This window comes from Ostrea edulis, chromosome 5, assembly GCF_947568905.1.
Source record: "Ostrea edulis chromosome 5, xbOstEdul1.1, whole genome shotgun sequence".
Lineage (NCBI taxonomy): Eukaryota > Metazoa > Mollusca > Bivalvia > Ostreida > Ostreidae > Ostrea > Ostrea edulis.
Window position 1 is genome coordinate 8860937 of NC_079168.1, and position 72089 is coordinate 8933025.

The window sequence follows — 72089 nt, forward strand, 5'->3', positions numbered from 1 at the left end:
GACTGCTCGTAGCATTCCTGGACTTCGGCCAATCAGTCCAAGAACTGTGCGTAATCGTCTGCGCGAGCACAGTATCAGACCAAGACGTCCAGCGGTGCGCCTAATACTGCTTCAACGTAATCGTATCGCTAGACTAGCGTGGTGCAGACGACATCTGCGATTCAGATTTCATTTGGATAGCAGTCACTGTTGTAGAGTGTATTGTCGCGTGGGGAGCGGTAACAGGACGCTTGTGTTGTGCAACGTCGACAATTTGGTGGAGGTAGCGTTATGGTGTGGGGTGGAACAACAGCACATGGAAGGACCCCTCTATAAATTGTCAATGGAAATCTCACCGGCGTACGCTATCGAGACGAAATTATTCAGCGCCATGTGATACCCTTCATACAGAGACAGTAAAATCACATCACTCTGCAGCAAGACAACGTAAGGCCACACGTTGCACGTGTTGTCAGGGACTTTTTTGTTCAACAAAATGTCGATGTCTTGCCTTGGCCAGCTGTTTCCACCGATTTATCGCCGATCGAGCGCGTCTGGGATGAAATGGAACGACGTCTACGCCGTTTACCAAATCCGCCAGTGACATTGGCTCATTTAGGCCAAGCTTTAACCAACATCTGGAACAACATTCCTCAAGCATTTCTGAACACTTTAGTGGCATCAATGAGGCACCGTTGTCAAGGATGCTTGATTGTAAATGGTGGTCACACGCGATATTAACTTTGTTAATTCAAGTTCGAATACCAGTGTCTTACGAGTGTGCTGAAATTGACGTTATTCGACGTTAACATTAATGGATTATGAAATGTTGTAACGAATGCATTTGTTAACAGTATTACAAAAAATAAAATGAGATGATGCCTGTGTGGTTTAGTGGTTTGTATTAAGACGCTACAACGCAGTCACAATGAGATAGTACTTTTATCACCTGATTCAGCATGTAGACGATCGATAGCACTGTATATATTTGCTGGGAAAATCATTGTGGATTGACAACATTCACTCGGGATTCGAGATACGTGGATAGGAACTCGTCCAACATCTTTTACATTTTCCTGGCATCTCAATCGGATATAGCTTATACTTTTAGCAGTCCAAGGGAATGTGGATGGATTATGGCATTCTGTTGTCACGAAATGAATATGTTACGTCTTTGGAATCGCTTAATATACATAGAAAATGAACGACTTACAAAATGAGCGTTTCTCTGGAACCGGGCACAAACAATCAATTTCAATGAAATTTTCAAATAAAACTTTTCATTGATTCTCTATTCTTTGAAAATATCTACTAAAATTCTACACCATGTAATTCCCATTATCTAAAGGAGAATGAAAGTATTAAAGTATGGAAACCGATTGGTTTATTAACTTATAGTATGTTCCAAAATTCCGAACTTGCACCATTTTGAAATCACGCTATAAGGTAGAAAACTACGTAACCGTGGATATTCAAAAACCAATAACATCTACCATGGCCATGTACAGATGTGGAATCCTGCCCCAACGGATCGAAACGGGTGGATATAAAGGAGAACCAGTCGAGGATAGAATATGTTCTATGTGGGACTTGAAGAAGAATCTGAAAAACACCGTAATTTCCCAACACAAACTGCAAAATATATCTATAATTCTTATAATGCCAGATACCATTACTTATGGAAAGCCACATACATGTAATTCATTTATGTATGATAATGAATGTACATGCGCAGACATCGTTTATCGTGTTGTTTAAAAAATGACAGATAGGTCAGTTGGGCCGGGTGTAAAACTTGATTACATGTACCTTACTGAAGTGCAAAAGTTGTATCAAACATATCACTTTAACATATAAATTTACTATTTCCTCCTATTGCGTTTCAGTTGTGAAGAACAATGTGCCCATGAATAAATTTACGAACGTTCTGTCATTAATGATCTTTTTCTAATTCAATATTTATATATCTTATATAGGAAAGCATGGTTACGTCACTAAGAAGCCGGTGTTGTAGCATAGACTCCCCCCCCCGGAAAAACGGGCCCGGGATAGATCCCCCCTAGGGGGAAAACGCGCCCAAGTATATTATTTCCCCCTATGTACAAAGTCAATATAGAGTTTCCCCCTGGGCGGAAAAACCGCCCTGGTATAGAATTTCCCCCTCCGGTTTCCGGGTTTCATTTAATGAAATAAATATGCGCTCATCAATATCACGGTATTCATAAAACAAATGAATATTTTTTTGAGATTTGTTTGGGTTTACACGCTGAACACTTTGAAATGCATATTGTAAATACAATATGCTTCCCAAACGACGATGGTCAATATCATTAGGATTTTTCGTAAAAAGTCGACTAAAGGATATACAATTAATATATGAAAAGTAAAATAGATGAACTGTACAAATAAAAGTAATTTAATTTTCTCTTTTATTCCAAGTCAAAATTTTTAATTTATAAAACGTTGACTTCTTCCCAACTTCACTATTTCAAATGTTAGATACTAGTAAATAACGATAAAGACTTGAGATGTCTGAATGTATTTTGATATACCAATACACGATATGAATAATTTCCTTTTAAAAAAAATCACAAGATAATGATTGTTCACGATACACAAGACTCTGCTCAAAATAAAAAAAAAATAAAAATGATAAGAATTCCTGGGTCTAGATAAGCTAGAGAATTTTAGTAATAGAACTGGAAACAGATACATAGCTAAACTGTAAGAAGGGGGAAAAAGCGTACTGTCATTTAGGGGGGAATTCTATACGAGGACGGTTTTTCCTAGGGGGAAAATTGAGCCCGGGTTAATTCTTCCTAGGGGGAAATTCTATGCCAGGCCCATCTTTCCGGGGGGAATGTCTATCCCGGGCCCGTTTTTCCAGAGGGAAAGTCTATGCGGGGGGAAATTCTATGCTACAACAACGGTTTTGAATAGAAAGTTATTCGGAGATACGGCCCCGAACATCTAAATTCGTGGTTATTCGGAGCTACGGCCCTGAACATCTAAATTCGTGGTTATTCGGAGCTACGGCCCTAAACATCTAAATTCGTGGTTATTCGGAGCTACGGCCCTGAACATCTAAATTCGTGGTTATTCGCCTACACCTGATGACTTCTCATGAGTGACGTAAAACAATCAAACGAAACTAATGAATACATGCTAGACTTTTAAATGATAAATGACGGAATTCTTAGAGTCGTCCCAGATTACTACGCACGTATTTATTAGCTCTAATTAGATAGTCGATATGGCGATTTAAAAAAAAACCCACCTTCACCAGACTTTTAAATGATAAATGACACAATTCATAGAATTGTCCCACGTCACTCCGCACGTATGTAATTGCAGATTGAACTTGGGGAAGTGCGATTTTAAACCTTTTAAAGCCAGGGCCGGATTTTACAAAACTATCTTCAAACTTGAATCTGCACTATATATATCATATATATCTGAACTTTCTGGTCTAGTGGTTCTCAAGAAGATTTTCCCTTTACATCTGTATGTAAAACTATGATCCCCTATGTGGCCCCCTCGGGCCCCATCTACCTCCGGGTGCCATGGTTTCAACCAACTTGAACCTACACTATATCACAGATCTGCCCTGTAGATTTGAACTTTTTTGGCGCAGAGGTTCCTGCGAAGATTTTGGAAAAAGATTTTCCCTATCTAGATATACTTGTAAAACTTTGATCGCCTATTAGGCCAAGTAAAATTAATTAGTAGATTATCATTCCCGCCCGCTCCTCGAAAATCACCCCGCCCCGATTTTTTTTATTTTTCAAAATTACGATTTCCGGATATTTTTATGTCCGGTCCGGTATCGTAAACGTACTTTGTTTCACTTTGCCTTTTAGAAACCCAAATACACATGTAATTATGATTTATAAAGCCTTTTCTCAATGAGAGAAGGCATTTTCGAGGTCAAGAATACCATGGCGAAAAATAAAAAATAAAAAATAAAATCCTCCCACCCGCCCCATTTTTTTGGTGAAGTTTGAATGATAATCTACTAATTAATTTTACTTGGCCTTATGGCCTCATCCTACCACGGGTGCCATGTTTTTAATAAACTAGAATCTGCACTATGTTAGAAAGCTTGATGAAAAAAACAAAACAGTGATGAGGTACTTTATGCAATAAACTTTTGTTCAAAAAGTGTTTTGGTACTAATATTTTACTTGTATTATTGGCACACTGATTTTGACTACGGATTACTCCGTTTATAGGACTCTAGGCGTGTGTGACCGGTCAACAGGGGATGTTTTACTCATCCTAGACACCTGATCCCACCTCTGGTATCCCCGGGGGGGTCCGTGTTTGCCCAACTATCTATTTTGTATGGCTTATAGGAGTTGGGAGATTGATCACTGTTATCTCTTCACCTTTCACTATAGCAATCATACGTAGACCCAAACTTGTTTTTTTAGAGTTTACCTTAAGTACTGTTGAGAATTTTTCACTTATATTAAGACTTCACCAGCTGTAGGTGAAGTACCACAAATTTAGACCTATGCTTAGGCGCTCATGTTCCCATGGGGATCCGGGTTAGAATAGGTCCTCAGTATGCCCTTGCTTGTCGTAAGAGGCGACTAAATGAGACAGTCCTTCGGATGAGACCGCAAACACCGAGGTCCCGTGTCACAGCAGGTGTGGTACGATAAAGTTTTCTCCCTGCTCAATGGCCATAAGCGCAAATCATAGGCCTAAATTTTGCAGCCCTTCACCAGCAATGGTAGCGTATCCATATAAGTGAAATATTCTCGAGAGGGACGTTAAATAATATTCAATCAATCAATCATAGGCGCTCAGGGGTAGCCCTGGAGTCTTTAACGTGCCAACGCCTGCCGCGGCACGGGACCTCTGTTTTTAAGGTCATATCCGAAAGACCCGTGATTTTCACTTCTAAATGCCGATCGTTTGGCGAAGAAGCAATCACTATCTATTTTAACTTTTTAAGTTTGACGTGGTCATGACACGAGCGGGGCTCGATCCCATGCCCTTCTGGTCACGAAGTGAACGCTCTACCACTGAGTCACCTCGACCGGTGGCCCAAACTTCTAATTTAGAGATATCGTTATGTGACTTTAATACAACTTACACGACCGATGAGAAATTTTTATATCTTTTCTTTTTTATAGCAAATTGAGAAGAAACAAGGCTATATAAGAATTAATGAAAATTGCCTTATGGTTTCGGAATCATTTGAAAACATTCAAAATCATATAGATAGATCCAGGTTTTATATTTTATTTTCAGTTTTGCATCTCTCTTTCGATGGTGAAATCATGCTTCATACAAGCTGCTAAAACGAGCCATTAAATAAGTTTTAGCATAATGAACCACCATAAAGGGACATTAACTGCCATTTTGTCACCAAAATGGAATTCAATGAAAATTCCTCTAAAATATAAAATATTTGAGAAACAACACCAGTATCTAATTATTTCAAACATTTTTTTATCATCAAAACAGGCACATGGATATGTGATTTAATAATTATTGTCTTGCAAGACAATAATTTGTCATGATATATATATATATTTTTTTACTTTAAAAGCGGTTATTTGACGTATTTTATTTTAGGTTTCTCTTCTTTTTGTACAAAAATAAATGGTTTTATTTACCATTGATATGTATTCCTGTCATTGAAAGATTTTGAGAGAGAAAATGGTTGCCGTGATTACTTTCACAGCTAATACCCTTTTAAGTTAGGGGTCATCCATAATTGTCAACCATTTTCCAAAGTGTGTAAAAAGCACGGTGGGGGGAGGTGGGGGGGTGTAAAAATCGACAATTTTACCGTACGCTCTTTTTTTTCTCTTCCGGATTTATTTCGTATCCGCGGAGTTCGGTTTTATTTTATCGTATATAGACCTATTGGTTATAAAACATAAAAGTATTGGTCATGTTACAAAAGTGTAATGCCTATAAAAAAAAGACGACAAGGTAAGACAGAGACATCTTTATTTTTTTCTATAAAAACAAAAATCTATTATGTTCACAAGATTTGCACATTTATAAAACATTATATCATTCATATATAACAAGAAATAGGGGTACCAATATTAAAGAACTATTGTTTGAACTAAATTGCTCATAAACTTCATTGTCGATCTTCTTGTTGGGAATTTGAAAATGGTTGATGTACACTTTTTGAGAGTGGGTGGGTGGGGGGGGGTCTCAAAAAGTGTGCTTTTAGCACAGTTTGGAAAATGGTTGACAATTATGGATAACCCCTTAAGTGGTACCTAAACATGATTTTTAGTAAAACGTTGATTATAATTATATCCTGTATTTATTCATTCTACGCTCTGCAACGAAACCTGTATAATCTATTATTTTACTATGCTTACGGAAATTAGTTTTCAATATAAAATCAGGAAATTGTAATTTTTGCTCATTCACAATTAAAGTCACAATGGTGGCAAAGTGCAACATATGACTTGTTATATATATTCTGTATATAGATATATAAGACAGAGGGTGAATGCAAGGTGAAAATAACGAACAGTGATCAATCTCATAACTCCTATAAGCAATACAAAATAGATAGTTGGGCAAACACAGACCCCTGGACACACCAGAGGTGGGATCAGGTGCCTAGGAGGAGTAAGCATCCTCTGTCGACCGGTCACACCCGCCGTGTGCCCTATATCTTGATCAGGTAAACGGAGTTATCCGCAGTCAAAATCAGTGTGCCAAGAACGGCTTAACAATCGGTATGTAACACGTCAGACAGCATTTGACCCAATGCGAGGTTGTATTGACGAACTAGATCGTTATAACGACCATAGAATTTGCGAAATACTGACTTCAATCGAAACTGTTGAAACCCCTGTACCATCAACTTGTTTGTCAGTAGCTTACCTCGATTTAAAAACCGACTATACACATAACAAGCTCTTGCATATCGAATCAGTTGAGATATATAAACACCATATGCAGGTGATAATGGAATATTGCTACATAAATATGGGAAGTTGACGATGGAGAAGCTGAAAAAATCCCGTTTGTCATACAGTTGAGTTGTCAGTTTGCCGTTAATATCCACTTTCAATAAAATATCTAAGTATGAAGCAGAAGTGGACGACTCTGTGGTGTCCTTTATTTCGAACTCACAGGGATATATCAAATCAACATATGAATGAAAGCTATTATTGTTAATAGACAAAACGTCATCGATATATCTAAATGTCGAATTGAAGGCCACAGCGAGAGATTTTCTCTTCTTGCGTAGAAGTTTTTGAATAAATTCTGCTTCATATGAATATAGAAACAGGTCAGCTAACAAAGGAGCACAATTAGTGCCCATGGGAATTTCAACAGACTGTTGGAAAACCTGATCACCAAAGACCACGAAGATATTGTCAATAAGGAACTCTAGCATATTTTTTATTTCAACTTCAGAGTACTTGTGCGTTGAATCAGAGTGGTGTTTAACAAAGTAAGTTTTTGAATGACTGATCACTAGATATGAATATTTATTTTATATATGTGGTACATTACGGCGATTATCAGTCAGCTTAGTCAGGCACAATCAAGGAATAAATACAATTAGAATGAGACGGAATGGAGTGTTTTGTATGCTCTGTTCCCAAATCATGTTTTCTTCTTTTTTGTCATTATGTAGTTATTCAAATTACAAATGATCATCTGATTAAAACTAACCATGAAAATACTTATGTCATCAGTTTTCGTCAGATAACGATCGCAAGATAAACAAATATTTGTTTGATTTGGACTCTTTGTATTGTAAACAAGTTAATTAGATATAGATATACAGACACAGACTTGATAAGTTTATGCTGTTTGTTGTAAGAAGAAAAGATACGGATGGTGTGAACTTTCTGTGATTGCATGATATCCTAATTAACCATGTCCAACATACGTCAGACAACGAGCTAAAAGTACGTTCATCAATGCATCTGAAATCTTGTAATTGTCAATTTAGGACCGTTATCACAACACAGAGATATGGAATTAGTTTCTTAATTACATGTATACTTCTAAAATACTATCTTCAAAATGGCGCTTTTGCATACAGCATGTTATTTCGTATATGATTCCAAGATGCCAAAAATATATTAGATATGTATAGTTTAATGGAGGTTGTAGCGTATAGTGTATCATTGCTTTAGACATTTGATTGGTTGATTGAAAACACTGCTTTTCTTCTTGATCGGTATATAAGCGGTTGTGTTTTTTACAATTCGGAAAACATTTGTTCATAGTGCTGCGAGACAAAATTTCTATTTGCAATGATGAAGGGTTTCGTGGTTGGTTGTTTTCTTATTCTAAATGGAGTAATTGGTCTTCAGTCGCTCGTAGATGTCAAAGTCGATGAAAAACCTGAATTATCCTCTGTAACAACATCCAATAAAGTTTCAAACGTTTTACGTGACATATTAAACCAAGAGAGCCTGGTCAGGTTTTCTATGGTACAAAAAATCCAGGGTTTAGCAATGGATGCCATAGACAATAAGAACAACAACCAAACCATGAAAAGGAAGATTAGTGACATAATGTCGGAATTACAGACTAGTGCAGAAAACGACCGGAAAATGGAGGAGGAGAATTCTAAATTCAAAGAAGAATTAAGGACTATCAATGAAACAAACAAAAGGAAGAAAACGTTAAGCTGAATGAACAAATAGCGATATTGAACAGGACGTTAAAAACACAGTGACTGAAGAACAGTTTGATGTCTTTAAGAAGGATTTCAACCTGCGTCTACAGATGATTGATACAAATTTACAGAACTTTACTCTATCAATTAACAAAACAGTGGAAAATTTAATTACAGAACAAAGAAATGCATCCACAGATCCTTCTAGAGGTACAGTGTGAATACTTCCGTTTGTAGTGGGTTATGCTGATAATGAATTTGCAAACATTTTTTTTTATACGTGATTCAAGTAAGAGAAATCGATTATAACGAATGAAAGATATCCTAGGGAGTTTTGTATCAACAAGATTTGTTGAATTACTAAGACATACACTTGCACTAACAGAAACTTAATATAATAGTACAGTTTAGCGAACATTTTAGGGTAAACGGATACATGTACATAAAACGTTTCCTAAAGTACAATATTTTTAAAACTTAAATATTTTGTTCTAAGGAACAAACTCCCTTACTGTCCATGGTGTAAAATATATCTATATTATCTTTTTCTCCACATAGTTTCAAATATAGGGTATAAGACCCCAGTTAGAAGAATGTGAAATAAACTTTTCATGATAAGAATGTGTCCTATGTAAAAATTATCTATCGAGACTCTACAAAGATTAAAAATATTTTTATAAAGCTGCCCTATTTGTTACTAAATCTCAACAAAATATGTTTTAATTGATATACTTGTGTATACCGCGAAGTACAATATAACACACACGGATTGTTAATAGCAAATTTTAAACGTAAACATGCTACATATTAAAATCTCTTAAAAGGAAATGTATGGTTCAAATTTTGATTTTCTGTATAAAAACTTTGATACTTTGATTTGCATTAGTACAAACTTTAATGATATGGTTAAATGTATCAAAAGGTTTGATAGTTTGATTTAATCTATTTTTTGTTATAATTAGCTGTAATAAACTAATTCAAACAGTAATTAATATTTCTTTGATTACGTCAAGAAATCCGGTGAGGAATAGAACTTTATAAGGACTCAGTGGGGTTAGAAAGCCCAATTCAGTTTTCACAAGGTATAGAAATTTTATTTCAGAAGTATCTGAAATTAAAGGAGAAAAACAACTTTAAGAAAATACCTCTTTTTTTCTAATTCTTGTTACCTTGATGTCATAATATTTAACAAAGATATTTCTAGACGATGAGGGATTGAACTTCTACGCAAATATTAGATCATAAACATAGTAAAACTGTAAGTGTCGTAACATATTGTAAAAACTGGAGCTTTTAACTCATTGGACAGCTTTGAGATTGAAACACTCACATGAGAAAAACTCTGACATTCTGCTGTACGGTTTTTCTTGCTGAATGTTGATTGAATTATCTACCGAAATAAAAACAAGAGGCCCAAGGGCCACATCGATCAACTGAGTCACCTTGGCTCATATTCAAATATTTTTCATATATATTTGTATGCAAAACTTTGATCCCCCCTTGCTACCCCATCCTACCCCTGGGGGCCATGCTTTTAACAAACTGAAATATGTCAGAAAGCTTTCATGTAAATATAAGCTTTTCTGGCTCAGTGGTTCTTGAGAAGAAGATTTTTAAAGATGTTCCTTATATATTTGTATGTAAAAGTTTGATCCCCTATTGTGGCCCCATCCAACCCCCGGGGCCACGATTTGAATAACCTTGCATCTGCACTATGTCAGAAAGCTTTCACATAAATTTCAGCCTTTATGGCCTAGTGGTTCTTGAGAAGAAGATTTTTAAATGACCCCATCCTATTTTTGCATTTTTGTGAGTATCTCTCCTTTGAAAGGGACACGGCCCTTGATTTGAACAAACTTGAAAGCCCTTCAGCCAAGGATGCTTTATGGCAAGTTTGGTTGAAATTGGCCCAGCGGTTCTTAAGAAGAAGTCGAAAATTTGAACAGTTTACGCCGCCGCCGACGACGACAGACAACAGACAAATTTTGGTCAGAAAAGCCCATTTGAGCCTTTGGCTCAGGTGAGCTAAAAACCGCTTAAGTGAACATGTCAATTATTATAATCAAGCAAATGATGTAAGAAACCACATACAAAATTTCTTGGTTGTGACAACTGAATACAAACAACTCGTTACTAATGATCTTTAAATGAACAATTAAATATGTAAATTGCAATTAAATATGTAAATTACTAAAGCTAATCCCAACCAATATATAAAGAAAAGCACTAATGATATCAAAGAGAAGGCGCAGAAATATTACAAAGTAATGAAACATTCAAAAAACTGTATGTAAATGAATCGTGGTGACCTTAGATAGATTATGAAAAGCAAAGTTCCACGGCAGGGCAATTTATAGATAATTATAAACATTAGAGAAAAAATAAATAACATTAGAGTCAATTTCAGAAATATCCATACAAATTTAACAGACATATAGGCATACATGGCGTAAAAGTTTTATCTATCAAACAAGCATCTTGCAATCATAAGCATCGTCAATTTCTGTAGAATGGTATCCACAAACACACAATCGGTACTCTTGAAAAATGTGTATGAAATAATTCCCCATCCCTCCGTTAACGGTCTTTTAAAAATCTTCTTAGAAGCAAAAATACGTTGTATCTATTTTTAACAATATATCTGTACCACGACTGTCTTGTTTATTTTAAACATTTCTTATTACACTTGGATCGAGAACGTGAGAACTTAAAATCGACTTCTTCACAACTTATGAAATCTGTCGCCAAAATCATTACCCCAATTTCAATGGATATAATGTCCAACTACATACTCCATGGAGAAACTTTTCATCAAGAAATCCAAAATAATTTGCACCGATTGATAATAGTCAGACCGAACTAAACGACTACATCAACCTCACACGTCGGTGTCTTGAAAATTGGTAAACACCACCACTAAAAAAAGAAAAGGTAATGAAAAAAGAAAACAATTTTGAAGCCAAAATCATTCCCCTCGCCCCGGATTTTGACAATGATGATTTCAAGAAGTTGGTATTATCGAACTTTTGGTATATATATTATAGGTTTAAGTCTTTGGTAATTTTTTCCTGTATGCTTTCCTTAGCATTACGTATTTGCATCTTTGTTGTTGGTTTTGTTGTTTGATACACAATAAAATATATAGTTTGAACTTGGTTTATTTTTTCTTATTCCTGTATCATAACTTTACAAAACTTTACCTGAAAAAAAAGCAGGAGAATGTTCTTTGGTCCGCTGTAATCATAACACAATACTTGTATGACATTTGTATCATCTTTCTTTGAAGTTGATTTTCTTTCATCATTTGTTGTTAATTGTTCACATGAAAATGAAGCAACTTGACATTATTCAATTAATAGAAATGATATTTTAATTGTATTTTAAAGGATTATTTTAATTCAAACTTATTCTACGATGCCTTTCCATCCTCACAAATTCAGCTTATTTGAAAACACCTTCCAAAGAAAGAAGAAAATTAACACATGCTGATTGAATATTACACACATACTGATGCTGATGCATTGGTAGAAAAAAAAATAAAATTAACATACCAAATATTCCCGATAATTTTCTTTTACAGTTGAAATCTATTATGATTGTGAGAAAATTCTGGAAAAAAATCCTAACCTTCTTGGGACTGATGGTGTATACATTATAGTTCCTGACAACAGAACTTCAGTAAATGTAAATGAAGTCCGAGTCTACTGTGACATGACCACAGACGGAGGAGGATGGACGGTATGGATCAGTTTGTCTTTGAACACGAATATCTAAATCGAGTATTGAATACATGAATATATAGTATAGAAAATGTATAACTACATGGTCTATTCCTCTATCTCTAGTTTCAAATGCCAATTTTTGTAGTATCATCTTCACATTTACATATCCTGGTAACTGGTCGATGGAACTGGGTGGTTATAGATTTCGTCACGTGACGGAGATGGGGGTGGGGTGTATAAGTGGGAATCGTAAGTTTGAACCCCGCTCATGCTATACGGCCACACCCAAGCGGTAAAAACATTTATAAGTTTTTTTCATCAAACGCTCGGCATTTAGAAGTGAGTGTTGCGAGTTATTTGGACACAGCCTTATAAAGGGGGGTCTCGGGGCCCTGAGCGCCATGCATTGGTCTCACTTGGTTGTACTTCACCTACAGCTGGTGACGTTCGAATAAGAGCGACAGTTTTTCGAAGGGCCACAAAGCAAACTCACAAAAAACCCCTTATCCTGGACAGATGTATAATAACGAATTCCAGTGTATTTGTACACATACATGTATATAAAAAAATTACAATGAAAAAATATTTAACTTGAATATACGTGTAGGTAATACAAAGACGATTTGACGGGAAAACAGATTTTCATCGCGAATGGAATGATTATAAGAAAGGATTCGGAGACCCTGGCAGAGAATATTGGCTAGGTAAATATAGACGATCATTGATCAATATCATTAACGTGATAATTGGGTATTCATTGATCTATTGCTTTGGATTGGAAGATATACTGTATAATTATGTTGAAAGGCGTCGATTCCGATGTTAAGAGAGTACATGTAATGCTTTCTTAATGGAATAATGGATGATTACATATATATATATATATATATATATATATATATATTAGAAGTTGATTCGATACAGTTGTAAATAAGTAATGAAAATCAGAATGCCACATTCCATAAAAACAATCATTTACTGCTAGCACTTACTCCATGTCTACATGGTTCATCAAGCAGTTCAAATATACAAAAATTGTTTAGCAACGTCTTTGTTATGACGTCAATTAAACGAGTCCTTTATGACGTCATAATAACGTTAACCGGTAGCGTTTGGTAATTTTCTGTAATTCTCAAATATTTTGTTAAAATATTATGTTAAATTGTAGTTCAATTGTTCAAATAATTATTATCTGTTAAGGCTTGGATTAAAAAGTATAATAAAATAGTCCTATTTGGCTTTGCGAGTTATTTCATTTTCAGTTCACATTTCAAAGAACGGGAACACTTTAAATTTACCACCCCGCATTCCACAAAATGTTCACTACACTAGGATCTTTAATTTGTTGTTTATACACCCTCACTCGCGCATTAAGTTTGTTAGTTTGTCCTCTGTAGTTTTATCCACAAGTTGGGAAAGTGGCACAGTAAAAAAGATTCTCAGATTTCCAGTTCATGATGGAAGTGATATATATATATTTGTCACCTTGTTCTGAAGGACGTCTGCTCAGTTTGATTTCAATAAAACTCAACAACTGTATGAATTGAAAATTGTCATTTATTATTAAAATGACGAAGGATTTCAGAAAACATATAAAAAACATATGTACATTTGCAAAACCATTAATAAGATCAATCATAAGACATGACAGTAAAACATGATGATGTTGTCTTTTCTTGGTAAAAATCAAAGGTGAGGGTTAAACAATAGCCGTTTCCCTTAAAAACATATACCAATAAAAACATAAAACAGGTTTGGGAGGGAGGAGGGAAAATAAAACTATTTCAATCCTCGAGACTTTTACTTGCGAGCGCAATTCCTGTCTGATACTGAATAATTAATTAGTTAACACTGCCACCTAGCGGATAAACAGTGAAGAGAGAACAAGAACTTTCTTTTAAACAAGGATAACCTCAAGGTTATAATTATATGGAATTGCACTCGTGCCAAAAAATCATTTATATAACTATAAATGTGGCTTTTTGTCACCTTGTTCTGAAGGACGTCTGCTCAGTTTGATTTCAATAAAACTCAACAACTGTATGAATTGAAAATTGTCATTTATTATTAAAATGACGAAGGATTTCAGAAAACATATAAAAAACATATGTACATTTGCAAAACCATTAATAAGATCAATCATAAGACATGACAGTAAAACATGATGATGTTGTCTTTTCTTGGTAAAAATCAAAGGTGAGGGTTAAACAATAGCCACAGTATTACTAATTATAAACGTAATTAGAAATACCCCCCCCCCCCCAGCGGATAAACAGTGAAGAAAGAACAAGAACGTTCTTTTAAACAAGGATAACCTCAAGGTTATAATTATATGGAATTGCACTCGTGCCAAAAATCATTTATATAACTATAAATGTGGCTATATATATATATATATATATATATATATATATATCTGATATATGATATATCCAACGATGACTAAGTACACATGATCCACATTTAATTAAGTACACTTAGCGCTTTCGCCGTGTAGTTCGTTTTTGTAGAGTGTAATATATATATATATATATATATATATATATATATATATATATATATATATATATAATGCATAATGTAGGACACACACAAAAATGAAAAGGATATTTTTATATCAATCATTTTTATTAAGACATAGATAAATATAATTTTTTTGATTTAATGACATTTTTTAAGGAAATGATCATATCCATACCTTGACCAGCGGAAGAAACCAGGAACTGCGTATTGACATGGGGAAATTCACTGGATCCATGGTGTATGCTCGGTACTCACATTTCTCTGTTGGGAGTGAATCATCTAAATATAGACTGTCCATCAGTGGCTACAGCGGAGATGCAGGTATAGCGTTTGTTTTGCTTTGCTCCTAATAAGGAATATTTCGGATGGTTAGTTTTTGAAAATTACTTTATGATTTCCGAGTGGTATGATGATATGAAAACTTCAAAGGATGAGGTGAAATAACTATATGCTAATGGCCTTCAATATATTTATAATATATGAAATTAAATTTTCTGGTTTTATGTTGAAATTTACATAATTCAACTCATTAACATCTGTACTTATGATTTAAATGTTGCACGGCACATAAAGTAGCTAGAAACGGAATATAACTCTAGTTGAAGCTTGGTGTTTCGTCATTACTCTAGTTGAAGCTTGGTGTTTCCTCATTACTCTAGTTGAAGCTTGGTGTTTCCTCATTACTCTAGTTGAAGCTTGGTGGTTCCTCATTACACTAGTTGAAGCGTAGTATTTCCTCATTACTCTAGTTGAAGCTTGGTGTTTCCTCATTACTCTAGTTGAAGCTTGGTGTTTCCTCATTACTCTAGTTGAAGCTTTGTGTTTCCTCATTACTCTAGTTGAAGCTTGGTGTTTCCTTAATTCCCATAGGCATTTGGCCCCGTCCATTCTTTTAAAGATTTGGAAATGAATGGGCGCAAGTAGGTGCAGTTAAATTATTTAGACTGTGTTTGCATATCATTAAAAATTTTCTAATTTCGTATAACGATAATTGTACCCCATAGCGATACTTTTTTTTTTTTTTAGAATAGCAAACAATTTACTAGAACCTCTCAATTATGGTACCCTGTATGAACTCACTGACCTACAGTGTACTGGAATAGTTCGCTCTATACAAAAGAGGATATCACGTGCAAAGGGTCCAGCTTAATTCCCTTTGCAAATGCGTATTTTCCTTTGCAACAAACAAATTGGTAGAAACGAAAGGGAGAGAAGAAAAGAGGGCAGTAAACAACACGGAATTCTTAATAAACAGTGAAATAAATCAGAACCAAAACTGAGCGTCTCGGCGAGGCATTCATTTTCCCATTTATAGGAAACATTTAGGGTTGCAAATATCAAAGAGTAAAAATTATATTGAAATAAAACGACATTGAATGCTGACTCGAGTAGAATACATAGGTTGATGTGTTTTATTGCAGAATAAGTGTAGAATTAAAAAAATAATTGTGAAACAAATTTCATAGAATACAACATTACTTTATATTCAAACACCATATTTTGTATGAAAATGACAAAAAGATTGTCTAACGTTCAAGATAAATTGGTATAGGAAACATTTGCATTTGCAAATGGCGGTTTAAGTCTTTTCTTCTCATGCAAAATGATTTGTGGAAAACGATACAGAATTTATTCGTAACCTATTTACGAAATCTGAAAGAAATATAGTACAACGTAAATCATAAGTTGCTATAAACTGATTTGAACAGTCTAATTATTTGTTATATGTGAGTTTGAAAAGGTATTTTATTTAGTTATCTTGATTGAAAGTTGTTTTTTCTTTATTACTCGGATCCGGTGGTAAGAAATACCTGTTTCAGAAAAGATCTATGCGAGTAGGATCAACTTTACAGAAGTCATATCCAAGTCAAGTTTACTGAAAAGTACATTGGAATACAAACAATGATACGTTTATTCATGGCACAGTATATCTACAAACAACACACACACACACACACACACACACACACACACACACACACACCTCTTTGATTTTGGTCTTAAAAGAGAGTGCGAGAGGAAGAGGGATAGAGATATCAGAGTCTGGTATTCCTATTTCCTGGGAACATTAATATTGTAACGTGTAATGTGGGTTCAAACCACGGATAATAATTTTTCTTAAACGTTTTCTACGTTTCTAAATGATTGCATTAAACTATAGTTCTAAACAATGATAATAAATCAATTTGAATCAAACACTGTGATTATTTCCTTATTGATTTATTATATGATTTTCCTCTAACTATTCCTTGCCTAGTTTAATCATTCGTGTTTCAGCCTCTGGTCTGAAACCACTGTTTCAGACGCTGTTTCAAACTACAAGTTTAAACCCTTTATTTATTTGAGCATTTGCTCCCGGGCTATCTTCTGAAGGAATAATGTCTCAAATGGTCCACCCGCAGTAATTTGAGGTCCCGCATACGAGACAATAAACCTTACCTAAATTCTGGATGTGAGATACGATCTTCTCTCTTCTCCGTCTACCAGCAAACTAACTTAGATGCGCAGAAGCGCCTTCTATTTATACCTCCGCTCAATTCTGCTGACTCATATACTAGTCTCCAAAACGTTTGAGACAATGTACAACACACAAGGAATAGCTAATCATTGACAAGACTTTGATTGACCCTGATTGTCTCATTTACATAATCAAAGGAATTTTCATTACATTACCCACGCCTCCGAAATATATGCGACCCTGCATATGGAACAAAGAAACAATTTTTTTATAAGTTTCATGCATCTCTTATAGGACTCATAGTCTTCCAACCACTTTGGTGGACCACATTTTCGTCTTGGTTTGGTAGACTTAACAAGTTCATCGACACTCTCAACAATTCTATCAGGTTCTTGCTCTATTTCATCTGCTTCAATGTCACTGTCTAACAACTCGGTTATCATACCGGAATCTTCCCCTCGGAGGATTTGGTCCCTCTTTTTTCGTATTCGATCGCAATGTATTATCTGCCTTTCACCTTTTCTTCCACAGTTAACAGCATAGGGCACTTCTGACCACTTTTCCAGGACTTCGAAAGGCCCACGCCAAAACGAAGTGAGCTTCGGAGAACAACCTATTTTCTTTTGTGGAAAGTAAATAAAAACTTGATCACCTGGTTTAAATTTTCCCCAAGACATCTTCATATCATGATAGTTTTTCTGTCTACTCATTGCAGCATCTGTGTAATTGCGAACAAAACTGTGGGCTCTCTCTATCCTTTCTTTAAGAATCCAAGCCCATTCATTTGGACTCCTACCTTTAAGAGACTCTGGCATCTCATACTGCAAATCTAATGGCAAAAATGTTTCTCTTCCAAGCATTAACATGTTCGGCGTGAAACCTGTCGACCCATGCTCTGCAGACCTATATGCCATCATGATATAGGGAATATGAGTGTCCCAATCTTTTTGATTCTCCTGTACATATGCGCTTAGCACACATGTTAAGGTTCGGTTAAATCTCTCTACCATCCCATCAGACTGGGGATGGTAGGCCGTGGTCCTTGTTTTCTGAATGTTCAAAAGTTTACACATTTCACGGAAAAGCTCACATTCAAATTGTCTGCCTTGGTCAGAATGTATTATCTTAGGCGTTCCAAGTCTTACAATAAATTCTTCTACAATCAACTTAGCCACGGTCTTAGCCTCCATATTTGGCATAGGAAAAGCCTCCGTTAACTTAGTGAAGTAGTCTGAGACCACTAAAATATATCTATTGCCATTTTCCGTAATTGGTAGTTCGCCCAGAATATCAGCCGCTATGCGTTCCAACGGCATCCCTGATGGAACAATCTGCATCGGCGCAATCTTTTTCTTATTTGGGTTCTTTCGCTTCGTACAAATGTCACAGCCTGTGACATATTGTCTTACATCTTGATGTAAGCCAGGCCAGTAGAACCTTTGTCTCACTCGCGCCAAAGTTTTATGTACTCCTAGATGTCCTGAGGTTCTGTCATCATGGCATTGTCTTAAGATTGTTCTTCTGTCAGAGAGAGGAATAACTTGCTGGAGTATTTCGTTATTGGTTTCCAACACTGTCCATCGTCTGCATACAATTCCGTTTGTCAATTTCAGTCTCTTCCATTGACTCCATAGTGATCTAAGAAAATATCCTGTACTTCTTATATCTTCAAACGATGGTCTCTCATTTGTTTCTAGCCAAGACTTGACCAAAGCTATGTCTTTATCCGCTTCTTGACTTTCTTGTATCGACATGCTGTCTGTATCCTTTTCTTCAAAGACTGATCTAAGTTGCCCTTTGCTTATCAGGCTTTTGCCATTGCAGTTATCATAACCACATTGTCTACATGGGATGCGGCTCAAAGCGTCTGCATTGGTGTGCATTTTCCCTGGTGTATGTTGAATTTGGAATTCATATGTAGAAAGTGTTTCTATCCATCTTGCAAGCTGGCCTTCAGAATCTCTCTTTTTCAATAACCATCGTAATGAACTGTGATATGTTCTGATTAAGAATGGCTTCCCATACAAATAATGTCTGAAATACTTCACAAAATGGACGATGGCCAGCAGTTCTTTACGTGTGACACAATACTTTCGATCTGTTTTGCTTAAACAGCGACTTGCATAGCAAATTACTTTTTCTTCCCCGTCTTGTATTTGTGACAACACGGCGCCCATGGCCATATCGCTGGCATCAGTGTCTAATATAAATGGTATTGTGAAGTCCGGGTGTGCCAGAATGGGTGTACGGATTAATCTATTTCGTAAAGTATCAAATGACTCCTGACAATCGCCAGACCAGATGAATTTCATTCCCTTTGGTGTTATCAGATGTAATGGTTTCGCCAAAACTGCAAAGTTTGGTACGAATTTACGGTAATAGCTACAAAATCCAATGAAAGATCTTAGCTCTGTTACATTACAAGGTTGCGGCCATTTCTTGATAACCTCAGTCTTCTTTGGGTCTGTGGAAATGCCTTCTTCAGACACAACATGTCCCAAGTAGTCAACACTACGTGAAAATAGAGTGCACTGTTTCGCTTTCAATTTTAGTCCAGCTTTTGCAAGTTTGTCGAAGACCTTGGACAAATTAGTTTTCATTTCATTAAAGGTTCTGGCATATACAATGATATCATCTAAATAGATAAGACAAATGTCCCACTGCAAACCCTGTAGAGTTAACTCCATTAACCTCTCGAACGTTGCTGGGGCATTACATAGCCCAAAGGGCATGACATTGAATTGATATAGCCCATTTCGAGTTACGAATGCTGTTTTGGCTTTGTCGTTTGAGTCCATTTCAATCTGCCAATAACCAGAGTGTAAATCGAGGGTTGAAAACCATTTGCAGCCAGCCAGTTGGTCCAGGGTCTCATCAATGCGTGGAATTGGATAGGCGTCTTTCTCAGTTATTGCATTCAATCGCCTATAGTCCACACAAAACCGTGTAGACCCATCCTTTTTTTTCAACAATACTACTCTAGAAGACCAAGGGCTATTTGAAGGTTTTATAACCTTGTTCTTAATCATTTCCTTCACGTGCTTTTCTACTTCTGGATTCATGTGTTCTGGGAGTCGTCTTGGAACGTCCTTGATTGGTTTGTGATAACCGGTGTCGATGCTATGTTTAGCCAGTCCTGTTCTTCCCATGTCACTATCAGACTTTGTAAAGAGTTGAGCATATTTCGACAGAAGTTTTAAATGCATTTGCTTCTGTCTTACTCATCTTCAGGCAAGTCCTCATATACAGCTCATTTAAGTGCTCAGGCAATTTGTCATCAGCCGTTGTAGGTTTGTAATCATCTTCTATTATACACTCTATGGGTGATAGTTGTCCAACTGTTGTTCCTGTGTGAATTATTACATTGTCGCCAAATGGATTAAAAAGTCTTACTGGGACGGTAAAGCTACCTCTCACTACTGTCCTTCCAACCAATCCTCTGTCAGAACTCAAAAACGTTTCTGCAGGCTCCACCACTCCAACATCTAAATGCATCTCATTGTTGTCTGGAACTACAATTTTTCCTGTTGTGACAATTTCTGTCTTTGATGGTATCAACACCGTTTCTAGTGCCACAATTCTAAAACACCCTATTCTTCCCTCAAATTCTAGAGAGTGAGTTTCATCTCCTAACTATAGCGTTCTTTCATGTAAATTAATTATGCCTTTGTTAGCTTTTAAACAATCAAGGCCCAGAACAGCATCAACAGTCATGTCAGCAACCAGTATTGTCTGATACAATATTTTCTTGCCAAACTTGCATTTCACGAGTGTCTTTCCGTATATTTGAAGAGGCGTTCCTGACGCTGATAATATACTCTGATTCGTTTCAGCCAATTCCAGTTTACACTTTTTATTTATCTCTTCAAACTTCTTTCGAGATACCAGTGTAACTGTAGCCCCTGTATCAACCAATGCCAGGACAGGAATATCATTTATGTTTCCTCTAATATACATTCCTGGCTCATTAGCATTTCTTTTAACTCCAATGCTTCCTTGATACCCATGTCTAGGTTTTCTCCCACTATGGGTGGTCTTTTTGAAATGTCCAGAACTGTCGGGCTTGTCTTTGCCAGTCTTGTCAATTTTGCTTGTATTTGGGTGTGGAAACTTCTGATCAACTATTCTGTTTGACTGAGCAAGTCTGCAGTCTCTCTTTAAATGACCAGGTTTGCCACAATTGTAACACTTCTTTGGAATCCCTACTTTAGAACCCTTCTCGAACACCCTTGGCACATTATCGGTTTTAGAAGTTCTATTTTCATATTTTATATCATTTACTTCTTTCTGCAACCTGACTAGTATCTCCTTCATAGAGCTAACTGTTTCTTCTAAACTTTCACGCTTAGTTTCACGTTTATTATCATCTCCAACTTCTCGAAGAAAACCAAATTCTTCATACTTTTTGCGTTCCGCTGCTACAAAAGCGCAAGCTCAACTGCATGCCGGATAGCATCGTTGAGGTCCTGTGGTCTAGATTGTTTTATCCTAAGACGCATATCTGCGCTTGTGAGAGCATCAATAAAATACTCTTTAGCAAGAGTCTCACAAACATCTGCTGGAGCAGTAGGATAGGCTAGGTGTGTTAATCGTCTGACATCTTGTCCAAGCTGTGGTATGGTTTCGCTAGCCCTTTGTCTTCTCTCTCTTAGCTGAGCTCTATATAATTCTGTTTGGTTAGCTGGAGAAAATCTCTCTTCTAGGGGTTTTGAGAGTTCCTTGAAATTCATTTGCAGTGTTTCAGTTAGGTTCTCAAGCACTCCCCGAGCCTGGCCTCTGAGGGAAACAGCAAGGTACATTCCCTTTTCAGCCTCAGACCAATGGTTCAAACAGGCACAAGCATTAAAATGTGATTTATAATCTAACCACGATGTTGAACCATCATATGTTGCTGGTTTATGCTTACCAGACTTATCTGTATTTTCTTCAGCACCTTCATTATTTAGTGCTTGTAACATGTCCTTTCTTCTACGTGTTGTAACATTTCTTGGCATATTGTCTGGCGTTTCTAGATACATCGGTGTTGTTTCCGACCGAGACCTGTCTTTGCTTTTATAAAGTGCATACGAGTCTTCTGTCTGAGCATCAAGCTTAGTTTTAGGTCTTGCTCCTTTTGCCTCATAGTTTTCCACTGCATTATGTTCTATTTTACCAATGCCCGAGTCTCTTACAGTCCCAGGTGTTGACTGTGCCCTATGTTCCTTAATTCGCATGCTTTCATTAGAAAGTTCCTTAATTTTCTCTTCTAGAAAACTTATTTCTTCGTCAATATTGTCCATGGCTTTCTATAATCTAAATCTTACAAAGTTTCTAACCGCCTTGTTAAATACAGTGAAAGTAAATATGAAAACGCAAAATATAATCTTTTAAGTAGAACTACAATAGTTCGGATGTTACACTACTATTCAAACAAAAACAGACTATGATTTTACGAATGGGTTGATGTAGATTATCCCACCGTTGCCACCAAAAATTTTGTAACGTGTAATGTGGGTTCAAACCACGGATAATAATTTTTCTTAAAAGTTTCCTACGTTTCTAAATGATTGTATTAAACTATAGTTCTAAACAATGATAATAAATCAATTTGAATCAAACACTGTGATTATTTCCTTATTGATTTATTATATGATTTTCCTCTAACTATTCCTTGCCTAGTTTAATCATTCGTGTTTCAGCCTCTGGTCTGAAACCACTGTTTCAGACGCTGTTTCAAACTACAAGTTTAAACCCTTTATTTATTTGAGCATTTGCTCCCGGGCTATCTTCTGAAGGAATAATGTCTCAAATGGTCCACCCGCAGTAATTTGAGGTCCCGCATACGAGACAATAAACCTTACCTAAATTCTGGATGTGAGATACGATCTTCTCTCTTCTCCGTCTACCAGCAAACTAACTTAGATGCGCAGAAGCGCCTTCTATTTATACCTCCGCTCAATTCTGCTGACTCATATACTAGTCTCCAAAACGTTTGAGACAATGTACAACACACAAGGAATAGCTAATCATTGACAAGACTTTGATTGACCCTGATTGCCTCATTTACTTAATCAAAGGAATTTTCATTACAATACTTTGATTGTAGGATACAAATCTACATGTGAATTCAAATAGTTAGGAGAGGTACCGTAAGTTTATGTCATCCGACATCGATTTTCACACACTGATTATCATTATTTTCAACATTCATCTTTAGTTTGAAGGGGGAGGGTTGTTGAAGAAAACCATGTTAATTTAGTTTTTTTTTTTGGTCAGACATTGAACTTTTGATCACACCCTTGAGAGGGACTGATTCACGATCCCCCCCCCCCAAAAAAAAATTGGTTTTAACTTTAAATGATCAACATCTACAGGTCTAATATGCTTAAAAGGTTTCACAAAAAATCAAGGTTATATAATTATCATGACAGAAGCTCATTATAGAGAGTTTGTTATTTGTTTTGAAAACAAAGAATGGGGTGTGTTATTACTTGCGAAGTTTTCAAAATAAATGGATATCGATCCAAGTTTATCACACACACACACACACACACACACACACACACACACACACACACACACACACACACACACACATATATATATATATATATATATATATGTAAAAGCACAAAAACCCAACAACACCCTACTTTCTTAAAGTGTCGGATCTGAGAAGATACAAGGCCAGTAAAGAAATTTATAAAAGCACTGAAAAAGCCACGACACTGTTGGTTATTTAAAACTCAAATTTTCGACGCAACCCGCGTCTTTATCAAGACAAGAGGCAATGTGAAAGAAATGTTTCCACATTGATTAAATTAAGAAAACACGCAACACATTCCAGAAAAGATTGCACAATACCGGTATTGTTGCATATGTAGCAATAAGTTTGGTGAATCTAATGCATTTTTTATGTTGTGATATTTATGCAGTTATATTCAGGTTACATTATTAACCCAACTAATTATTGAACTATCAGAAATGATAGATTAACATGTGAAATGTTTATTTTGATCAAATATTACCATAAGTTTGAATATTTCAGGAGACAAGATGATAAAAGCTCATAACCTGAATGGTACGTCCTTCTCAACAAAGGATAGAGACAATGAACAGTTGAGTGGAAATTGTGCAATTATCAATCACACTGGTGGATGGTGGTACAATGACTGTGCATACTCAGATCTCAATGGCGTTTATCAACCGTCAAATAAGAAAAATATAGCGGGCCTATTCTGGGGAGAGGGTGGTGAAAACATGAAGACTACTGAAATGATGATCAGATCCAAGAAATGAGAGAAATATGTTTTCTATGAAATAAATCCACATTTCTTGAAAATAAGTGAAATGGAACATTGTTATTTTTGTATCCGTCCGTACAGTTGTACGTAATGTGAATCCCTATCGTGGTCAGTCCCATCTTAATGCACAGAGAGCCATGTTTAGAACAAAGACCAAAACCCTCTTACCTGAAAATCTAAGAAACTGAGTTTAAATAAATATCAAACTTGTAATCCCACTTCTCTGCGATATTAAACTAGTGTACAAATGGAAAGGTGAAGATAACGAATAGTGATCAATCTCATAAATCCTATAAAGAGAACAGAAGTGAGAGTAGGGGAAAAAGGACCTCTGGAAATACTTTTCTTTGAAAGAAATAAACACTTATTGGAAATAGGAGCATTCTTAATTTTCAAAAATATTTTCCCCGGTCCTACGTAAAATGACTCCCTATCGTTGTTCCATTTTATAATGATGCAAAACAAAAACAGCGGCGGATTATTATATCGTAGACAAATGTATTTTTCTGTGTATATTTCACATGAAATCGCATTTTGAACTTTTGTTTTAGTTTTAAGATTTGTTGTCCAGCTCAAATATTAAAGACTTCTACAACTTAAAAAGGTGAAGATATAAAATATGAACTTCAATCTTTTACACCAGAATTTACTTTAATCATATACTAAATTGGTGACAGAATTTACTATAATCTTACACTGAGTTTGTGACGGAATATACTATGATTATTTACTAAATTGGTGACAGAATTTACTATAATCACACACTTGATTTGTGACAGAATAGACTATGATTATTTACTAAATTGGTGACAGAATTTACTATAATCTTACACTGAATTTGTGACAGAATATACTATGATTATTTACTAAATTGGTGACATAATTTACTATAATCTTACACTGAATTTGTGACACAATATACATGTACTATGATTATTTACTAAATTGTGGACATAATTTACTATTATCATATGCTACATTGGTAACATGAAAGGACAAGGTACGTTTGGGGCCAAATTTGGCCCCGCGTCCAAATTAAATGATATTCGTCAAAATTCTCTCACATGGTGTATACTTCCATAAAATGGTTATGATGTCTTCGTAAAAATCTTTACTTATGTATAATACATATGTAAGTACAGTGTAGTTTACGATAACGTTGTTCCATGTTGACGTTACTTTATGCGACGTCATGAACAAGAAAGCTATGTCATGAACTCAATATGAAAATAATCCAATTTGTGTCGCCATATGCTCAAAGTTTTATTAAACACATTTGCACTATGATTTTTTCCCGAAAGTTTTAATCAACTGTAGATTATTCGATGCGGCAGATGCTGTGATTTGAAGGAGGATTAGTGTAATCGTATCTAAGAATTATAGAGCAACCCATATATATTCATTCAATTTTAACATTGTATTTACATTTACATCCAATTTGCATTGTTTTAATCTAAATTAAATGAATATCATATATGTACGTAGCGCGTGGTTACCTTAAGTTATTTTTGTGTGTACAGGGGATGCTTACTCCTCCTAGGCACCTGATCCCACCTCTGGTGTGTCCAGGGGTCCGTGTTTGCCCAACTATCTATTTTGTATTGCTTGTAGGAGTTATGAGATTAATCATTGTTCGTTATCTTCACCTTGCATGTACACTTTGTTCTTTTTTTTTTCGAGCGCACTAAATGTTTTCAGCAAAGGAACACTCACTAATTCATTCAGAATATATGTGAAAAGAAATATTATAAAACGAACTTTGGTTTCCCTATCTAATAAATCATTCAACAATTCCTTTTCGGCCAGTTTCTAATGATGAATGAAGCAGAGACTGTCTATTAACAGTACCAAAGTCAATCACTATGACAGTGCATCAGCATATATAATGCCGTCAGTTAAAGATATTTATATTTTCCAGAAATTGTCAAAATAATGAAAGGTGTCAGATCTAATCAGTTTTCGACACTAAGTTTTTTCACTATACTAGTGAAAAGGACTACTAGAATCTATAATTTACTAGTCCTGCTGATTTGTGACTAGTCCGGCTGCTGAAAGTAGACGGCCGAGTCGCGATACGACGAGGGGAAGAGTGCGAGAGGGGCTTGTCCCCTCTTAAAGAGGGTGGGGGTCCGGGGAAAAAAAATCTGGATGCAAATTGTTCATTTGAGACCAAAAAAAAAAAAAATGAAAAATTTATGACCAAATTTAGCCTCTTTTTTCTGATTCTCTCATCAAACCATCATATTTATGCTTGAATATCATGAAGAATATATCGATGTGTAACATAGTACCGTATTTTGTCGAATATGATATGCACTTTTTTTCAAGGATTTTTGGTGTGAAAAAGGGGTGCGCATTGTTTACCAAATAGTTTTTTTTTCAGGTGAAACTCGGCGGTTTAGTAATGTTTTACTCCGAGACTTATCGTATGCTTGTTCACGTTGTTCACCTAATCGATCTCAAGAAAATTACTACAGAACGTAAAATTGTAGAAAATATTAAACTTAACAATATGTAAATAATTAAATGATTATAAAACAGCCAATTAAGTTTCATTCGATCTTACATTCATATTAGATATTCATCATCGTGCAAAAGTGCCACGATATCATCAGACCGTGACCATGACCGGCACATGTTTTTCGAAGTCATCGTTGTGTACAAGGACTTCATCGCTTGATTTTGTCAGACACCTATTGAGGGTACTTTCTGCATGCTGCACGATTTCCATGGATCTGGGAATATGTGATTTTCTTTTGTAGTAAATGACACGCGAATGACGTACTTCATATATCTAAATGCAGCGAAATTTCAGAGAATTATGTTTGAATTCTTCATTTCACTACCGTCTCCAAATAATGGTAGCGTACGATTACAACACATTGAACAATTATTGTTGAATACTTTTACTTTATTTCTATATAACGTCGGCTATTTGAACTATTTGAAGGTTAAACAAAGAAAATATCGAGTGTTCATACTTTAATGCTACAAAATATCATGCTTTGCTAAAATTAATATATTATTACCGCGCTGTATTCAAATTCCTGTGCTTTGTTGAGAACTTACATTATTTCCACAAAGATTTCAATAAAAGTATGTCAACTCCATGCTTACAATAAGATAAATATATTTTTTTTCTTCAAAAATTGATAAATATAACCAAAAACCGGAAGTTGTCGTTTGAGGCAGAGTTATCTTTTCTTGGCCTAAGAGTTCAAAACTGTACAGCAAGCTGGGATTTTATGTGGATAAAAACTATTTACATTGGGAATATTTGGAATATTTGAGTCTGGATAAGTTCTAGGACATCATTTGCATCAGTGCGTACGAGGATTTGTGTAACTTTTTTCAAGTAAGATGGGTTTTTTTTTACTTTGTTTACAAATCGTGTGCTACTTTCGATTCTTCCCTTGTGTATTTATATATGTGTGATAGCGAACAGAGCGGATAAGATGCCCCTGTGGTTGAAGATCGACATCGAAAGATATTCTGTGGACATTAGGGAGTTAACAGAAGACAGAGGTGGAGGATCATGAAGAACAGAGCGGCAGTCGTCAGGTGTAAGCAAATCATTTATAGACAGGAAAGAGGACGCAGATGAATCTCCTGACAGAACTGACATCGCAGAGGATGTGGAAGTGTACGAAGCCAAGTAAGGGAGTTTGATTTGAATTTGTAGGGTAATTGTTGACAAACATGAGCTCACTGAACGCTTCTGTTGACTCGATAACTATCTGTTAAAGGTTGTCAACGACGCCTCCCTTCGATGCCCCAACATAAAATTGCTGTGACACGCAGGCAGTGCGATGTGTAGAAAAAGTGAGTAGATAGTAATGATTAGCAAGAAGGCTTTTACAAAAATTGTCATGACCCCTGGGGTAGGGGTTCTGGCCCCAAGGTAGGACCAAACATCGTATACAGTGTTTATGTGTAAAACACTTAAATACTATTTTCTTTAGTGCTATTGATACTAAATTAAAACTATGTAGATATTTAGAAAGAGCAGATAGTCCTTTACTAAAATTGTAAATTTGATGAATCCAGGGGTAGGAGTTTGGGTATCAGGGTGGGGCCAAAATGGTCAGTTATTAAATATGTGAGCAATAGAAATTATTAACTTTTTCTTGATAACTACTATTCCAATTCTTTTCAAATTTGGTATGAAGCATCTTTGGGACAAGAGGGACATGGCCTGTAAATTTCAGGATTCTTGCACTCCTGGGGCTTTAGGGGCGGATCAAGAACTGTCCAAAAATGACCAATTTTCAAAAATCTTATTCTCTACAACCGCACATGTTTAAGAAAATCTAAATGCATAGTGATGTAGAGCAGGAAGGCCTCTACCTCAATTGTAAATTTCATAATCCCCGGGGTAGGGGTTCTGACCACAGGACAGGGCCAAACTAACGAATATATGAAAAATTCTGATTGTTAAACCTCTTAATTCATCAACTTTTATCATGTAAATGTTCATGCTTATTTTGTCCAAGTCACCTTTCCCGAACTTTTGTATTATGACGTCATGTATCTATTCCCTCCTCGCAAAGACTATCATGACGTCACAATAGACGTCTCTAAGATAAACAACTTTGTATTCATGATTTTAAAATTTGTATTCACCTGAGGATGGATGTTAAAATCCAGAGAGCGCTAGTGATTTAAATATATTTTGGAACTGTATATTTTCCTGCTTTTTTTATTGAATTATATATATATATATATATATATATATATATATATATATATATATATATAACGATACATGTGATAATCAATTAATTAATATATAAAGCACTAAATAATCACAACTAGGTACTGAAAATTTACCTAATGCACCCACCGCCTAGCAAGACTGTCAAACCAGTGCGTAAGTCCACTCGGCCACAACGACTTCCCTAATAAAGGAAGTTTTGTTATGCTCCTAAAGCGCTACTTATCGTTGTGCCCTTCCGGTCACAAAATGAACGCTCTACCACTGAACCACTTCAACAGGTGGCCCAAACTTCTAATTTAGAGATATCGTTATGTGACTTTAATACCACTTAGATATCTTATCTTTTCTTTGTTATAGAAAATTGAGAAGAAACAAATTTATATAAGAATGTAAATCACCTTATGGTTTTGGAATCATTTGAAAACATTCAAAACCATATACATAGATCCAGGTTTTATATTTTATTTTCAGTTTTGTATCTCTCTTTCGATGGTGAAATCATGCTTCATACGAGCTGCTAAAACGAGCCATTAAATTAGTTTTAGCATAATGAACCACCGTAAAGGGACATTAACTGTCATTTTGTCACCAAAAATGGAATTCAATGAAAATTCCTCTAAAATGTAAAATATTTGAGAAACAACACCAGTATTTAATTATTTCAAACATTTTTATATCATCAAAACATGCACATGAATATGTGATTTTGGTGATTTAATAATTATTGTCTTGCAAGACAATAATTTGTCATCATATATATAGTTTTTTACTTTAAAAGCGGTTATTTGACGTACTTAAGGTTTCTCCTCTTTTTGTATAAAAGAAATGGTTTTATTTATCATTGATATATATTCCTATGTCATTGAAAGACTTTGAGAGAGAAAATGGTTGCCGTGATTACTTTCACAGCTAATGCCTTTTTAAGTTTAGTGTTACCTAAATATGATTTTCAGTAAAACGTTGATTTGTCTAATTATATCCTGTATTTATTCATTCTACGCTCTGCAACGTAAGCTGTATAATCTATTATTTTACTATGCTTACGGCAATAACTGTTTTCAATATAAAATCAGGAAATTGTTATTTATGCTCATTCACAATTAAAGTCACAATGGTGGCAAAGTGCAACACATGACTTGTTATATATATTCTGTATATAGATATATAAGACGGAGGGTGAATGTGGTGCATTACGGCGATTATCAGTCAGCTTAGTCAGGCACAATCAAGGAATAAATACAATTAGAATGAGACGGAATGGAATGTTTTGTAAGATCTGTTCCCAAATCATGTTTTCTTGTTGTCATTATGTAGTTATTCAATTTACAAATGATCATCTGATTAAAACTAACCATGAAAATACTTATGTCATCAGTTTTCGTCAGATAGCGATCGCAAGATAAACAAATATTTGTTTGATTTGGACTCTTTGTATTGTAAACAAGTTAATTAGATATAGATATATAGACACAGAATTAATAAGTTTATGCTGTTTGTTGTAAGAAGAAAAGATACGGATGGTGTGAACTTTCTGTGATTGCATGATATCCTAATTAACCATGTCCAACATACGTCAGACAACGAGCTAATAGTACGTTCATCAATGCATCTGAAATCTTGTAATTGTCAATTTAGGACCGTTATCACAATACAGAGATAGGGAATTAGTTTCTTAATTATACTTCTAAAATACTATCTTCGAAATGGCGTCTTTGCATACAGCATGTTAATTCGTATATGATTCCAAGGTGCCAAAATTATATTAGAGATGTATAGGTTAATGGAGGTTGTAGTGTATAGTGTATCATTGCTTTAGACATTTGATTGGTTGATTGAAAACACTGCTTTTCTTCTTGATCGGTATATAAGCGGTTGTGGGGTTTTTTTTACAATTCGGAAAACATTTGTTCATAGTGCTGCGAGACAAAATTTCTATTTGCAATGATGAAGGGTTTCGTGGTTGGTTGTTTTCTTATTCTAAATGGAGTAATTGGTTTTCAGTCGCTCGTAGACGTCAAAGTCAATGAAAAACCTGAATTATCCTCTGTAACAACATCCAATAAAGTTTCAACCGTTTTACGTGACATATTAAACCAAGAGAGCCTGGTCAGGTTTTCTATGGTACAAAAAATCCAAGGTTTAGCAATGGATGCCATAGACAATAAAAACAATAGTCAAGCCATGAAAAGGAAGATTGGTGACATGATGTCGGAATTACAGGCTAGTGCAGAAAATGACCGGAAAATAGAAGTGGAGAATTCGAAATTCAAAGAAGAATTAAGGACTATCAATGAAACAAACCAAAACCTAAAGGAAGACAACGTTAAGCTGAATGAACAAATAGTGGTATTGAACAGGACGTTAAAAAACACAGTGACTAATGAACAGTTTGACGTCTTTAAGAAGGATTTCAACCTGAGTCTACAGATGATTGATACAAATTTACAGAACTTTACTCTATCAATTAACAAAACAGTGGAAAATTTAATTACAGAACAAAGAAATGCATCCACAGATCCTTCTAGAGGTACAGTGTGAATATTTCCGTTTGTAGTGGGTTATGCTTATAATGAATTTGCAAAAATTTTTTTTATACGTGATTCAAGTAAGAGAAATCGATTATAACGAATGAAAGATATCCTAGGGAATTTTGTATCAATAAGATTTGTTGAATTACTAAGACATACAATTGCACTAACAGAAACTTACTATAATAGTACAGTATAGCGAACGTTTTAGGGTAAACGGATACATGTACATAAAACGTTTCCTAAAGTACAATATTTTTAAAACTTAAATATTTTGTTCTAAGGAACAAACTCTCTTACTGTCCATGGTGTAAAATATATCTATATTATCTTTTTCTCCACATAGTTTCAAATATAGGGTATAAGACCCCAGTTAGAAGAATGTGAAATAAACTTTTCATGATAAGAACGTGTCCTATGTAAAAAAATATCTATCGAGACTTTACAAAGATTAACAATATTTTTATAAAGCTGCCCTATTTCTTACTAAATCTCAACAAAATATGTTTTAATTGATATACTTGTGTATACCACGAAGTACAATATAACACACACGGATTGTTAATTGCAAATCTTAAACGTAAACATGCTACATATTAAAATCTCTTAAAAGGAAATGTATGGTTCAAATTTTGATTTTCTGTATAAAAACTTTGATACTTTGATTTGCATTAGTACAAACTTTGATGATATGGTTAAATGTATCAAAAGGTTTGATAGTTTGATTTAATCTCTTTTTTGTTATAATTAGCTGTAATAAATTAATTCAAACAGTAATTAATATTTCTTTGATTACGTCAAGAAATCCGGTGAGGAATAGAACTTTATAAGGACTCAGTGGGATTAGAAAGCCCAATTAGGTTTTCACAAGGTGTAGAAATTTTACTTCAGAAATATCTGAAATTAAAGCAGAAAAAATACTTTTAGAAAAATCCTCTTTTTTGTAATTCTTGTTACCTTGATGTCATAATATTTAACAAAGATATTTCTAGACGACGAGGGATTGAACTTCTACGCAAATATTAGATGATAAACATAGTAAAACTGTAAGTGTCGTAACATATTGTAAAACCTGGAGCTTTTAACTCATTGGACAGCTTTGAGATTGAAACACCCACATGAGAAAAACTCTGACATTCTGCTGTACGGTTTTGCTGAATGTTGATTGAATTATCTACCGAAATAAAAAGAAGAGCCCCAAGGGCCATTTCGCTCACCTGAGTCACCTTGACTCATATTGAAAGATTCTCCCTACATATTTGTATGCAAAACTTTAATCTCCTCCTTGTGACCCCATCCTACCCCTGGGGGCCATGATTTTAACAAACTGAAATCTGAGATATGTCAGAAAGCTTTCATGTAAATATCAGCTTTTCTGGCTCAGTGGTTCTTGAGAAGAAGATTTTTAAAGATTTATCCTATATATTTGTATGCAAAACTTTGATCCCCTATTGTGGCCCCATCCAACCCCCCGGAGGCTACGATTTGCATCTGCACTATGTCAGGAAGCTCTCATGTAAATTTGAGCTTTTCTGGCCCAGTGGTTCTTGAGAAGATTTTTAAATGACCCCACCCTGTTTTTGCATTTTTGTGATTATCTCACCTTTGAAAGGGACACGACCATTCATTTGAACAAATTTGAAAGCCCTTCACGCAAGGATGCTTTGTGGTAAGTTTAGTTGAAATTGGCACAGCGGTTCTTGAGAAGTCGAAAATGTGAACAGTTTACGCCGCCGCCGACGACGACAGACAACAGACAAATTTTGATCAGAAAAGCTCATCTGAGCCTTTGGCTCAGGTGAGTTAAAAACCGCTTAAGTGAACATGTCATTTATTATAATCAAACAAATGATGTAAGAAACCACATATACAAAATTTCTTGTGACAACTGAATACAAACAACTCGTTATTAATGATCTTTAAATGAGCAATTAAATATGTAAATTACAAAAGCTAATCACAACCAATATATAAAGAAAAGCACTAAATGATATCAAAGAGAAGGCGTACAAAATATTACAAAGTAATGAAACATGGACAAAACGGTATGTAAATTGAACAGAAGGAGTCGTCGTGAGCTTAGATAGATCATGAAAAACAAACTTCTACGGCAGGGCAATTTATAAATAATTATGAACATTATAGAAAAAATAAATAACATTAGAGTCATTTTCAGAAATATCCATACAAATTTAACAGACATATAGGCATACATGACGTAAAAGTTTTATCTATCAAACAAGCATCTTGCAATCATAAGCATCGTCAATTTCTGTAGAATGGTATCCACAAACACACAATCGGTACTCTTGAAAAATGAGTATGAAATCATTCCCCATCCCTCCCATAACGGTCTTTATAAAATCTTCTTAGAAGCAAAAATACGTTGTATCTATTTTTAACAATATATCTGTACCACGACTGTCTTGTTTATTTTAAACATTTCTTATTACACTTGGATCGAGAACGTGAGTACTTAAAAAATCGACTTCTTCACAACTTATGAAATCTGTCACCAAAATCATTACTCCAATTTCAATGGATATAATGTCCAACTACATACTCCATGGAGAAACTTTTCATCAAGATTTCCAAAATAATTTGCACCGATTGATAATAGTCAGACCGAACTAAACGACTACATTAACCTCACACGTCGGTGTCTTGAAAATTGGTAAACACCACCATTAAAAAAAGGAAAAGGTAATGAAAAAAGAAAACAATTTTGAAGCCAAAATCACCCCCCCCCCCCGGATTTTGACAATGATGATTTCAAGAAGTTGGTATTAACGAACTTTTGGTATATATATTATAGCTTTAAGTCTTTGGTAATTTTTTCCTGTATGCTTTCCTTAGCATTACGTATTTGCATCTTTGTTGTTGGTTTTGTTGTTTGATACACAATAAAATGTATAGTTTGAACTTGGTTTATTTTTTCTTATTCCTGTATCATAACTTTACAAAACTTTACCTGAAAAAAAGCAGGAGAATGTTCGTTGGTCCGCTGTAATCATAACACAATACTTGTATGACATTTGTATCATCTTTCTTTGAAGTTGATTTTCTTTCATCATTTGTTGTTAATTGTTCACATGAAAATGAAGCAACTTGACATTATTCAATTAATAGAAATGATATTTTAATTGTATTTTAAAGGCTTATTCTAATTCAAACTTATTCTACGATGCCTTTCCATCCTCACAAATTCAGCTTATTTGAAAACACCTTCCAAAGAAACAAGAAAATTAACACATGCTGATTGAATATTACATCTTATGCTGATGCATTGGTAGAAAAAAAATAAAATAAAATTAACATACCAAATATTCCCGATAATTTTCTTTTACAGTTGAAATCTATTATGATTGTGAGAAAATTCTGGAAAAAAATCCTAACCTTCTTGGGACTGATGGTGTATACATTATAGTTCCTGACAACAGAACTTCAGTAAATGTAAATGAAGTCCAAGTCTACTGTGACATGACCACAGACGGAGGAGGATGGACGGTATCGATCAGTTTGTCTTTGAACACGAATATCTAAATCGAGTATTGAATACATGAATATATAGTATAGAAAATGTATAACTACATGGTCTATTCCTCTATCTCTAGTTTCAAATGCCAATTTTTGTAGTATCATCTTCACATTTACATATCCTGGTCACTGGTCGATGGAACTGAGTGGTTATAGATTTCGTCACATGACGGGGATGGGGGTGGGGTGGATAGGTGGGAATCGTAAGTTCGAACCCCGCTCATGCTATACGGCCACACCCAAGCGGTAAAAACTTTTATAAGTTTTTTTTTCATCAAACGCTCGGCATTTAGAAGTGAGTGTTGCGAGTTATTTGGACACAGCCTTATAAAGGGAGGTCTCGGGGCCCTGAGCGCCAAGCATAGGTTTCACTTGGTTTTACTTTACGTACAGCTGGTGACGTTCGAATAAGAGCGACAATTTTTCGAAGGGTCACAACGCAAACTCACAAAAAACCCTTATCCTGGACAGATGTATAATAACGAATTCCAGTGTATTTGTACACATACATGTATATAAAAAAATCACAATGAAAAAATATTTAACTTGAATATACGTGTAGGTAATACAAAGACGATTTGACGGGAAAACAGATTTTCATCGCGAATGGAATGATTATAAGAAAGGATTCGGAGACCCTGGCAGAGAATATTGGCTAGGTAAATATAGACGATCATTGATCAATATCATTAACGTGGTAATTGGGTATTCATTGATCTATTGCTTTGGATTGGAAGATATACTGTATAATTATGTTGAAAGGCGTCGATTCCGATGTTAAAAGAGTACATGTAATGCTTTCTTAATGGAATAATGGATGGTTATATATATATATATATATATATATATATATATATATATATATATTAGAAGTTGATTCGATACAGTTGTAAATAAGTAATGAAAATCAGAATGCCACATTCCATAAAAACAATCATTTACTGCTAGCACTTACTCCATGTCAACATGGTTCATCAAGCAGTTCAAATATACAAAAATTGTTTAATAACGTTAACCGGTAGCGTTTGGTAATTTTCTGTAATTCTCAAATATTTTGTTAAAATATTATGTTAAATTGTAGTTCAATTGTTCAAATAAGTATTATCTGTTAAGGCTTGGATTAAAAAGTATAATAAAATAGTCCTATTTGGCTTTGCGAGTTATTTCATTTTCAGTTCACATTTCAAAGAACGGGAACACTTTAAATTTACCACCCCGCATTCCACAAAATGTTCACTACACTAGGATCTTTAATTTGTTGTTTATGTACCCTCACTCGTGCATTAAGTTTGTTAGTTTGTCCTCTGTAGTTTTATCCACAAGTTGGGAAAGTGGCACAGTAAAAAAGATTCTCAGATTTCCAGTTCATGATGGAATTGAGATATATATTTTTGTCACATTGTTCTGAAGGACTTCTGCTCAGTTTGATTTCAATAAACTCAACAACTGTATGAATTGAAAATTGTCATTTATTATTAAAATGACGAAGGATTTCAGAAAACATATAAAAAACATATGTACATTTGCAAAACCATTAATAAGATCAATCATAAGACATGACAGTAAAAACATGATGATGTTGTTTTTTCTTGGTAAAAATCAAAGGTGAGGGTTAAACAATAGCCACAGTATTACTAATTATAAACGTAATTAGAAATACCCCCCACCCCCCCAGCGGATACACAGTGAAGAAAGAACAAGAACTTTCTTTTAAACAAGGATAACCTCAAGGTTATAATTATATGGAATTGCACTCGTGCCAAAAATCATTTATATAACTATAAATGTGGCTATATATATATATATATATATATATATATATATATCTGATATATGATATATCCAACGATGACTAAGTACACATGATCCACATTTTAATTAAGTACACTTAAAGCTTTCGCCGTGTAGTTCGTTTTTGCAGAGTGTAATATATATATATATATATATATATATATATATATATATATATATATATATATATAAAATGCATAATGTAGGACACACACAAAAATGAAAAGGATATTTTTATATCAATCATTTTTATTAAGACATAGATTAATATAATTTTTTTGATTTAATGACATTTTTTAAGGAAATGATCATATCCATACCTTGACCAGCGGAAGAAACCAGGAACTGCGTATTGACATGGGGAAATTCACTGGATCCATGGTGTATGCTCGGTACTCGCATTTCTCTGTTGGGAGTGAATCATCTAAATATAGACTGTCCATCAGTGGCTACAGCGGAGATGCAGGTATAGCGTTTGTTTTGCTTTGCTCCTAATAAGGAATATTTCGGATGGTTAGTTTTTGAAAATTACTTTATGATTTCCGAGTGGTATGATGATATGAAAACTTCAAAGGATGAGGTAAATAACTATATGCTAATGGCCTTCAATATATTTATAATATATGAAATTAAATGTTCTGGTTTTATGTTGAAATTTACATAATTCAACTCATTAACATTTGTACTTATGATTTAAATGTTGCACGGCACATAAAGTAGCTAGAAACGGAATATAACTCTAGTTGAAGCTTGGTGTTTCGTCATTACTCTAGTTGAAGCTTGGTGTTTCCTCATTACTCTAGTTGAAGCTTGGTGTTTCTTCATTACTCTAGTTGAAGCTTGGTGGTTCCTCATTACTCTAGTTGAAGCGTAGTATTTCCTCATTACTCTAGTTGAAGCTTGGTGTTTCCTCATTACTCTAGTTGAAGCTTGGTGTTTCCTTAATTCCCATAGGCATTTGGCCCCGTCCATATTTTTAAAGATTTGGAAATGAATGGGCGCAAGTAGGTGCAGTTAAATTTAGACTGTGTTTGCATATCATTAAAACTTTTCTAATTTCGTATAACGATAATTGTACCCCATAGCGATACTTTTTTTTTTTAGAATAGCAAACAATTTACTAGAACCTCTCAATTATGGAACCCTGTTTGAACTCACTGACCTACAGTGTACTGGAATAGTTCGCTCTATACAAAAGAGGATATCACGTGCAAAGGGTCTACCTTAATTCCCTTTGCAAATGCGTATTTTCCTTTGCAACAAACAAATTGGTAGAAACGAAAGGGAGAGAAGAAAAGAGGACAGTAAACAACACGGAATTCTTAATAAACAGTGAAATAAATCAGAACCAAAACTCAGCGTCTCGGCGAGGCATTCATTTTCCCATTTATAGGAAACATTTAGGGTTGCAAATATCAAATAGTAAAAATTATATTGATATAAAACGACATTGAATGCTGACTCGAGTAGAATACATAGGTTGATGTGTTTTATTGCAGAATAAGTGTAGAATTAAAAAAATAATTGTGAAACAAATTTCATAGAATACAACATTACTTTATATTCAAACACCATATTTTGTATGAAAATGACAAAAAGATTGTCTAACGTTCAAGATAAATTGGTATAGGAAACATTTGCATTTGCAAATGGCGGTTTAAGTCTTTTCTTCTCATGCAAAATGATTTGTGGAAAACGACACAGAATTTATTCGTAACCTATTTACGAAATCTGAAAGAAATATAGTACAATGTAAATCATAAGTTGCTATAAACTGATTTAAACAGTCTAATTATTTGTTATATGTGAGTTTGAAAAGGTATTTTATTTAGTTATCTTGATTGAAAGTTGTCTTTTCTTTATTACTCGGATCCGGTGGTAAGAAATACCTGTTTCAGAAAAGATCTATGCGAGTAGGATCAACTTTACAGAAGTCATATCCAAGTCAAGTTTACTGAAAAGTACATTGGAATACAAACAATGATACGTTTATTCATGGCACAGTATATCTACAAACAACACACACACACACACACACACACACACACACACACACACACACACACAAACACACCTTTGATTTTGGTCTTAAAAGAGAGTGCGAGAGGAAGAGGGATAGAGATATCAGAGTCTGATATTCCTATATTCTGGGAACATTAATACTGTAACGTGTAATGTGGGTTCAAACCACGGATACTAATTTTTCTTAAACGTTTTCTACGTTTCTAAATGATTGCATTAAAATATAGTTCTAAACAATGATAATAAATCAATTTGAATCAAACACTGATTATTTTCTTATTGATTTATTATATGATTTTCCTCTAACTATTCCTTGCCTAGTTTAATCACTCGTGTTTCAGCCTCTGGTCTGAAACCACTGTTTCAGACGCTGTTTCAAACTACAAGTTTAAACCCTTTATTTATTTGAGCATTTGCTCCCGGGCTATCTTCTGAAGGAATAATGTCTCAAATGGTCCACCCGCAGTAATTTGAGGTCCCGCATACGAGACAATAAACCTTACCTAAATTCTGGATGTGAGATACCATCTTCTCTCTTCTCCGTCTACCAGCAAACTAACTTAGATGCGCAGAAGCGCCTTCTATTTATATCTCCGCTCAATTCTGCTGACTCATATACTAGTCTCCAAAACGTTTGAGACCATGTACAACACACAAGGAATAGCTAATCATTGACAAGACTTTGATTGACCCTGATTGCCTCATTTACATAATCAAAGGAATTTTCATTCTCCATCGTCAACTTCCCACATTTATGTAGCAATATTCCATTATCACCTGCATATGGTGTTTATATATCTCAACTGATTCGATATGCAAGAGCTTGTTCTGGGTATAGTCAGTTTTTTAATCGAGGTAAGCTACTGACAAACAAGTTGATGGTACAGGGATTTCAACAGTCTCAATTGAAGTCCGCATTTCGCAAATTCTATGGTCGTTATAACGATCTAGTTCGTCAATACAACCTCGCATTGGGTCAAATGCTGTCTGACGTGTTTCATACCGATTGTTAAGCCGTTCTTGGCACACTGATTTGACAGCGGATAACTCCGTTTACCTGATCAGGATATGGGGCTCACGGCGGGTGTGACCGGTCAACAGGGGATGCTTACTCCTCCTAGGCACCTGGTTCCACCTCTGGTGTGTCCAGGGGTCCGTGTTTGCCCAACTATCTATTTTGTATTGCTTGTAGGAGTTATGAGATTGATCACTGTTCGTTATCTTCACCTTGCATTACCCACGCCTCCGAAATATATGCGACCCTGCATATGGAACAAAGAAACAATTTTTTTTAAATAAGTTTCATGCATCTCTTTTAGGACTCATAGTCTTCCAACCACTTTGGTGGACCACATTTTCGTCTTGGTTTGGTAGACTTAACAAGTTCATCGACACTCTCAACAATTCTATCAGGTTCTTGCTCTATTTCATCTGCTTCAATGTCACTGTCTAACAACTCGGTTATCATACCGGAATCTTCCCCTCGAAGGATTTGGTCCCTCTTTTTTCGTATTCGATCGCAATGTATTATCTGCCTTTCACCTTTTCTTCCACAGTTAACAGCATAGGGCACTTCTGACCACTTTTCCATACTTCGAAAGGCCCACGCCAAAACGAAGTGAGCTTCGGAGAACAACCTATTTTCTTTTGTGGAAAGTAAATAAAAACTTGATCACCTGGTTTAAATTTTCCCCAAGACATCTTCATATCATGATAGTTTTTCTGTCTACTCATGGCAGCATCTGTGTAATTGCGAACAAAACTGTGGGCTCTCTCTATCCTTTCTTTAAGAATCCAAGCCCATTCATTTGGACTCCTACCTTTAAGAGGCTCTGGCATCTCATACTGCAAATCTAATGGCAAAAATGTTTCTCTTCCAAGCATTAACATGTTCGGCGTGAAACCTGTCGACTCATGCTCTGCAGACCTATATGCCATCATGATATAGGGAATATGAGTGTCCCAATCTTTTTGATTCTCCTGTACATATGCGCTTAGCACACATGTTAAGGTTCGGTTAAATCTCTCTACCATCCCATCAGACTGGGGATGGTAGGCCGTGGTCCTTGTTTTCTGAATGTTCAAAAGTTTACACATTTCACGGAAAAGCTCACATTCAAATTGTGTGCCTTGGTCAGAATGTATTATCTTAGGCGTTCCAAGTCTTACAATAAATTCTTCTACAATCAACTTAGCCACGGTCTTAGCCTCCATATTTGGCATAGGAAAAACCTCCGTCCACTTAGTGAAGTAGTCTGAGACCACTAAAATATATCTATTGCCATTTTCCGTAATTGGTATTTCGCCCAGAATATCAGCCGCTATGAGTTCCAACGGCATCCCTGATGGAACAATCTGCATCGGCGCAATCTTTTTCTTATTTGGGTTCTTTCGCTTCGTACAAATGTCACAGCCTGTGACATATTGTCTTACATCTTGATGTAAGCCAGGCCAGTAGAACCTTTGTCTCACTCGCGCCAAAGTTTTATGTACTCCTAGATGTCCTGAGGTTCTGTCATCATGGCATTGTCTTAAGATTGTTCTTCTGTCAGAGAGAGAGGAATAACTTGCTGGAGTATTTCGTTATTGGTTTCCAACACTGTCCATCGTCTGCATACAATTCCGTTTGTCAATTTCAGTCTCTTCCATTGACTCCATAGTGATCTAAGAAAATATCCTGTACTTCTTATATCTTCAAACGATGGTCTCTCATTTGTTTCTAGCCAAGACTTGACCAAAGCTATGTCTTTATCTGCTTCTTGACTTTCTTGTATCGACATACTGTCTGTATCCTTTCCTTCAAAGACTGATCTAAGTTGCCCTTTGCTTATCAGGCTTTTGCCATTGCAGTTATCATAACCACATTGTCTACATGGGATGCGGCTCAAAGCGTCTGCATTGGTGTGCATTTTCCCTGGTGTATGTTGAATTTGGAATTCATATGTAGAAAGTGTTTCTATCCATCTTGCAAGCTGGCCTTCAGAATCTCTCTTTTTCAATAACCATCGTAATGAACTGTGATATGTTCTGATTAAGAATGGCTTCCCATACAAATAATGTCTGAAATACTTCACAAAATGGACGATGGCCAGCAGTTCTTTACGTGTGACACAATACTTTCGATCCGTTTTGCTTAAACAGCGACTTGCATGGCAAATTACTTTTTCTTCCCCGTCTTGTATTTGTGACAACACGGCGCCCATGGCCATATCGCTGGCATCAGTGTCTAATATAAATGGTATTGTGAAGTCCGGGTGTGCCAGAATGGGTGCACTGATTAATCTATTTCGCAAAGTATCAAAGGACTCCTGACAATCGCCAGACCAGATGAATTTCATTCCCTTTGGTGTTAACACATGTAATGGTTTCGCCAAAACTGCAAAGTTTGGTACGAATTTACGGTAATAGCTACAAAATCCAATGAAAGATCTTAGCTCTGTTACATTACAAGGTTGCGGCCATTTCTTGATAACTTCAGTCTTCTTTGGGTCTGTGGAAATGCCTTCTTCAGACACAACATGTCCCAAGTAGTCAACACTACGTGAAAATAGGTTGCACTGTTTCGCTTTCAATTTTAGTCCAGCTTTTGCAAGTTTGTCGAAGACCTTGGACAAATTAGTTTTCATTTCATTAAAGGTTCTGGCATATACAATGATATCATCTAAATAGATAAGACAAATGTCCCACTGCAAACCCTGTAGAGTTAACTCCATTAACCTCTCGAACGTTGCTGGGGCATTACATAGCCCAAAGGGCATGACACTGAATTGATATAGCCCATTTCGAGTTACGAATGCTGTTTTGGCTTTGTCGTTTGAGTCCATTTCAATCTGCCAATAACCAGAGTGTAAATCGAGGGTTGAAAACCATTTGCAGCCAGCCAGTTGGTCCAGGGTCTCATCAATGCGTGGAATTGGATAGGCGTCTTTCTCAGTTATTGCATTCAATCGCCTATAGTCCACACAAAACCGTGTAGACCCATCCTTTTTTTTCAGCAATACTACTCTAGAAGACCAAGGGCTATTTGAAGGTTTTATAACCTTGTTCTTAATCATTTCCTTCACGTGCTTTTCTACTTCTGGATTCATGTGTTCTGGGAGTCGTCTTGGAACGTCCTTGATTGGTTTGTGATCACCGGTGTCGATGCTATGTTTAGCCAGTCCTGTTCTTCCCATGTCACTATCAGACTTTGTAAAGAGTTGAGCATATTTCGACAGAAGTTTTAACTGCATTTGCTTCTGTCTTACTCATCTTCAGGCAAGTCCTCATATACAGCTCATTTAAGTGCTCAGACAATTTGTCATCAGCAGTTGTAGGTTTGTAATCATCTTCTGTTATACACTCTATGGGTGATAGTTGTCCAACTGTTGTTCCTGTGTGAATTATTACATTGTCGCCAAATGGATTAAAAAGTCTTACTGGGACGGTAAAGCTACCTCTCACTACTGTCCTTCCAACCAATCCCCTGTCAGAACTCAAAAACGTTTCTGCAGGCTCCACCACTCCAACATCTAAATGCATCTCATTGTTGTCTGGAACTACAACTTTTCCTGTTGTGACAATTTCTGTCTTTGATGGTATCGACACCGTTTCTAGTGCCACAATTCTAAAACACCATATTCTTCCCTCAAATTCTAGAGAGTGAGTTTCATCTCCTAACTGCAGCGTTCTTTCATGTAAATTAATTATGCCTTTGTTAGCTTTTAAACAATCAAGGCCCAGAACAGCATCAACAGTCATGTCAGCAACCAGTATTGTCTGATACAATATTTTCTTGCCAAACTTGCATTTCACGAGTGTCTTTCCGTATATTTGAAGAGGCGTTCCTGACGCTGATAATATACTCTGATTCGTTTCAGCCAATTCCAGTTTACACTTTTTATTTATCTCTTCAAACTTCATTCGAGATACCAGTGTAACTGTAGCCCCTGTATCAACCAATGCCAGGACAGGAATATCATTTATGTTTCCTCTAATATACATTCCTGGCTCATTAGCATTTCTTTGAACTCCAATGCTTCCTTGATACCCATGTCTAGGTTTTCTCCCACTATGGGTGGTCTTTTTGAAATGTCCAGAACTGTCGGGCTTGCCTTTGCCAGTCTTGTCAATTTTGCTTGTATTTGGGTGTGGAAACTTCTGATCAACTATTGTTTGACTGAGCAAATCTGCAGTCTCTCTTTAAATGACCAGGTTTGCCACAATTGTAACGCTTCTTTGGAATCCCTACTTTAGAACCCTTCTCGAACACCCTTGGTACATTATCGGTTTTAGAAGTTCTATTTTCATATTTTATATCATTTACTTCTTTCTGCAACCTGACCAGTATCTCCTTCATAGAGCTAACTGTTTCTTCTAAACTTTCACGCTTAGTTTCACGTTTATTATCATCTCCAACTTCTCGAAGAAAACCAATTTCTTCATACTTTTTGCGTTCCGCTGCTACAAAAGCGCAAGCTCAACTGCATGCCAGATAGCATCGTTGAGGTCCTGTGGTCTAGATTGTTTTATCCTAAGACGCATATCTGCGCTTGTGAGAGCATCAATAAAATACTCTTTAGCAAGAGTCTCACAAACATCTGTTGGAGCAGTAGGATAGGCTAGGCGTGTTAATCTTCTGACATCTTGTCCAAGCTGTGGTATGGTTTCGCTAGCCCTTTGTCTTCTCTCTCTTAGCTGAGCCCTATATAATTCTGTTTGGTTAGCTGGATAAAATCTCTCTTCTAGGGGTTTTGAGAGTTCCTTGAAATTCATTTGCAGTGTTTCAGTTAGGTTCTCAAGCACTCCCCGAGCCTGGCCTCTGAGGGAAACAGCAAGGTACATTCCCTTTTCAGCCTCAGACCAATGGTTCAAACAGGCACAAGCATTAAAATGTGATTTATAATCTAACCACGATGTTGAACCATCATATGTTGCTGGTTTATACTTACCAGACTTATCTGTATTTTCTTCAGCACCTTCATTATTTAGTGCTTGTAACATGTCCTTTCTTCTACGTGTTGTAACATTTCTTGGCATATTGTCTGGCGTTTCTAGATACATCGGTGTTGTTTCCGACCGAGACCTGTCTTTGCTTTTATAAAGTGCATACGAGTCTTCTGTTTGAGCATCAAGCTTAGTTTTAGGTCTTGCTCCTTTTGCCTCATAGTTTTCCACTGCATTATGTTCTATTTTACGCCCAGACTCTCCAATGCCCGAGTCTCTTACAGTCCCAGGTGTTGACTGTGCCCTATGTTCCTTAATTCGCATGCTTTCATTAGAAAGTTCCTTAATTTTCTCTTCTAGAAAACTTATTTCTTCGTCAATATTGTCCATGGCTTTCTATAATCTAAATCTTACAAAGTTTCTAACCACCTTGTTCCATACAGTGAAAGTAAATATGAAAACGCAAAATATAATCTTTTAAGTAGAACTACAATAGTTCGGATGTTACACTACTATTCAAACAAAAACAGACTATGATTTTACGAATGGGTTGATGTAGATTATCCCACCGCTGCCACCAAAAATTTTGTAACGTATAATGTGGGTTCAAACCACGGATAATAATTTTTCTTAAACGTTTCCTACGTTTCTAAATGACTGTATTAAACTATAGTTCTAAACAATGATAATAAATCAATTTGAATCAAACACTGTGATTATTTCCTTATTGATTTATTATATGATTTTCCTCTAACTATTCCTTGCCTAGTTTAATCACTCGTGTTTCAGCCTCTGGTCTGAAACCACTGTTTCAGACGCTGTTTCAAACTACAAGTTTAAACCCTTTATTTATTTGAGCATTTGCTCCCGGGCTATCTTCTGAAGGAATAATGTCTCAAATGGTCCACCCGCAGTAATTTGAGGTCCCGCATACGAGACAATAAACCTTACCTAAATTCTGGATGTGAGATACGATCTTCTCTCTTCTCCGTCTACCAGCAAACTAACTTAGATGCGCAGAAGCGCCTTCTATTTATACCTCCGCTCAATTCTGCTGACTCATATACTAGTCTCCAAAACGTTTGAGACCATGTACAACACACAAGGAATAGCTAATCATTGACAAGACTTTGATTGACCCTGATTGCCTCATTTACATAATCAAAGGAATTTTCATTACAATACTTTGATTGTAGGATACAAATCTACATGTGAATTCAAATAGTTAGGAGAGGGACCGTAAGTTTATGTCATCCGACATCGATTTTCACACACTGATTATCATTATTTTCAACATTCATCTTTAGTTTGAAGGGGAGGGTTGTTGAAGAAAACCATGTTAATTTAGGTTTTTTTTGGTCAGACATTGAACTTTTGATCACACCCTTGAGAGGGACTGATTCACGAACCCCCCCCCCCCCCCCAAATTGGTTTTAACTTTAAATGATCAACATCTACAGGTCTAATATGCTTAAAAGGTTTAACAAAAAATCAAGGTTATATAATGATCATGACAGAAGCTCATTATAGAGAGTTTGTTATTTGTTTTGAAAACAAAGAATGGGGTGTGTTATTACTTGCGAAGTTTTCAAAATAAATGGATATCGATCCAAGTTTATCTCACACACACACACACACACACACACACACACACACACACACACACACACACACACACACACACACACACACACACACACACACACACATATATATATATATATATATATATTTGACAGAGCAGTAAATACATCCAATAATAAAAGTCAAGAAACAGAAAACTAGAATAACATCTCTTCAGACATATAAAATGAAATTATATTGCTAAGTAATGTCAACATATTCCGACGTAAGTAATTGTCCTTTGTGGAGTCATAATAAATTCACTGGTAGCGGTATAATACACACAATATTAGACAATACTTGGAAATCAATTACATAGTTCAGTTAAATGTAGTTTCAATTTTACACAGTTATTTTCTATTAATTTCGCAGTCATTATACATTTCATAAAATGGAAATATGTTGAAATCTCCATGACCACAATTGACAAAATGTTCGGAACATGGCGAATTTCTGATACTTGGATCGCGAATTTGCTGCTTGTGGACGCGTACACAGGCGTTCAGTTTGCTGGTTTGTCCGACGTAGTTTTCATTACAGGTAGGGCAGGTCATACAATATATTACATTTTCGGATTTGCATGTCATGTTAGAATTTGGTGTTAATTTTTTGCCGCATTTAAGAAGTTTTTCTCTGTCTTCCTCTACATGATTACATATACCGCAACGTGAATCCCCACATTTTTGCACGGATTTGGAATTTTTCGTAGTAAATCGGGCGCGCGTTAGAATTCTCTTCAGATTAGGAGCCTGTCTCCTGCTGTTTTTTATTTGGGATTCTTTTATCAGGTTTTTGAGATTTTGGGATTGTTCATATATAGGGAAAAATCTTCTAACTGTTCCAAAATTATTGTGGTTGCGTGAGTTATGCGTAATTACAAAAGGAATATCGTTGTTTAAATCGTTTTCTTCGTGTCGGAAGTTTCTTAAGATAGATATAGGTGTGTTCCGTGCTTTGGTAATTCCGTCATTAATGAGGTTTTCTGGATAATGTTGTCGCCGAAGGTATGCTTTCAATTCCTCCAGTCTCTTTGACCGTAATGAAGTATTGTACATATCCGTCTAGCTATGTTGCATGGAATGCTACGTTTAGTATGGGAAGGGTGGCATGAATAGAAATCCAAATATTGATGTGAATCTGTTTCTTTGCAATAAAGATCGATGATTATATTGGAATCATCCTTAATGATTCGGAGATCCAAAAATGGCAGTTCTTTATCACTCACATCCATAGTAAATTGAATTGATTGATGTAATTGATTGATTTCAGCACGGATTTTTTGTAAATCATCTGTAGTTTTATTCCAAAAGATGAAAATATCATCGAGGTATATTTTCCAATTATGTCGAATATATTGTGGAAAATTTGCATAAAAGATCCCAGGAAGTTTATTCTGTAGTTTTTCTTCCAAGTAACCCATTACTAAGGTTGCATAGGTAGGAGCCAATCTTGTTTCCATGGCCGTGCCTTTAATTTGAAGATAGAATTGATAATGAAATTGAAAGTGGTTATTTTCAAAAAACTACTTGAAGAGTTTTAAGTATAAAATCTTTATGAAATATTTCGTTAATTTCTGTTGGATATTTCTCAATCCAAATTTCACAGCTTCTAGTCCCAAGTCATGTGGTATGTTGGTGTAAAGACTGGTAACATCAAAACTAACCAAAAATGTGTCTTCCTGTACTTTTTTTGGAATGTAATTGAGAAAATCCAAATCTCCATGGATAAAACTGGGTACCGTTTTGAATAGTGGTTTAAGAATTAAGTCGAGTAGATTGCTTAATCTTTGAGTGCTTGAGGAAGGTCCTGCTACTATTGGTCGGAGTTTTAAATCCGAGGGTTTGGGAATTTTTATGTAAGTACTCTAGCTCCCTTGTAAATTTTCCTGAATTTCCTTTGATTTATGAATTTTTGGTAGGCCGTAGAAATCATTTAATTTTACATGTTACACGCTTTTTCATTGGTTGAAAAATTATTGGAATATTGTATCCATCGAAAAAAGAAATGGCCGGGACTACTTTCTATTGGAATGTTGGGGATTCCTCTGGATGCTTCGTATTTATATATAAATTAGGGAATCCTGAAAAGAAAAACTTAACAATTCTATCGATCTATATAAATTTATTAAACAAATATAAATAATGATTAATTATGCAAAATTAAATAAACATGGCTATTTAAGGACACCCCCTCCCAGATATAACAACACACGTCTGCTTCCGTCACAGGGGGTATACACCTGTATATATCACTCTGATCAATCATATAACGGCTTATTGATAGAAATTCAGAGGCTTGTGGCTTCTGCAATTCCGGGCTGAGAGTTAAATATATTCAAGCGGGGGTGACAATAGTCCAGTTTGCACCTTGCGACAACTTCCTTCGTGTCACGAACCCAAATACCAGATACACCGCACACTGCCTCAGAGATACTGCAATATCGTATATTTGAAACGACTATGGTTTCGAACTCCGGCACATGTTCTTCCATAATCCTGCCAGGCACGGTAAATATCAAAATCATAAAAAAAGCCAGGAAAACGTCAGCTATTTCGGACTAAACATGTTTATGAGTGGGCACCGAAATGAGGCTTCCGTAAGACGTTACAACAGCTGTGACGCCTTAGGAATTCACTGATAAAACTCGAAAAACCCTCTGCAACACTCACTTGTCCATCTGGAAGCCGTGACAACCCTCAAGAGAACCCTACCTGGCATCCCACATCTTGATTATGCACGTGTCCCACGCTTTCCGTCAGTAACGACATCGAACTTTGCATTTAATTCCAGTTCCACTCAACAAAATTCCTTCAATTTTCTCTCAACAGGACTTATCTCTAACTCATCCTTTTAAAACTGCATCCTTCAGTCCACAAGAAACACGTTTCCTCAACAGTAAACAATAGTTCGTGGAAGTCGCCATTAGGCCTAACGGATTTAGTTTTTTTTTTAAAGTTGTGTATTCACAAATTACTACGCCCATCTCGAAATGACACAGAATGTAGTCCAAGAATAACTCGTTAATTCAACTCATATCAAATAATGTTTTATCATATAAACTCAATGTTTTAAAATATTAAATGATAAGGAATGAATTTATTATTTTTTCGTTGGATGGAGGAATTCCACGAAAAAAAAAGACGGAAAACTTTTGCATCATGCGCTACGCCAAATGAAAGGTTTGTGATTTAAACTTTTAAACGAAAGAAAGCAAGCTTACTGGAACGCTCTTAAGAATGCCGAAAGCGCTAAGAGTGAAATGTTATTCGAGTTTTGTGTTTCTTGACTTTTATTATTGGATATATATATATATATATATATATATATATATATATATATATATATATATAACGTAAAATGTGTCATTTAAAAGTTGTGTCATTTAAAAGTTAAATTAAAATGTGAATGTATAAAATTGATATGCTTTAGATTACACAAAATTTACATTTCACTGGTTTCTTTGCAAAAAGAAAAAAAAGTCTCGAGTCTTTTAACAGAACACAGAGTTAAGGTTACAATATTGCTCTTATTCTTGCATTAAGAAGGTCCACAATTTGTTTGTCAACATTAAATGAGTTATATTTTTAATTTATTACATTAAAAGTGAAAAATACTTTTCAATAAAAACTCATCTTTTTTTGCTTTATACAAACGTATCGATAGATATTTCGGAAAAGCACGGATAAATGTTTGGCGGGCTTATTTCTTGAACCATTGCCCATTACTTATCCTTGATATGACAATATACATGTACATTCCAATCATGCGCGTCTTTATTCACGTGTAAACAAGCAAATAATAGAACGGGGTAGATGTGTACACGTTAAAAAACCAATATAACAAACAATATTGGTATGTTCATTTTAATTTATTTTAGTTGAAAATATAGTTTGTCTTACTTCTCAATTCATATTGTATAGGAAAAATTGACGATGCAAAGATGACGAACAGTGAGTGATCAATCTCATAACTCTTATAAGCAATACAAAATAGAGAGTTGGGCAAATTTATTTTCACCTCATACATCATATAATGATTGATCATTTTTGTAATCTCATGCAATTGAAGTTGGTGGATTTTTTAAATTTAATTCTGTAAATGTATTTTATCTTTGAAAACAATTGATATAAATGTTCGTTATTTTCCGGAATTAAACGAAACTTATTTTTTCCCCATTTCTATGTATCAAACTAAATTATGTGATTCAAAAAGAATTTTCACATTTTTTGTTTTGTTTGAAAATAATGCTATAATACTTTTTCATCCGTAAAATGATGTTAAAAAATATGTGATAATCTTACGACAACCCCAAGACCATCGAAAGTCCAACTTTATTAAGACAATTCTAAGACATCTTTGATTTACAATTTACGAATGTCCTAAGATAGCACTAAGGTTAGTCGTAAAATATGTCTTAGGATCAATCTTAGCATACTTTCGAAAACCAGGCCCCATGCTTAGCTTTCATTTGCTAAAATGCATCACGTATCAAACACAATTTACAAAGACCAAATAGATAATGTCAAGTGATTTGTAAACGAGGAATGGAGAGGTATATATTCATATTCCTAAATCGAATGATGTTCCGCCCACCTTGTTTATCATTATTCATGAGGGAATAAAAATTACAAACCATGACAAAACTGCTTGTTATCATAGTCAGTCGATTTTTCCACATTCCTTATGACAAACAAAAAGGGAACTATTAAAACTATTCAGAAACCAAACCATCGTCTGTGTCGTCTATGTGTAAAATTTTAACTTTGAACAGTGAAATTTTGGCTTCAAGATCTTGTCATGTACCAAATGAAAGGTGAAGATAACGAACAGTGATCAATCTCATAACTCCTATAAGCAATACAAAATAGATAGTTTGGGCAAACACGGACCCCTGGACACACCAGAGGTGGAATCATGTACCTTTTGAGAATTAATGACATCGTCAAACTTTAAAACATAAAAAAACTTAAGTAAATTTATTTCTAAAATTCAGGAGTTAGTCCCCCCTAACGTGTATATTTGTTAAATGTCCGAGTCACTTTGTATGCATTATGCCCCCACCTCTATTTTGTGCTAATGAACATATATGTGCATATATTATTTATGTAAGTGTACCCTTGGCAATATTATTTATATAATTATAAAATTATATTTATGTACCTCATGAATCATTATGAATGGTTTGAGTGAATAAATGAATTTAAATTGAATAGCTTTTATCAACTACAGAAAAAGGGGCCTAATCTAATAGCTATTTCACCTCATCCTTTTGTCTGTTGATGTGATGTTGCCAATTATTTACTCTTTATGTCAACAGGCAATATGAAAGAAATGTTTCAACATTGATTAAATTAAGAAAACACGCAACACATTCCAGAAAAGATTGCACAATACCGGTATTGTTGCATGTGTAGCAATAAGTTCGGTGAATCTAATGCATTTTTTATGTTGTGAGGTTTATGCAGTTATATTCAGGTTACATTATTAACCCTACTAATTATTGAACTATCAGAAATGATAGATGAACATGTGAAATGTTTATTTTGATCAAATATTACCATAAGTTTGAATATTTCAGGAGACAATATGATACAAGCTCATAACCTGAATGGTATGTCCTTCTCAACAAAGAATAGAAACAATAGCCGGATGGGTGGACAGCATTGCGCCATCTATCACACTGGTGGATGGTGGTACAATACATGTACACACTCAGATCTCAATGGCGTTTATCAACCGTCAAATAAGAAAAATAGAAAGGGCCTATTCTGGGGACAGAGTAATGAAAACATGAAGACTACTAAAATGATGATCAGATCCAAGAAATGAGAGAAATATGTTTTCTATGAAATAAATCCACATTTCTTGAAAATAAGTGAAATGGAACATTGTTATTTTTGTATCCGTCCGTACAGTTGTACGTAATGTGAATCCCTATCGTGGTCAGTCCCATCTTAATGCACAGAGAGCCATGTTTAGAACAAAGACCAAAACCCTCTTACTTGAAAATCTAAGAAACTGAGTTTAAATTAATATCAAACTTGTAATCCCACTTCTCTGCGATATTAGACTAGTGTACAAATGGAAAGGTGAAGATAACGAATAGTGATCAATCTCATAAATCCTATAAAGAGAACAGAAGTGAGAGTAGGGTGAAAAAGGACCTTTGAAAATACTTTTCTTTGAAAGAAATAAACACTTATTGGAAATAGGAGCACTCTTAATTTTCAAAAATATTTTCCCCGGTCCTACGTAAAATGACTCCCTATCGTTGTTCCATTTTATAATGATGCAAAACAAAAACAGCGGCGGATTATTATATCGTAAACAAATGTATTTTTCTGTGTATATTTCACATGAAATCGCATTTTGAACTTTTGTTTTAGTTTTAAGATTTGTTGTCCAGCTCAAATTTGACAAGCTGAGAAAAAACGTTATCAAAGACTTCTACAACTTTTAAAGGTGAAGATATAAAATATGAACTTCAATCTTTTACACCAGAATTTACTTTAATCATATACTAAATTGGTGACAGAATTTACTATAATCATACACTTAATTTGTGACAGAATATACTATGATTATTTACTAAATTGGTGACATAATTTACTATAATCATACACTTAATTTGTGACAGAATATACTATGATTATTTACTAAATTGGTGACATAATTTACCATAATCTTACACTGAATTTGTGACACAATATCTTCACCTTGCATGTACTATGATTATTTACTAAATTGGTGACATAATTTACTATTATCATATGCTACATTGGTAACATGAAATTTCACTGTTGTAATACATCACAATGCCTAATTTTTGTTAACACTTTACCCATGAGTTAAAATGACAATTGTACAACACAAAATTCAATTATTCAAAAGTGAATATTTCATGATATTTATACTATGAATAAATTTAAGATTTAATTTTGGGATAAATGTAGTTTTATGAGAAATATCTGTGAAAATGACATTTATTCATAACATGACCCACAGTGCTGTAATTTTTAACACCCATTCCTCCCCTTTGGCTCCATGTGTAACCGTTATGTACATGTACAATATTTAAGAAATAAGGTATCATTTTAAACTATTTATCGGGATATAAATACGGGTTGGTCACATGATCAAATTCCATAAAGCCCGAAGGGCTAGGGTGTAGGAAACGAAATTTTAAACATACATTAGTAAGACATTGCAATTGTTTTACATAAATGTTTTTATTTCTGATGAAACCCCACTGCTTGGAATGCAAATAAAATCAAACACATTTTGTGATAAACTTCTTTAGTAAGCGAGAGCGATTGCTAGGTGTGTATTGCCATAGTAAAAGTAGTACCTGTAACCTACTTTTAACAAATGTTCATACGCACAGCTTCTGTGGACCCCGTATAGGTATTTATACAGTGCTAAATACGTATTGCTCGTCATAGTGTTATATAGGAGAAAAGTGTAAAAAAAAAAATGTGAATATTTAAGAAATAAGGTATCATTTTGAAATATCTTTTGGGATATAAATACGGGTTGGTCACGTGATCAACCGAAGGACTTTATGGTTAATTTGATCACGTACCAACCCGTATTTATATCCCGATAGATATTTTAAAATGATACCCTATTACTTATATTTACATTTTTGATCGTTTTTATACAATTCACATTGTTGCCCTACATACATGTAACGCTTCATTCAAAATGACGACAACACAAAACAAAGTTCCATCAAATGACGACAACACAAAACAAAGTTCCATCAAATGACGACAACACAAAACAAAGTTCCATCAAATGACGACAACACAAAACAAAGTTCCATCAAATGACGACAACACAAGACAAAGTTCCATCAAATGAAGAACTGTTTTAATCATTAAGACACTGAAAAGCAAGTATATCAGCAAACACATATACATTAACTCAGGAATATGTAATTGAAAATTCTTCATTGTGTCTAAATTGGTAACTTTAGAAAAACTGGTTAAAACGTACTGCGAAAGGGTGTGTGTGTGTGTGTGTGTGTGTGTGTGTGTGTGTGTGCGCAAAGTTACAGTTTTGCTGCGTCCTTTCACTTTTGAAAGTTGAAGACCGACATCGAAAGATATTCTGTGGACATTAGGGAGTTAACAGTAGACTGAAGTGGAGGATCATGAAGAACAGGACGGCAGTCGTCAGGTGTAAGCAAAGCATTTATAGACAGGACAGAGGCCGCAGATGAATCTTCTGACAGAACTGACATCGCAGAGGATGTGGAAGTGTACGAAGGTAAGGAGCGGTTTTGATTTGGATTTATAATTGTTGACAAACATGAGCTCACTGAACGCTTCTGTTGACTCGATAAATATCTGTTATAGGGTTTCAATGACGCCTCGCTTCGATGCCCCGGCATAAAATGGCTGTGACACTCAGGCAGTGCGATGTGTAGAAAAAGTGAGTAGCTAGTAATGATGAGCAAGAAGGCCTTTACCAAAATTGTAAATTTGATGACCCGTGGGGTAGGGGTTCTAACCCCAAGGTGGGGCCAGACTTCGTATACAGTGTCTATGTGTAAAACACTTAAATATAATTGTCTTTAGTGCTATTGATACTAAATTAAAACTATCTGGATATTTAGAAAGAGCAGATAGTCCTTTACTAAAATTGTAAATTTGATGAATCCAGGGGTAGGAGTTTGGGTATCAGGGTGGGGCCAAAATGGTCAGTTATTAAATATGTGAGCAATAGAAATTGTTAACTTTTTCTTGATAACTACTATTCCAATTCTTTTCAAATTTGGTATGAAGCATCTTTGGGACAAGAGGGACATGACCTGTAAATTTCAGGATTCTTGCACCCCTGGGGCTTTAGGGGCGGATCAAGAACTGTCCAAAAATGATAAATTTTCAAAAATCTTATTCTCTACAACCGCACATGTTTAAGAAAATCTAAATGCATAGTGATGTAGAGCAAGAAGGCCTATACGTAAATTGTAAATGTCATGATCTCCGGAGTAGGGGTTCTGACCACAGGACAGGGCAAAACTTACAATATAGTGTGTATGTGTGAAACACTTAAATAAACATTTTGAGTGCTATTGATACTATATTGAGACTGAATGGATATTTAAAAAGAGCAGGTAGTCCTTTACCAAATTGTAAATTTGATGATCCCAGGGGTAGGGGTTTCATATTAGGGTGGTCAGTTATTAAATGTGGGAACAATAGAAATTTTTAACTTCTTAATAACTATCATTCCAATTCTTTTCAAATTTGGTATGAAGCATCTTTGGAACAAAGGGGAGATAAATTATAAATTCCAGGATTCCTACACCCCTGGGTCCCTAGGGGCATGGCAAAGAATATTTTAGCTAAGTAATTTCTGCTCAAAATATACCAATTTTCAAAATCTTCTCTACAACCGCGCAAGCTCAAGAAAAAACTAAATGCATGGTTATGTAGACCAAGAATGCCTCTACCACAATTGTAAATTTCCTGATCCTCGGGGTAGGGATTTTGAGCCCAGGTCAGGGCCAAACTTACGATATAGTGTTTATGTGTAAGACACTTAATGTAAAACTTACACGGTACCAATTTTGATGCACCAGATGCGCATTTCGACAAATAATGTCTCTTCAGTGATGCTCAACCGAAATGTTTGAAATCCGAAATAACTATGAAGTTTTATAGCTAAATATAGCCAAAAACAGCGTGCCAAAAAAGTGGAGCCAAATTCATCTTTAGTGTTATTGATACCAAATTGAAACTAAATGGATATTTAGGAAGAGCAGGTAGTCCTTTGATGATCCCAGGGGTAGGGGTTCTGACCCTGGGTTGGGGCCAAACTTAGTTTAAAGTATTTATGTGTAAGTTTTCTGATACTGAATAAAATCTAAATGCATACCTAGGAATAGCAGAAAAGGAGGTACAAAAAATGGTGAATTTTACAACTCAGGGTTTTGACTCTACGATGGGTCCAGATTAGTCATATCTTTCAATGTTTTAATGTTAATACACCTATCATATTATCTAAAGCCTTTCATTAGTGTATGCACTTTTGATGGCATTAAAGTTTTAAGAACACATCTTGTTTTATACTGTTACTGAACATTAGAATTTAGCTTACATATTCAGAACAGGATTTTTTCTTCTTCTAGATTTCATAGCCCTTGGGAGTAGTGATACTTTTTCACTAATACTCAGATGATCGGTAAGGCCTGTGGGCCTCTTGTTTCTTTATATACTTTACCTGTTGTTGGTGTTCGTATATGCATCTGCACCTTATGTATCAGGATCTGGTTTTTTTAGTGAATAAAGAATTAAGATATTCAGGTGGTAATTGACCCTCTACTTCGGTATGAAATACTAGTGTTATATAGAAACTTTTCCCCATAGTGGTTTTTCTTCCCGGAATACTGGCAATATAGTAGATTTACCCCATAGAGAAAAGTTATTATATATCAGAATTGCCCCCATAATAGTGTTTCCCGCTCCCGTGTTTAGTTTTACAGAGAGACAATCGGGTTTTAAATCAATTAATTACAGTAAGTTCAAAATAAGAAGTGATTCTCTACAACTGTAAGAGGGCACTTCTTGGTTTTGAGATCTAAATGTCACAAATTCACAGGTGTTCAAACTACAGTATAGTTACCTGCCCATTCTGTAGTTTTGAAATAAAATATAACTTTCTTTTAAAATATCTTACGTGCATATATATGTTAGATGGTAATACTTAAACAAACGATTACTATGTATAGAGATCTCAGTGTCAGATTCAAATTTTCAAGTTAGAGGGCAATACGAAACCTTGAGCATTGGAGAAGGCGAAAGTCCCCCAGCAAGTCCGGATCATCCATAATAGGGGCCACAGAAATATTTATGTTCACAATTGTTTCATTTCACACGCCCTACACCTACTCTGAATCCACCACTAGATCCGAACTTGCCATTAGAAGATATCAATCATTTTCAAATGTGTACAGATATACATGTACAGTATAGCGTCTAAGTTTTTCATATAATATATTCATTGTTAGCATATTCCCGCGCTTTTCCACCAGACTAGGTATTCCTTTACAGCTGGTGCGTTTAAGAAAACATGCACAACAACTTCTTTCGTATACGAGACATTTGAAAAGCCTAAAATGGACCTATTTATGCATGAAAAAGTGAAGATAACAGTGATCGAGTATAGGCAGCCCTTCACCGGCAATGGCGAGGTCTGCATACGAGTAAAACATTCTCGAGAGGGACGATAGACAATATTCAATGATTATCATAAATACAACATACTGACGCTGCTACCGTTTAAGCTACATATACATGTACATGTATATCAAGTAATGTATAAGGGTTTGATCAAGTTAACTTTAAGCATTATTTCTTTACGAAATATTCCGTACATGTACACGAATGGGATTGGGCAGCAGAAACGGTGTGTTTTAGCTCTCTCCAAGGGTTTTATATGAAATCCTGAACAATTAAATCCCTGTATATAGGATTTGTGCTATATTTGGATCACTCTAAATTCCCAGACATGTAATTACATTCATGAGTAGGCCTATGTGAGAGATTTAAGTACTGTATTTATTATATTTCTGTTGTCGTCTGCTGCCTTCACCGTTACTTGTTTAACCTTTAACAACTTGTTCTGAACTGTAAGCTCTAGACTGCCTCAACTTATCTTATTTCTACTCTCGATCTTTCAAAAGTCACTAATTGTGTGATAAAAATGTCATTCAAGTCTTGTCGCAAACTTTTCAAGTTTGTAAAACCGTTAGAACAGCATGTGGGCATAAAACGCATTTCAATATACAGTGTAATGTTAATTCAAATACTTATCATTAATAATTGTCTTAATTACAAGTTTTCTTCCTGATGTTTATAGTATACATTTGTAATGATATTGTCTTGTTACTGATGTAATTAAATTTTATGTGCGGTTTTCGGTTTTATAAAAATAAATAAATGAAGAAATCAAACGAGGATACCAATTTACACGAAATTTTCTTACTGCGTTGAAGTGTTTGAGCAAGTGGTAGGGGATCTCACCAAATGCTATTTATCATTGAAACCAGAAATTATTGCGTCACCTGATAGGCTATACATTTTTTAAGATTTATCTGTAGAAGAAAAATATGGGCCACTTTCTAACACCTCCTCACAGACATCTACACTTTCCATAGTAAATTGCCGTAGGGGTTGATTGTACCCTGCGTTAAAAGCACGACTGTATTCTACCTAGGAATGCTTGTATCTCAACTGATTCGATATGCAAGAGCTTGTTCTGCGTATAGTCAGTTTTTAAATCGAGGTAAGCTACTGACAAACAAGTTGATGGTACAGGGGTTTCAACAGTCTCGATTGAAGTCAGCATTTCGCAAATGCAATGGTCGTTATAACGATCTAGTTCGTCAATACAACCTCGCATTGGGTCAAATGCTGTCTGACGTGTTTCATACCGATTGTTAAACCGTTCTTGGCACACTGATTTTGACTGCAGATAACTCCGTTTACCTGATCAAGATATAGGGCTCACCGGTCAACAGGGGATGCTTACTTCTCCAAGGCACCTGATCCCACCTCTGGTGTGTCCAGGGTTCCGTGTTTGCCCAACTACCTATTCTGTATTGCTTATAGGAGTTGTGAGATTGATCACTGTTCGTTATCTTCACCTTGCATCCAAATGAAGTTTGGCCACGGTGAATATGGAGTCAAAATAGGTATTGCTATAAAGAATGTATTTACAAAAAATATCAAAACTTTGCCTTAAATAGTTTCAGGAGATATTGATTAGGTCAGGTTTTTGAGAAAGTGGGACAAGGTCACAAAATCAAATACGACTGTATCAAAAGATCATTTTGTCATAAAGTATCTATGTATGAAATATGGAAGCCCTACCTTGAATAGTTCCACAGCTATTTAACCAATGACGTTTTCTTAAAAGTAGGTAGAATTCCAAGGTCACAATGTCAAGGGTCATAGCATGAAATGAAATGTCTTGCCATAAGAAATTATATATACGAAATATGAAAGATCTACCTTAAAGAGTTCAGAAGATATCGAATAGGTTAGATATTTAAAAAGTAGGCCCATCTCCAAGGTCAAGGTCACAAGGTAAAACTTCCCGAAATGAAAAGGTCTTGTCATAAGGAATCTATAATATATGCAAATTATGAAACCCCTAGCTTAAAAGTCCAAGAAATTTTTAAAACGATTTTTCATATATATATATATATATATATATATATATATATATATATATATATATATATATATAATCCAAATAGAAAGAGTTGATATCACACAGTCAAAATAATTCAATAAAAAAACCCAGGAAAATCACTAGCGCTCTCTGGATTTTAACATCCATCCTCAGGTGAATACAAATTAATAATGAATACAAAGTTATTTATCTTAAAGACGTCTATTGTGACGTCATGATAGTCTTTGCGAGGAGGGAATAGATACATGACGTCATAATACAAAAGCTCGGGAAAGGTGACTTGGACAAAATAAACATGAACATTTACATGATAAAAGTTGATGAATTAAGAGGTTTAACAATCAGAATTTTTCATATATGCATTGATTAAGTTTGTTTAGTTTAGGAGAAAACTGTTTAATGAAATAATTTTCTTTAGCAAGTCTCATGGACGTTGATTCTGTTTTAAGTTTATAAAACTTTTAAAGTTTATAAGGTGATAAAACATGAAACCAACATCCTAACTGATATATTTTACAAAAAGACGGACACACATCAATATTTGAATTTCAAATCATGTCATCCTACACACACTAAAAGGAATATCCCGTACAAGTTGGTCAGAAGGATTTGCACTATTGTTAAAGATGATAATACTAAAGACCAAAAAATGCAGAATTGAAAATATTTCTTACTGCACAGAATTATCCGGAAACACTCATTCTTTCAGCCATAAATGAAGCAAAGAAAATTCCACAGCATACACTTAGAACAACAAGAGAAAAAGAACACGACCCTTTCCTAATACCATTTATGACAACTTACAACCCAAAACATATAAATATCTTTCAGGAAGCTAAGAAGAATTTTACAGTTATCGAGCGTGATTTAGAACTTCAAAAAATTATTCCCAAATCCCACCTACTTCACAGCCAAAGACAACCATCCAACTTGAAAAAATTATTAACAAAAGCCAAATTCAATTCAACGCCTGAAAAATACGCAGTTTCTACATGTGGTGACTAAAGGTGTGGTACATGTCCCTTCCTAAAAGCAGGACCTTCTATTACTTTTAAATGCGGAAAATATTTTACTGTAAATGATAACATGTCATGCAAGTCGAAAAACTTACTATACTGCATTATTTGCAACGGGTGTGGCGAGGAATATATTGGACAAACCGGAACACAACACCAGTATTTAATTATTTCAAACATTTTTTTATCATCAAAACAGGCACATGAATATGTGATTTTGATGATTTAATAATTATTGTCTTGCAAGACAATAATTTGTCATCATATATAATTTCTTGACTTTAAAAGCGGTTATTTGACGTACTTAAGGTTTCTCCTCTTTTTGTATAAAATAAATGGTTTTATTTATCATTGATGTATATTCCTATGTCATTGAAAGAATTTGAGAGAGAAAATGGTTGCCGTGATTACTTTCACAGCTAATGCCTTTTTAAGTTCAGTGTTACCTAAATATGATTTTCAGTAAAACGTTGATTTGTCTAATTATATCCTGTATTTATTCATTCTACGCTCTGCAACGTAAGCTGTATAATCTATTAATAAAAGAATTGGCTTTATGACCATGACCTGACCTAGGGTGTGTTAAATTTACCTAGAGAAGCCATTGTGCTAAAATAAACTTAATATACAGCACAACCAGCCGCAAAGACATCTGACCTACTACCCGAATTGAATAGTGACCTTAACCTAATATCTGAATAGACCAGTAGGTGTGTCGAAGCTTAACTGGCTGCCCTGTAATCCCTCATAGGCTGCTTAGCAGCTGCAATGACAAGAGTGATACAAGTTTAATATTTATTAATTGGATCAGAAACAGGATGCAAATTTACATATATGGTGGAAAGGGTCGCATGCAAACTTTTTGTGGGGAACTGGGGAGGCGGCCAGTGTGCCAGTTTGACTACCAAAGTAGGGGCAACACAGGGGGCCCTATGTGGACATAGGTGCCCGAACCTGAACGAGTCCCCACGTTCTAAGGGAGGTAGAGATCTCTGCGCATCTCACCGGTCTCCTGCGTGCTACCTGGTTTAATTAGCAAGTGCGGAGCAAGCTTGTAGACCCTCCTACAGTTGACGCAACATGCACCAGCCTGTAGCATCCCCTCCCTTAGTAGGAGGTGGATGTGTCCCCCAGCTATGAACTCGCTGAGAGCCCCACGAATTAAACTTTAGTAACTTATGCAAGACATTAGTATTTTCTATGAATATCCACTGACCCTTGACCTAGTTTAATGGTCGTCTGGAGGGTACACGTGAAAAAACCTGCCCCCTGCTTTAGTAGTAGGTGGGAGGAGAGCCGGTTTTGGCGCAGAATTAGTGATCAACTACCCCAACGCACTCCCCAGTCCGCCACAGACATTGGAACAATGTCCCCCACAAAAATTGATATTTGTATGTTTGTTTCCTTTTTTCTTCATGCATACTTGAAATTGGAGGCACTTAAACAGTGGGGTGGGCGACGTGCACCCTCGTCGTCGCCCAGGGCCCGCAGGCGCGAGGGGAGAACATTTATCTCTACGCTCCCCTCTCCGAACCCCCTGTGCACTCTCAAGCAATGGTTACTAAGACCAAGTTATCACCAAATTGACACATTTCGGTAATCGCTCTCAACTTGAAGATTACCTGCATTTCCTGTAATTTTCGTGGGAATATTTAAAACTTTCAGGATTTCCGACCAGTAATTAGATTGAATTCTAAAGTTGATCATTGCAAAAAGAGTAACCTCGAAGGTAATAAATTAACAAGGTCATCTGAATTCTGCGGGGTGGGCGACGTGCACTCTCGTCCGTCACCCAGGCCCCCTGGGAGAGCGTTTATCTCTATGCTACCCCCTTCGAACCCCCTTGCGTACTCTCAAGCAATGCATGGTGACTTAACCAAGAGGTCACTGGTATCACCGAATTGACACATTTTGATAGTGATTATGAAAGTTGTAAATTATTTAAATTTTCTGGATTTTTCAAGGGAATAGCTAAAACTTAGGATTCCTGACCAAAATTAGACTGAATTCTGAAATGACCATTTCAAAATGTGTAATCTCAAAGGTGACGTAAGATTAACAACAAAGTGGTCGCAGTTCAGGCGGACTATAAGACTTGTCAGCTCTGAATAACTCCTATGATGGAAAGTAAAAATTGGACAAAATTTCCAAACACCAATTTAGCAAACCATCTCCCAGTCCTACTGAAGGAAAATTACGCCCCATAACTGAAACTGGTATACCTCTAAAGGATTCCGATTGATTCTGAAGAGTTTCAGCAGAAAATTCGAGAATAATTTTGAAGTCTGACTTCCGTCAAAAAAGATCTAACTACAAGTCCCAAATACTTCCGTAAAAACTAAGGTAATGATAGCAGAATGGCACATTGCTAAATACCATTTTCGACGATTCCTAAGATAAAACAATAAACTGTAATGGATCAAACTTTTTCGACTGGAAATTCCTCATAAATTCGTCAAACTAATCCAAACGTTCCAGAGCCAGTGAGAATTAACCCAAACTCAGCTAAGAATTAAAATTAAGACCGATTACTCGAGCCAAAATACGAAAATGACCCGGCCCATTAACATCCCTAAGCCTCAACCCTCAAAGCCACGCCTCCTCGGAAAAAGTTGGATAACAAAACATAAGACTTCCTGACGTGGTTTCTCGACTGCTGGAACCATACAAACTCCAATAAATGCCTAATGAATGAATTATGGAAAGAAAAATTCAACGCCGAATACATCTGAGACAAAACCAGTCAAATATTTACATGGGGCTCACGGCGGGTGTGACCGGTCAACAGGGGATGCTTACTCCTCCTAGGCACCTGATCCCACCTCTGGTGTGTCCAGGGGTCCGTGTTTGCCCAACTATCTATTTTGTATTGCTTGTATGAGTTATGAGATTGATCACTGTTCGTTATCTTCACCTTGCATGAAAATGGAATGGAGTGTGCTTGACTTAAAGTTAACCAAACAATAACTTTTGGTTAGGCTTGACATTGAGAATAAACAACAACGAACCGATCAACAATCTGCAAGTCCGAACTTAAATTGAGATTGTGGACAATTATCGGAAACAAAAACTGCAATTAAATGCAACTAATGATATGGAACTAGGGTCTCTGTGCTATGGAAATTGCTAAATATCCAAAGAACGACAAGGTGAGAATATACTGCGACTCGTACGCTGTGGTGCTGGTTCTAGCACAAACCTGAAACGTGTGTACGAAATAGCATATAGCGCTCCACGTCACGTACGTTGTCGGAATCATCTGTAAACTACATAAAATAAAGAGGCAAATTGCTAAAATATCAAGAATACCACGCAATTGCATAGGGATGTTAATAATAGATAAGTACTATGAAGTTAATAATTCTGCGTAAATTGACCGGTGAGGTCCTTGGTACCTAAAAGTATGATCGTGCGTAGTAAAAACCCGTGAACCCCTGTGGCCGTGAATAGCAATGCCTACCCTGAAACTTGGGCCCAATAATGCCTAGCAAGTAAACCTAGCGAGATAATGTAGTGGTTGGCCACATTGCAAATTGAACCTCGTGGTAGGTTGAGGTCCGAGCCCCTGGTCATGCAGTGCCGACATGGCACAATCAGGTATACCTGAACGTTATCCAGGTTCATCTGTGTATGACATGTAATTGAATAAATACAAGTAACGCGACATAATGAACTGATTACAGAATGGGACGAATTAAGAGTAAGCAAGCCTTGGAATTTGTAGCATGATCTGACTATCTGGTGCCCTTTGCTTGACCGACTCGCTAGCCATGCCTATGAAAGGTCATGAAACCTACGTTAACCAAGTACCTTGAATCATGAATGGCATTTTGGCCAAATAAATACTATCAAAATTGTGCCATAGGTTTGCCATTGGGATACATAATAATAGAGCACCGGCAATGCTAGGTATATTAGGTGGTGTAGGACATGACCAGGATATGCATTTACATATGGCGGCTGCCAGAAGATACATACAGAAACTAAGTCTGAGTATGGTATCGCCCTATGGGCTATGTTGTGCGAGTGCTTTACGACAGCCGGTAGAATTTGAACTAAGTGAATATTAAGGAATATCAAATAAATGCAGCGACTCACCATATTGACCTTGAGAAGGGATGGTAGCCTTCGTCAGAGATTGGACGACTATCGCCGGCTGAATAGGTACCTCCTTCCTTCAGGGGAGGGGGAGGACCAGCGGTGTCGTGCTTCACTGCCTGGCTGGTATGCCGTCCTGGTCTCGAGCTCCAGTCCCGTGGAGATCCCGGTTAGAAAGGTCCGTGTGTGGTGGCACGATAAAAATCGCTCCCCACAAAGCGGCAGAGCACAGGCCAAAATTGGAAACCCATCGCCGACACTGGTGACGATTCTATTCAGGTTGACCTTGAGAAAGGCTAGTAGCGTTCGCCCGGGATTAAACCTCCATCACCGGGTGAATGGGTACCTCCTGCATTTAAAAGAGGGGGGGGGGGGGTGACCATAACGTTGCCGTGCTTCACTGCCTTGCCCTCCTAGTCTCGGACTAAAGTCCCGTGGGGATCCAGGATAGAAAGGTCCACAGCACCCATCGCAGTTGTAACAGGTCGTCAAATTAAACCGCGGGTACGAGTCACAGGTGGCACGATAAATCGCTGAGGCTGAGGCTCCCCGCTAAGTGGCCGAGAAAACGCCGAACTCAGGCCAAAGTATAGCAACCCATCGCCGACAGTGGTGACGATTCCATTGTTGGAAGAGATGTTTTATTGTATTGCTTATAGGAATTAGATAGGTCACAGTTCGTTATCTTCACCATGGACAAAACAAATCAAAATCCAATCGATCTGTATTGCTTCTATCTGTCCCCCCCCTTTTTTTTTTCTCTCGCTTCATCCTGTTGCTGCACTGATAAAGGATTGTTTGGCTGCGTATACGATTGCACGATGTTAATAAATTAGCTCGATGGCAATGGATTGTCATTAAGAAAATCCTTTTTCCCAATGTGTTGAATCTAAGATTTGAGCAGAATGAAAAGTTAACTCGTTCCCCGTTAGGCGGAATTGTAAGAGGTAAGATAGTTCGAACCAGGTTTATTTCGTAAACGGTACAAACTGTATTAGCCAATCTTAATTAATTGTGGATTATTTGATATGTATCAAATAATCTTGATTATTTTACTATGCTTACGGCAATAACTGTTTTCAATATAAAATCAGGAAATTGTTATTTATGCTCATTCACAATTAAAGTCACAATGGTGGCAAAGTGCAACACATGACTTGTTATATATATTCTGTATATAGATATATAAGACGGAGGGTGAATGTGGTACATTACGGCGATTATCAGTCAGCTTAGTCAGGCACAATCAAGGAATAAATACAATTAGAATGAGACGGAATGGAATGTTTTGTAAGCTCTGTTCCCAAATCATGTTTTCTTTTTTGTCATTATGTAGTTATTATTTTTTTTTTTTAAAAGAATTAGCGAAGTTTATTCATACTTCAAAGTGCCCTTACAATGTTCAAGACATTCGGGTGCATGTCTTGATAACAAGAAAACATTGATATATATATATATATATATATATATATATATATATATATATATATATATATATAATCGGATCACGATATATAACAATTTTTTTCAAACATATCATTGAAATCTATATGTAGCTTTTTGTATACACGAGAGTACATCTTTAAAGAAGCTTTAACATGCATGTATATATTTTCGGTACTTTCTTCAATTTCTTTGATTCTACAGTACATCTTGTATTTGTAAATAACAGTTGCTATAGTAGAAATTACGTTATTCAAAATGACAATTCTGTGGTTGTTTTCAAGATAAAATCCAATAAGAATGTGTTTCCATTTGATGTCAAATTTGACAACCTTTGACGTTATTTCCCATATATGCTTTACATTTTCACAAAATTAAATCAAGTGTACATTGTCTTCAACATTTTCTTTACAAAATTCACACATGTTTGATTCGGTTTTCTTTATTTTCATGAGAAAAGATTTGTTACATAGAAGATTATAGAGAAGTTTAAAATTAAATTCTGCTACCTTTTTTTCATACATATCTACGATTTTGTTTTTGTAAATGAGACTGCAGGAGGGTTTATTAATATTTAAAGTTCTGCTATAGTAGGATTGATACAGGGGGGTATACAATTTCCTTTGAAAAAAAAATGGTATACATCTTTTTCGATGAAATATCAGTTATTTCAAGAGGTTTTTTCATTGATGTAATTTCAAAGATGAGTTTCAAGCGCAGGTTTTGATAGGGTAAATCTTGAAAATTCAAATTTCTTAGCTTTCTAAAAATATTACTCATGATTTTGTATTCACATAAAATATTTCTTTTTCTCTTAAGATTATCGTAAAACCATTCAATGGGTTTAATACCATTTTCATCAACAATATCAACAACATATCTTAAACCACTTTGTATCCAATTTTCAAAAAATGCACATTTTCCTTTATATTGAAAAAGTTTGTTACACCACAATGATTGACATAGAACTTCATACAATTTCATATCATTGATGTCCTGGCATCTTTTGCATGAATTGAAAAATATGAATAATTCAGTATAGAAATTGTTGAAATTGCTAATTAGTTCAAAATCATTCACAACTGTAGCATTTGTTTTCAGTATATATTCGATATCAATATTTCTTTCAATACAAAAACTATTTAAAAAATCTTTTAAACTGGCATTGGAGTAATATATCTTCTTCACCCATGCTGCCTTTAATGACTTTATTTTGGATTCAATATCAACTAGATTGATACCTCCTTTAGATATTTTCCCAATCATCGTATTTCTTTTTATTCTGTCCTTTTTGTTCCAAATAAAATGAAAAAAATTTTTACTATGAAGTTTGATTGTTTGATCTTTTGGATAATCGAGTACAGATGCTGTATATATAAATTTTGATATAGCAAGATTATGGATTAGACACACCTTTCCAAAAATTGTTAATTTTCTTTTTTTCCACGATTCAAAAACCTTTTCTACATCATCTATCTTTTTTGTCCAGTTATTTTTATAACATAAATCTTTGTTATGCCCAATATGTATACCTAATACCCTTACACATGTGTCATTCACTGTAATACCATCTATATCTGCATATTGACCTTTCAGTGGTCCTAATAAAATGCACTCTGTTTTTGAAAGGTTTAATTTCATACCAGAGAACTTACTAAAAGTATTGATTCACTAATCGCTGATTTTACAGAAGTAATATCTTTCAAAGGTAATGTACAATCGTCAGCATGTTGTAATGTTTTTACTTCACAATTCATACCTTTCTTTTTAAAACCATGTATTTCGTCATTATGACGAAATCTAATAGACAGTATTTCAGCAACAAACAGAAACATTATCGCCGAGATCGGACACCCTTGACGGATGCCTCGCATCATTGTACATCTTCTTGAGAGCCAATTATTATTTTTAAGTCTAAAAACAGGATTTTTGTATAGAATTTGAATCCATTTGATGAATTCTTGACCAAAATTAAAGCACTCTAGTGTTTTTATCATAAATGTCCATTCGACAGAATCGAACGCCTTTTGAAAATCTAGTAAAAGTAAAATTGCCTCTTCATTATTATTTTCACAATATTCAAAAATGTCAACAATAAGTCTAGCATTCATACCAATATATAGGCCTTTTATGTAGGCAGACTGATCTTTTGATATAACATTTTCCAATATTTTTTGTAATCTTTTTGCTAATACAAAGGCTAAAATCTTATAATCTGTATTGGTAAGGCTGATAGGTCTAGAATTATTCAGGTGTCTTTTATCTCCTTTTTTATACAATAGTGAAATGACAGATAAACGTTGTGAATACGTAAGTGATTCTTTTTCATATGAACTTTTTATGCAAGAATAAAAATGACTCTTTAGCTCATTCCATAATTTCTTATAAAACTCTGATGGTATTCCATCTGAACATATCAAATAAGGCATCTGTATATTCATCAAGATCTGGAAATTGGTTTAACATATTCTTGTCATTATCGCTTAAAACATTCTCAAAAATTGTATTTTGTAAATAATCATTCAATTCACAATTTTCGTTTTCTTTTTGATTTGTATATAATTTTTCATAAAAGTCACACATGGTTTTCAAAATATCTTCATCTTTATGTATAACTTTATTTTTCTCATTGAACAATTGCTTAATTGTGTTTTTGGACTGACGACTCTTTTCCAAACCCATAAAATATGCTGAATTCTTTTCACAATTTTCAATCCAATTAGCTCGTGATCTTATTTGAGCACCAACTGCTTTTCGATCAATTAAAACATTTAGTTCATTTTCAAGATTTCTTTTTTCGTTTCATGTCTATTAAAAATGAATCCATATTTTCTATACTAAATATTTTGTTCTCAATATACCTTAGTCTTTCTTTGATTTTTTTGTTTACTCGTGATGAAAAGCTGATACAAAAAGATTTGATACCATATTTCAAATTTTCCCACGATACTTGTGGGTCTGCACTAAAATTATCAAATTTTTTAATATATGATTTCATGTCCAAAACAAAACTTTCATCTTGCAGTAACTATATATTAAATTTCCAGTAACCTGGACCTCTCTCGTTCTTATTCCTTAATATATGTAATGACAAACATCGATGATCGCTCATTCTAGTGCCATTTGAATGAGTACCGGGTATTCGTCTAATAACAACACCTTTGATTTCATACATAAAAAGCTTTGTGATAAATATGTAATCAATACGACTTCTGGGGGCGTCGCTTGCATCACACCAAGTATATCCAGTTTTGTCTGGATGCAATTCATTCCATATATCACATAAATTTAAGTTAAGTAAGCATTTTCTCAAAATATTGCTACATTTATCACTTACATTATCTAATATACAATTACAATCACCACATAACATTAAATTTTCTAGTGAATGTGCATGTTGATTAATCCATGTTTGCATTCTCTTAAAGAAATCACATCTATCATTAAGATTATTTGGTGCATATACGTTAACTAATGTAATCAATTGATCATCAATAGAAATATTAACCAAGAGTTTTCTCCCATCATTAGATTTGTGTATACTTATTATATCAAATCCAACGTCCTTCTTAAATAGAATACTAACCCCCTACTGAATACAGACTCTGAAAAGCAATGAAAAGATTTCCCATGCCACCTAGCATTGTACATAAATTCGTTTTCTTTAATGTAATGAGTTTCCTGTAAGAAAATTATATCGTCTTCAGAGTCATTTATCCATGTATAGATCTTTTGTCTTCTTTTATGTAGTTATTCAATTTACAAATGATCATCTGATTAAAATTAACCATGAAAATACTTATGTCATCAGTTTTCGTCAGATAGCGATCGCAAGATAAACAAATATTTGTTTGATTTGGACTCTTTGTATTGTAAACAAGTTAATTAGATATAGATATACAGACACAGAATTGATAAGTTTATGCTGTTTGTTGTAAGAAGAAAAGATACGGATGGTGTGAACTTTCTGCGATTGCATGATATCCTAATTAACCATGTCCAACATACGTCAGACAACGAGGTAAAATTACGTTCATCAATGCATCTGAAATCTTGCAATTGTTAATTTAGGACCGTTATCACAATACAGAGATAGGGAATTAGTTTCTTAATTATACTTCTAAAATACTATCTTCGAAATGGCGCCTTTGCATACAGCATGTTAATTTATATATGATTCCAAGGTGCCAAAAATATATTAGATATGTAGTGTATCGTGTATCATTGCTTTAGACATTTGATTGGTTGATTGAAAACACTGCTTTTCTTCTTGATCGGTATATAAGCGGTTGTGTTTTTTTACAATTCGGAAAACATTTGTTCATAGTGCTGCGAGACAAAATTTCTATTTGCAATGATGAAGGGTTTCGTGGTTGGTTGTTTTCTCATTCTAAATGGAGTAATTGGTCTTCAGTCGCTCGTAGACGTCAAAGTCGATGAAAAACCTGAATTATCCTCTGTAACAACATCCAATAAAGTTTCAAGCGTTTTACGTGACATATTAAACCAGGAGAGCCTGGTCAGGTTTTCTATGGTACAAAAAATCCAAGGTTTAGCAATGGATGCCATAGACAATAAAAACAATAGTCAAGCCATGAAAAGGAAGATTAGTGACATAGAGGTGGAGAATTCGAAATTCAAAGAAGAATTAAGGACTATCAATGAAACAAACCAAAACCTAGAGGAAGAAAACGTTAAGCTGAATGAACAAATAGCGGTATTGAACAGGACGTTGAAAAACACAGTGACTGAAGAACAGTTTGATGTCTTTAAGAAGGATTTCAATCTGCGTCTACAGATGATTGATACAAATTTACAGAACTTTACTCTATCAATTAACACAACAGTGGAAAATTTAATTACAGAACAAAGAAATGCATCCAAAGATCCCTCAAGAGGTACAGTGTGAATATTTCTGTTTGTAGTAGGTTATGCTTATAATGAATTTGTAAAAAAAAATTGTACGTGATTCATGTAAGAGAAATCGATTATAACGAATGAAAGATATTCTAGGGAATTTTGTATAAACAAGATGTGTTGTATTACTAAGATATACAACTGCACTAACAGAAACTTACTATAATAGTACAGTATAGTGAACATTTTAAGGTATTACTAATCAGATACATGTACATAAAACTTTTCCTAAAGTACAATATTTTTAAACCTTAAATACTGTCCACGAAGTAAAAGAAATCTATATCATCTTTTTTCCACATAGTTTCAAATATAGGGTATAAGACCCCAGTTAGAAGAATGTGAAATAAACTTTTCATGACAAGAATGTGTCCTATGTAAAAATTATCTATCGAAATTTTACAAAGATTAAGAATACTTTTTATAAAGCTGCCCTATTTGTTACTAAATCTCAACAAAATATGTTTTAATTGATATACTTGTGTATACCGCGAAGTACAATATAACATACATGGATCGTTAATAGCAAATCTTAAACGTAAACATGCTACATATTAAGATCTCTAAAAAGGAAATGTACGGTTCAAATTTTGATTTTCTGTATAAAAACTTTGATACTTTGATTTGCATTAGTACAAACTTTGATAATACGGTTAAATGTATCAAAAG

The 72089-nt window shown here is 35.2% G+C and overlaps 3 protein-coding genes across 4 annotated transcripts in view; all 3 read left to right on the forward strand.

The window, feature by feature from the left end:
• The first annotated feature begins 8641 nt into the window (after positions 1 to 8641).
• On the forward strand, positions 8642 to 24633 carry LOC130046487 (ryncolin-2-like). The gene is made up of 5 exons (XM_056167184.1): positions 8642 to 8821; positions 12192 to 12349; positions 12941 to 13037; positions 15013 to 15177; positions 24342 to 24633. Exons 1-5 carry the CDS (start codon positions 8722 to 8724, stop codon positions 24590 to 24592), a joined length of 771 nt encoding a protein of 256 aa, XP_056023159.1. The 5' UTR covers positions 8642 to 8721; the 3' UTR covers positions 24593 to 24633.
• A 6574-nt stretch (positions 24634 to 31207) lies between these two features.
• Positions 31208 to 52682, forward strand: LOC125650039 (techylectin-like protein). The gene is made up of 5 exons (XM_056167185.1): positions 31208 to 31841; positions 35192 to 35349; positions 35942 to 36038; positions 37472 to 37636; positions 52319 to 52682. Exons 1-5 carry the CDS (start codon positions 31256 to 31258, stop codon positions 52567 to 52569), a joined length of 1257 nt encoding a protein of 418 aa, XP_056023160.1. The 5' UTR covers positions 31208 to 31255; the 3' UTR covers positions 52570 to 52682.
• Positions 52683 to 70810: 18128 nt separating this feature from the next.
• LOC125650040 (techylectin-like protein) overlaps positions 70811 to 72089 on the forward strand; it is a 22098-nt gene continuing 20819 nt past the window's right edge. For both annotated transcript variants that reach the window (XM_056167186.1, XM_048877974.2), the window contains exon 1: positions 70811 to 71401. In XM_056167186.1, the coding sequence (XP_056023161.1) occupies positions 70858 to 71401 (544 nt within the window). In that variant the 5' untranslated portion in view covers positions 70811 to 70857. The remainder of the gene's footprint in view (positions 71402 to 72089) is intronic.

Coding starts and splice junctions, on each gene's coding strand:
- LOC130046487 (XM_056167184.1), top strand. CDS start 8,722: ATGATTGATACAAATTTACAGAACTTTACTCTATCAATTAACAAAACA. Junction 12,350..12,940: donor CAGACGGAGGAGGATGGACG/GTATGGATCAGT, acceptor ATATACGTGTAG/GTAATACAAAGACGATTTGA. Junction 15,178..24,341: donor TGGCTACAGCGGAGATGCAG/GTATAGCGTTTG, acceptor TGAATATTTCAG/GAGACAAGATGATAAAAGCT.
- LOC125650039 (XM_056167185.1), top strand. CDS start 31,256: ATGATGAAGGGTTTCGTGGTTGGTTGTTTTCTTATTCTAAATGGAGTA. Junction 31,842..35,191: donor ATCCACAGATCCTTCTAGAG/GTACAGTGTGAA, acceptor TTTCTTTTACAG/TTGAAATCTATTATGATTGT. Junction 37,637..52,318: donor TGGCTACAGCGGAGATGCAG/GTATAGCGTTTG, acceptor TGAATATTTCAG/GAGACAATATGATACAAGCT.